General features: G+C 46.7%; 1 protein-coding gene across 2 annotated transcripts; it reads left to right on the top strand.

Annotated features, from left to right (window-relative positions):
* Window positions 1–28,873: 28,873 nt before the first annotated feature.
* On the top strand, window positions 28,874–58,774 carry PTS (6-pyruvoyltetrahydropterin synthase). Of its 2 annotated transcripts, XM_068127238.2 has the most exons (6): window positions 28,874–29,064; window positions 37,626–37,705; window positions 37,856–37,878; window positions 38,195–38,251; window positions 43,676–43,746; window positions 58,612–58,774. In XM_068127238.2, exons 1-6 carry the CDS (start codon window positions 28,991–28,993, stop codon window positions 58,730–58,732), a joined length of 426 nt encoding a protein of 141 aa, XP_067983339.2. In that variant the 5' UTR covers window positions 28,874–28,990; the 3' UTR covers window positions 58,733–58,774. The 2 variants fall into 2 exon arrangements, with proteins under 2 accessions (XP_067983339.2, XP_067983338.2); XM_068127237.2 differs by lacking the exon at window positions 37,856–37,878 and having other exon boundaries at window positions 28,919–29,238.
* The last annotated feature ends 13,315 nt before the right edge of the window (window positions 58,775–72,089 follow it).

Here is a 72,089-nt window from a genome sequence, read left to right as displayed (position 1 = left end):
CATCAATCAGGCAATACACATGGTGTCGATGTATTCAGGGTAATATTGTACTTGCTCGCTTGGACAAGTTTTATATTAATCCTCCACTTGAACGCCTCGTTCTGTCATCCAAAATTTGCCCATCAGGATTCTCGGACCACAGCGCAACATTTCTCAAAATTTCTGCCCCCTGCCCGAAACACAAGAGTGCTTTTTGGAAATTTAATAACAACTTACTTGATGATAGTACCTTTAAGGACATTTTTCCGGAAATTTGGAATATTCTGGTTGCCTCCCAAGGGAATTTCTCAAACCTCAGACAATGGTGGGATAATGCCAAAACGCACATCAGACTGTTCTGCCAACAATATCGTGCGTATGGTGTTCAAGAGGAAAGAAAAACCACAACCTTACTTGAAGATGAAATCCTGGAATTACAGGAACAGCTTCAGGGAACCGCAAGTGTGAGCTACCAGGGAATGAGGCAACAAATCCATGGAAAAACGGCCTTACTGAATTCCATATCCGAAAGGCGAGCACAAAATGCTTTATTGCGCCTGAAGATGAGGTACATACACGACCTTGATGCTCCAACCAAATTCTTCTTCAGCCTTAAAAGGGGGGCCTCTTCGTCAATGATTACACGCTTGCTCCATGATGGGGAACTCCTTTATGAAGATGGCAGAATCAGGGAATGTGCCCGGAAACATTTTAAACAACGGTTTATGCGGCATGACATTAACCAGGATGCAATATCGGAACTTGTTTCTAACCTTCCAACATTGGCGGAGGATCAGAAGCAGCAGTTGGAGGATCCTCTTAGGTTACCTGAGCTCACCGCTGCCTTGAAGGCCTTGGAACCTGATAAAGCCCCTGGACTGGATGGGCTGACAAGTGAATTTTTCCAGTTTTTTTGGGACACCATTGGACCTCACCTACTGCGGGTATTGAATGAATGTTTAGAGGATGGACAACTGCCGTGGAGTTGCCGGAGAGCAGTCACCACCTTAATTCCTAAGAAAGCGGACACTCAACTTATAGAGAACTGGCGTCCTATTTCTGTTTTATGTACGGATTATAAAATTTTAGCCAAAGCCTTGTCTAATCGAATGAAACCTTTTATGAATGTACTAATAGGAGAACATCAATCCTTTTGTATTCCTGGACGTACTATTTTTAATAATATCTTTCTTATCCGTGATACCATTCGGTTTTGTAACAATTTTAATATGAATGTTGGTCTGTTTTTTATTGACCAAGGAAAAGCCTTTGACTGTATTGACCACATGTACCTTTTTAGAGTTTTAGAGAATTTTGGGTTTGGACCTATTTTTATCTCGTACGTTAAACTTTTGTATTGTAATATATCCAGTGTTCTTAAAATTAATCAAGTATTGTGTAGCCCCATTGCTGTACAACGGGGAGTACGGCAAGGTTGCCCGCTATCTGGACTTTTATACTCTCTTGCCATCGAACCTCTTCTGCTCCAATTACGTACGCACATTTCTGGCTTCACTGGATCAATTCTTACCACACCGCTAAAAGTCTCTGCCTATGCAGATGATGTCTGTATTTATATAAAAAATAGTACTGACGTCACTGCGGTGGCTCAGGCACTAAAAACATATTGTCAGGCTTGTTCAGGCCAGGTAAACTGGAAGAAGAGTGAAGCCCTTTGGATAGGACCTGGAGATTGCCCGCCAATTGTCCTACCAGGAGGAGTGAACTGGCAGAAAAGTGGCATTAAATACCTCGGTATTTTCCTCGGCGACAACACCTTTGAGCAGCAGAACTGGGTGGGATTACCAGACAAGGTAATGGCAAAACTGGCCCGCTGGAAAGGACTTCTTTTCCAACTTTCGTACCGCGGAAGAACTCTCGTCATTAACAATCTTGTCGCCTCTATGCTATGGCATAAGATGATATGCCTACAACCGCCTGGGAGCCTTCTTATTACACTGCAAAAGAGCATTGTCGACTTTTTCTGGAGCGGGAAACACTGGCTCCAACCCCCGTGGCATACTTGCCACTCGCTGAAGGTGGCCAAGGTCTTATTGATATCCGCAGCCGGATTATGGTCTTCCGGCTTCATATCGTGCGCCAACTTGTATATGGAGATGAAGCCCTACTCTGGAGGCCTCTGGCTAACTGCATATTACAGCTCACATGCAAGCTGGGTTACGACCGAGAACTTTTCTTGATGAACCCTCATCAAATCGATTCATCCTTGCTGCCCACCTTTTACCAAGGGGTGATGAACGCCTGGCAAGCCCTGTCCTTTTCCCGTGAAATGGCAACATACAACATGGAAATGTTGTTGAACGAGCCCCTATGCTACAACCCCTTCCTGGAAAACAGCTTGAATAATAGGGGACTCGTTCAACGTTTTGTTGATGCCAAGCTGCTGCGAGTGAAAGACCTCATGACAGAGTCTGGGAGCTGCCGGCTGAGTGCTGCCGCTGTGGCACAAAAAACCGGAATAAAATCTGTCAGGATCATCTCTCGGTTCCTTCAAGGGATATCCACAACGTATCGTAATACCTGCGAGGAACTTGGCCCTTCCCCCGAGGAAACAGCGGGTGACTTCCCCAAACTCCTAGTCTTCAGCCCGCCACTTAATCTGTCCCCTGGCCTGAACAGCCCTGATGATACTGCATTATCCCTTCCCGCCTTTCCAAAGAAAACTCTGTACAACGCGTACGTTAAAATTTTATACGCAAAAACATTTTCTGAGCACCCGAGGCTTCGATGGCGGGATGTTTTACCCCCAATACCACCCAATTGCCCCAATTGGCGAAGTTTTTATCTCTTGCCTACTCCAAAGTATGTTGGAGATATTCAATGGAAACTTGTACACTGGATTTTACCTTATAATGTTTTACTGAACCGGTTTTCTACTGCTAACTCTAATCTATGCCCTTTCTGTGCATCCATTGAAACCCTACCGCATATATACCTGGAGTGTGAACGATTGCAACCTCTTTTTACATTCCTTCAGGAACGCTTTGTGAAGCTTGGTTCCCTCTTCAATCACAATGTTTTTATTTATGGTGTTTTAGGACCGTCTTCCCTTAGGAATGTGGTTTTAATGAATTTTTTAATTGGCCAGGCCAAGTTTGCAATTTATAAATCCAGGAAGAAAAAAATGGGAAACGCTTCTGACTCGTCATGTGATGTACTGCTCACCCTTAAGGCTCTTGTAAATGCAAGACTAAAGCTAGAGTACCGGTTTTTTAAAATGAACAAGAATTTAACATGTTTTAAAGAAAAGTGGGTTTTTAATGATGTCATATGCACACTTGATGATGATGACTTGAAAATAACCTTTCCTTGAGACCATTTTATTGTGTTTTGTTTCTTTGTGACTGAACATAACTGTTTTTTTGTACTCTTGTAATAAAAGGAAGAAACAGTCAGTCTCTCTCTCTCTCTCTCTCTCTCTCTCTCTCTCTCTCTCTCTCTCTCTCTCTCTCTCTATCTATATCTCTATCTCTATCTCTATCTCTATCTCTATCTCTATCTCTATCTCTATCTCTATCTCTATCTCTATCTCTCTCAATCTCTCTCCCTCTTTGTCCCATCCCCACCCTTCCCTTTTAATAAAGTGACGTGCATGCCTTCCACACACCTCTTGCTCCCACCCTTTTTCTCACTCCCCCTCCCTTCCGGGGTTTATAGCTCAGCGACATGTGGTGACTCTCCTCCCCTCCCCTCCCCTAACCCCCTCCCCCCCCCCCCGCTGCTTCCTCACTCCATCCTCCTTCCCTTCTCTCTCTCCTCCCTGCTACTCCCCTCCTCGCTCCCCCACCCCTCCTCGCCTCCCTCCCTCTTCACATTCCCCCTTCCTTCCCCCCTCCCCTCCCTCCCTCCTCCCCTCCCTCCCTCTTCTCTCTAACTTCTTCCCCTCCCTCCACCCCTCCCGCCCCCTCTCCTTACCTCCTCTTCCCCCCCCCCCCCCCCCCCACTCACTTCATATTGCCGTCAGTATGCGACTCATTGTTACTCGGGAAAGCCAGGTACTTTTGCTCGTAATTATATATAACTTGAACGATCCTCCTTTTCTCCTTTCGTGTGCATCCTGTGGCTGCTGCTTGCATCATTGCTGGGAGTGCAGGATTACATAATATTACATGGTCAGGTTTTATCTTAATATATTCGATCTGAAACGGGATGAAAGGGGCCCAACACTAAGTATTGCCCCGGGGCCCATTCTGGCTCTCGGCGCCCCTGTTGGACACCAAAGGGGGCCTGGCAATGACGCGCGCCAAAAGGGAGTACTTAGTTTTCACTCCGTTTGTTTGTTTTCTTTCTTGTTTTGTTGTTTGTCTGGGCAATCTCAGCCATCCTTTGAGCTAGGAAGATGAAATTTGGGCACAATAGTGAGTACATGCTTTGGTAAAAACAGCAGTCGAACCTGACTAATTATTATTTTTTCATTAATGAATTCACTGAATAATTCAATTTATTAAGTACTTATTTATTTTCTCTTTCTTCTGGGCAATATCTCAGGCACCTTTTGAGCTAGGAAGCTGATATTCAGACATGACAGTGACCAAGTGATTTGGCTGTAAAGGCTAATTTTGATTTATTGATTATTCAATTAATCGATTAGTTATTCAATTATTCGATTAATTACCTAATTAATTTTCAAAAAGTTACAGATTCGGATGAAACGGTGGTGGTTTTGGTATGCTATTAGCCAATTGATTAAGAAATTAATTATTTTACCATTATTATGTGATTTGGCTATAAAGGGTATTTTTGATTCATTCATAAATCAATTAATCGATGAATTACTTTATTTATTTATTTTCAAAAAGTTACAGATTCGGATGAAACGGTGGTGGTTTAGGTATGCCATTAGCCAATTATTGATTAATAAATTAATTATTTTACGATTATTACTTATTTATTTTAATCACACAATTCATCAATCCATTATTGTACACAGCTCACTCCCAATTCAGTCTCCATGTGCTACTGATATGCAGCGCCCCTGTTGCAGTGCCCCAAGCTGGTACTTGCTTTGACGAGAATGAGTAAAATAACGGGGATTTAGTGATTTAGCCAAAGCAAGCATGCCTGGTCATTGCACATGCGATTTAATGTCAACACGCCGACAACTCGTGAAATGATTGTCATATTTCAGCTTAATGCGCCTTGTGTTTGCGGCTTTTACATTTGCAGCTGAGATTTCGGGCTTCTATACTTATTTACAAGTTCGCGATCGTTATATATTTTTGAGCACAGTGTGCAGCCTGCACTTTAAACCGCACGAGCTAGACCTTCTACCCGCTCTCTTGGCTTTATATCCAACATGATCTATGGCCAGGGAGGGATGAGTGAGTGAGTGAATGAATGAGTGTTTTCAACGACCATGTCTTCTTTCAACAAAATAGACATTAATAAAAAGGGTAACACGCGAATGAATCATCAACGTATCCCTGCAATCCTTATGAAAGACATAACCCCTTTCAAACGCGGATCCATGATTTTAGGTTAGAGAGATTGGGAGAGGGCGGGGGGGTAAAGGGGGTGGGGCCCAAAAAATTTACATTATATTGAAAAATATAATTTCGCTGAGAAGAGTGAGGGGAACATTTATTGGGGGTGTTTCTTTATGTCCTAAATTCTAAAGACTATTCTAACTAGAATGGCACTCGGTAGAGAGCATACCTCCGCCAAGCTGCACAGTTTAGGTTTTGTATCCCACTGATAGGCCAGATCTGGATTCAGACCTGAACCAAAATCGAATCAGCTTGTTATTGTCACATAACCAAATCATCCACCGAGTTGTTAGAAGTCGTCCGCAAAGAACTTTTTGAAACATGCTATATATCGTTTTTGGCCTGATCACCCAATGGTGAAGAATCACTTGAAAATGTTTTAAATTCTCTGACCCGAATCTGTATTCGAATCTTCACCAAAATCAATTCGATTTGTCCTTGTCGCACACCCAACTTATCCATCAAGTTTCGTCTGAATCCGTCCATAACTTTTTGAGATATCGCGCTATTTATCGTATTTTGCCCTATCACTCAATCGTGAAAAATCACTAAAAATTCTAGTAGGCGGATCCGCATCCGGATCTTCACCAAAATCTAATCATTTCATGCTCGTCACATACACTACATCTCCACCAAATTTCGTCCGAATCCGTCCACAGCTTTTTGAGATATGCTGTTCACAGTCAGACAGACAGACAAATGAAAAATCGGTCAGAGACCGAGGACTTGCCAGAATGTACTTTTTTTTTTGATTTGCCAACCACTCCCCGCCATCATGGTCGTCTTTCCAACGCACAATCCCACGAGATATGCGGAAAGGACGACCCAAAACCAATTATCTTTTTAGGATTTGCTTTTGTTAAGGCTTTTGTGTTAAAACAAATATGGCGGCCGAACCACGTGACCGATGACGTCATCTTTATTTGTTTTCTAAACTAATTTATTCCTAAATTTTGCTCAAGAAATTTCATCTTGATCGGATGAAGTTTTGTACGAGTCGAATTATGATGTCATAATGGAGGCACCTATGACATCATCATTAACATATTTTATTCCCCATGGAGAGTTCTTTACAATGAGCGATGCCTCAATATTTTCTATTCAGCACTTTCGGAGATATGGAGGTGCAATGTTTTTCGGTTTTTCCAACATGGCGGCCGAACCACGTGACCGATGACGTCATCATTGGGTTTTTTTCTCCACCAGTTTATGCCGACATGGCGCTCAAGAAATGGCATCTTGATTGAATGAAGTTTTGTACTTGTCAACTTATCGAATTATGATGTCATAATGGAGGCCTTGGGCCGAGAGAATTAAAAATTGGGCACAGTCTATTCCAGGGAAAGACAAATATGTGTGTAAGGTATGGTGATTCTATGTGCAATGATGTAGACGTAGTACTGCGCACAAACAGACAAACAGACAGACAAACAGACAGACAAACCAACCAACCAACATACTTGCCGGAATCTTTTCCGGCAAGTAACAAACTGGAAATCGGTCAGAGACCGAGGACTTGCCGGAATGTACTTTGACAGAGTTATTAGTATAAAAACAATTCTTGACCTTGAGTTTGACCTTTCAAAGTCACTCAAGGTCAAAGGTCATGGTGCCAAATGAAATGACGTATGTGACTTCCTATATGTCAGCAACAGTAAGTGAATGCATATCTCTTGTACTTTTAGAGTTTTAGTGGCTTGAAATATATTTTAAATGAAAACTCGACCCCAGTGATGTCACGTTTTGGGTGACTTTGAGCTTGACCTTGTGCCTAGATAGTTAAAAATTGGGCACAGTCTATTCCAGGGCAAGGCAAATATGTTTGTAAGGTATGGCGATGCTATGTGCAATGATGTAGATTTAGTACTGCGCACAAACAGACAGACAAACAGACAGATGAAAAATCGGTCAGAGACCGAGGACTTGCCGGAATATACTTTTTTATCGGCCATTTTGGGCAAATATGGCGGCCGAACCACGTGACCGATTACGTCATCATTATTTGTTTTCTAAACTAATTTATTCCTAGATTATGCTCAAGAAATTTCACCTTGATTGGATGAAGTTTTGTACTTGTCGAATTATGACGTCATAATGGAGGCACCTATGACATCATCATTAACATATTTTATTCCCATGGAGAGTTCATTGCAATGAGCCATGTCTCAATTTTTTCTATTCAGCACTTTCGGAGATATAGAGGTGCAAAGTTTTTCGGTTTTTCCAAGATGGCGGCCGAACCAAGTGACCGATGACCTCATCATTATTTTTTTCTCCACTAGTTTATGCCGACATGGCGCTCAAGAAATTGCATCTTCATTGGATGAAAGTTTTGTACTTGTCGAATTATGATGTCATAATGGAGGCCTTGGGCCTAGAGAGTAAAAATTGGGCACAGTCTATCCCAGGGCAAGACAAATATTTGTGTAAAGTATGGCGATTCTATGTGCAACGGTGTAGACGTAGTACTGTGCACAAACAGAGAGACAGACAGACAAACCAACCAGCCAACCAACATACTTGCCGGAATCTTTTCCGGCAAGTAACAAACCAACCAACCAACATACTTGCCGGAATCCTTTCCCGCAAGTAACAAACAGACAGACAATCCAACCAACCAACATACTTGCCGGAATCTTTTCCGGCAAGTAACAAGAAATAGACAAACAAACAAGAAATGGCATGATACTTACAAAATCCCTCAAATATGTTGTTGGCCTATGATGACCTCAAAAATAATTGGTGGTTTAATTTATTGCCCAGATATGCAAATTCCCTTCAAATTTCAAGTTAATTAGATGTAAATTGAGGATTTTAGAAATTTTGCCTATGTTGACCTTTGGCCCATGCTGACCTCAAAAATACTTGATGGTTGAATTCAGTGACCAGATGTGGAAATCCTCTTAAAATGTCAAGTTAATCAGATAAAAATTGAGGATTTTAGAAGTTTGGCCTATGTTGACCTTTTGGCCTATGTTGACCTCAAAAATACATGGTGGGTGAATTCAGTGACCAGATATGCAAATTCTCTTCAAATTTCAATTAAATCGGATGAAAATTGAGGATTTTAAAAATCTGACAAAGTTGGTGACCTTTAACCTATGTTGACCTTATGACCTATGTTGATCTCAAAAATAGTTGGTGGTTGAATTCAGTTCGCTGATGTGACAATCTTTTCAAATTTCAAGTCACTCTGATGAAAATTGAGGATTTTAGAAATTTGAAAAAAGTGGTTGACCTTTTTGCCTATCTTGACCGTATGACCTATGTTGATCAAAAAAAAAGTAGGTGGTTGAATTCAGTTAGCTGATAGGCAATCCTATTCAAATTTCAAGTCAATCGGTTGAAAATTGAGGATTTTAGAAATTTGAAAAAAGTGGTTGACCTTTGCCCTATGTTGATGTTGTGACCAATGTTGACCTCAAAAATAGTTGTTGGTTGAATTCAGTTGACTGATATATAAATCCCATTCAAATTCCAAGTCAATCGGATGAAAATTGAGGATTTTAGAAAATGGAAATTGTTGTTGACCTTTGGCCTATGTTGACCTTTTGGCATATGCTGATCTCAAAAATAGTTGGTGGTTGAATTCAGTTAGCCGATATGTAAATCCTTTTCAAATTTCAAGTCAATCGGATGAAAATTGAGGATTTTAGAAATTCGAAAAAAAGTGGTTGACCTTTGGCCTATGTTAACCTTTTGGCCGATGCTGATCTCAAAAATAATTTGTGGTTGAATTCAGTTCGCTGATATGAAAATCCCATTCAAATTCCTCATCAATCGGATGAAAATTGAGGATTTTCGAAATTGGAAATTGTTGTTGACCTTTTGGCCTCTGTTGATCTCAAAAATAGTTTGTGGTTTAATTAAGTTAGCTGATATGTATATCCTATTCATTCGAAAAAAAGTGGTTGACCTTTAGCCTATGTTGACCTTTTGACCTCAAAAATATATAGGATTTTGTCGGACCACGAACTCCACCATTTGGTGAAGTTCCGTGAAGATCGGTTTAAAATTGTGACCTGTAGGCAAGTATAAGTGAGCGGACAGACAAACAAACACACACACAAAAACACACAAACCAGAGTGATCAACATATTTCTTTAAAAAAAAAAAAAATTGCCAAGTAATAACGCACAAGACCAACCAATATACTTGAAAAATCTTCGATTTTCGCAAGTAACAGACAGACAAACAGACAAACAGACAGACAGTTTGGTGTATACCAAAGACAAGTAGACAAGGTGTATACCTTTGGTGGTGGCGTAGGTAAATATAGACAAAGAATACTTAAATAAATACACTCACTTCAAAAGAGATTCTCGAATGGAAAAAAAAAATTCTCAAAACTTAACATTTATTTTAATTATTGTCTCCTCATAAAAATCCAATGAGTGAAAAGCAGACATTCCGCATAACAACAACATGCATTTTAAAGGCCATTTTCCCTACTAGAGCGGGGGTTAGCCTTTCATTCCGCATAATGAAACAAATGATTGTAATGATCAAAATAAATCAATCTCTGACGTATTGAACAAGGTTTCACATGGATGTGACCCCTTCGATCAGAATTACGGTTTTGCCATCAGTTGAACATTTGCCTTCATCACCTCGATGTAAGGACTTGGCTCATTGTAAAGAACTCTCCATGGGGAATAAAATATGTTAATGATGATGTCAAAGGTGCCTCCATTATGACATCATAATTTGACAAGTACAAATCTTCATCCGATCAAGATGAAATTTATTGCGCGTCATGTAGGCATAAATTGGTGGAGGAAAAAAAAAATGATGACGTCATCGGTCACGTGGTTCGGCCGCCATCTTGGAAAAACCGAAAAACTTTGCACCTCTATATCTCCGAAAGCGCTGATAGTGGGGCGGCTTAGCCCAAATATTCAAAAGAATTGTGCATTTTGTGATACAAGCACCAAATTTGGCACAAATGTACATTAATATGTTGCGAACATTTTCAGATATTGGGCCACTTGAAATTCCGTAATTTTTTTTTTCAAATTTTTTCAAATTTCGTAATTTCAAATTTTTCGGGTGACACCGTCACAATTTCGGTCTTCGAGGCCGGCCGATAGGCAAAGTGTGACCGGAAGGGACGAGGTTCTCCTGACCACGTGGCCCTCGATCTGGGAAGCGAGAGGCGTTCCATTAGTGGACGCGCCCCTCACGCCCGACTTTTGGGCGGCCCCGGCAGGCCGTTTGTTTTGACGTTCCGTGACAGGCCCCGCACCCCCACCTCCGGGCCGACCGGAAGCTTGTGCTGAGTACATCATACCTGAACAACTCAGTGAGGCAGAACACAGCAGTGCACACCAGGGTGACCCCTTCAGTGCATAAACCAATTAACCTGTCCACTGCAGGGCATATAGAAATGAAGTTATTTTCTGCATATAATAATAATATAAGTTCAGTTCTATATAACAATTTCTGTTATCACCACTACCACTACAACTACCACTACTACAAGCTTTGTCTGGAATTTTGTGGACTAACAGACAAACAGACATGCAGACAAGCTGGGATCAAAACATTACCTCCTTCCACCATTGAGTGTAGAGGTAAACATCATGGAAATTATATCATGCCCTAGATTTAATTCATGCTTACCCGTGTATTTGCTTCACTGGTTCACAAGGTCTTTTGCATACATGTAATTCAGACTCTCGTCTTCATTGCTGACCACACAATGTTCGCAACATATTAATGTACATTTGTGCCAAATTTGGTGCTTGTATCACAAAATGCACAATTCTTTTGAATATTTGGGCTAAGCCGCCCCACTATATCGGCCGGCCTCGAAGACCGAAATTGTGACGGTCACCCGAAAAATTTGAAATTACGAAATTTGAAAAAATTTGAAAAAAAAAATTACGGAATTTCAAGTGGCCCAATATCTGAAAATGTTCGCAACATATTAATGTACATTTGTGCCATATTTGGTGCTTGTATCACAAAATGCACAACAGGTTTGCTCTGCTGCTACACTATGAATAGAAAAAATTGAGACATGGCTCATTGTAAAGAACTCTCCATGAGGAATAAAATATGTTAATGATGATGACATAGGTGCCTTCATTATGACGTCATAATTCGACAAGTACAAAACTTCATCGATCAAGATGAAATTTCTTGAGCATAATCTTGGAATAAATTAGTTTAGAAAAAAAATAATGACGTCATCGGTCACGTGGTTCGGCCGCCATATTTGTTTTAACACAAAAGCCTTAAAAACCACTGAAAATACATCCTGGCGAGGGTTTGCAATCTCTGATTGCTCTTTCTTGTTGAGTTTTGAAACACAGACTGAGTGCTGAATTCAAACAGAATTATGGAGACTCTGGATTATCTGATATATTTGGGATACAATTCCACTTCCTGGTTCATGCATGGTTAGGAGAAAACAAGCATCTCCAATAATAAATCAATGATTCCAGTAATTCGATAATCATCAAATATCCACCGTGGGAACAATTAAACTGAATGGTACAAATCAGTTCCATGTTGAACGCTGAGGTCTAACATCAGCTGTGGTCTGAGGCATATCGGGTGATCCCACATCTTCGGTTATAACGAACGAAGAGTTCATTCTAAACACAACATGATTGTATATACATAAGAGAAAGAAACAAAGTAAAGACGAAGAAACTCTATACCCATGGTATTTGGAAATCCTCTCGACTACGTCACCACATGGAGGCGCCATAACCTACGTCACGGCAATGCAGGCCGCCATAACTCTATGTCATCGCAATAACCTACGACACCGCATGGAGGCCGCCATAACTCTATGTCATCGCAATAACCTACGTCACCACATGGAGGCCGCCATAACTCTATGTCATCGCAATAACCTACGACACAGTCCTGAGAGAGATGCTGATGGCGACACTGAGATGGATGGGAGCAAAGAAAGCAGAAGTGAGGTTGGCAGAGGGGATGCACAAGGGGACGGAGGGAAGAGGTTTGGTTGGTCCTGAGATGTCGGAGGAGTTCAGTGTGAACATTGGTTTGAGGCAGGGAAGCGCTCTCAGCCCACTCCTGTTTATCATGGATGATGGAGCTGGTAATCAGGAAGCCATGTCCTTACATTCCTGATTGTAAGGTGACCGCACATTGATTAACCTCAGCTTAATTATTTTATCTCTCACATCGACCATGTTTATTTAAACAGCAGTAGAGGTTCGCCTTCCCCCACACTAACTCCTCGATCGCCCCTATCTTCTATTGAAACGTATTTGTTTTATGTTCCAATGGTTCTCTTATAGAATGCAATGTGTCGGCACACAATGTAACGGAATGCATCACACAATGACCTACTCCTTTTACTGTGGAATCTTTAACTGCCAGTGTAAGTGCTCATACATAGGATAGCCTGCTTAACGTTCCCTCAGATGGACAGGTAATAGGTCTGGAAAGGAATGGAAGGTGATTGCCTCATTCAGCATACAAGGAAGCGGTGGGGAGCCAAGGTGATGATGAAAATGATGTTACATCTCAGACAATATGTAGATTGCAGTAAACCCATATGTAAACTCTGCGTATACTAGATGGGGATAGAAGAAGTGATAACATCGGAGAAAAGGAGAGGATAAGGGACCATCTCTTGTGGACACAAGTGTGGTGGGACATTTGACCTAAATTCCTCAATTGTTATCTATGCCACCGAAGGTATATAATTTAATTTTATGTTCCAATGTCCTTTAGAATTACCCTTATAATGACCCTTTAGAATTACCTTTTAGAATTAACTACCCTTTGGAAGCCTTAAGAATCACCCTTTAAATTACCCTTTAGAACCCTTTAGAATTACCTTTTAGAATTACTCCTTAGATTGACCTTTAGAACCTTTTAGAATTACCTTTTAGAATTACCTTTTAGAATTACCTTTTAGAATTACCCCTTTGAAGCCATTAGAATTACTCTTTGGAATGAGCCTTTGGAACCCCTTAGAATTACCCTTCAGAATTACCCTTTAAATTACCCTTCAGAACCCTTTAGAATGACCTTTTAGAATTACCCTTTAAATTACCTTTTGAACCTTTTAGAATTACCTTTTAAAATTGCCCCTTCGAAGCCATTAGAATTACTCTTTGGAATTAGCCTTTGGAACCCCTTAGAATTACCCTTCAGAATTACCCTTTAAATTACCCTTTAGAACCCTTTCGAATTACCTTTTAGAATTACCCTTTAAATTACAGTTTTGAACCTTTTAGAATTACCTTTTAGAATTACCCCTTTAGTGTAGCAGCATAGCAAACCTGTTGTGCATTTTGTGATACAAGCACTAAATTTGGCACAAATGTACATTCATATGTTGCGAACATTTTCAGATATTGGGCCACTTGAAATTCCGTAATTTTTTTTTTCAAATTTCGTAATTTCAAATTTTTCGGGTGACACCGTCACAATTTCGGTCTTCGAGGCCGGCCGATATAGTGGGGCGGCTTAGCCCAAATATTCAAAAGAATTGTGCATTTTGTGATACAAGCACCAAATTTGGCACAAATGTACATTAATATGTTGCGAACATTGTGTGGTCAGCAATGAAGACGAGAGTCTGAATTACATGTATGCAAAAGACCTTGTGAACCAGTTAAGCAAATACACGGGTAAGCATGAATTAAATCTAGGGCATGATATAATTTCCATGATGTTTACCTCTACACTCAATGGTGGAAGGAGGTAATGTTTTGATCCCAGCTTGTCTGTATGTCTGTTTGTCTGTTAGTCCACAAAATTCCAGACAAAGCTTGTAGTAGTGGTAGTTGTAGTGGTAGTGGTGATAACAGAAATTGTTATATAGAACTGAACTTATATTATTATTATATGCAGAAAATAACTTCATTTCTATATGCCCTGCAGTGGAGTGGACAGGTTAATTGGTTTATGCACTGAAGGGGTCACCCTGGTGTGCACTGCTGTGTTCTGCCTCACTGAGTTGTTCAGGTATGATGTACTCAGCACAAGCTTCCGGTCGGCCCGGAGGTGGGGGTGCGGGGCCTGTCACGGAACGTCAAAACAAACGGCCTGCCGGGGCCGCCCAAAAGTCGGGCGTGAGGGGCGCGTCCACTAATGGAACGCCTCTCGCTTCCCAGCTCGAGGGCCACGTGGTCAGGAGAACCTCGTCCCTTCCGGTCACACTTTGCCTATCGGCCGGCCTCGAAGACCGAAATTGTGACGGTGTCACCCGAAAAATTTGAAATTACGAAATTTGAAAAAATTTGAAAAAAAAAATTACGGAATTTCAAGTGGCCCAATATCTGAAAATGTTCGCAACATATTAATGTACATTTGTGCCAAATTTGGTGCTTGTATCACAAAATGCACAATTCTTTTGAATATTTGGGCTAAGCCGCCCCACTACTTAGAAGCCATTAGAATTACTCTTTGGAACCCTTTAGAATTACCCTTTAGAACTAGAACGCCACTCAATAGAGCGCATACTCCCGCCGTGGGTCAAGTTGGAATAGTACGATTTCTAACATCAGCAAAAGTTTGAGGAAGTAGTTCAGTGACAAGACAAGACAACACAAGACAGACACTGCACACATATATATATTTAGAATATATAGAAGATAATGTAAAAAAACAAAAAAAAAACAAGGCAATTTCACTTACATTTTCGGATTCAGCGTTCAATTCCATGTAGGTGAGTGTATTTTGAGGCATGTGTGACTTCAAATAAAATTGTAAACCAGAAAAACGTTCCTTTCATTCCTTAGGGATACAATAAAGCACGCGGTGCTACGCGCATGACTTGCGACCAAGGAGGAAGCGGACAACGCGGTAAGTTTATAGTTCTTCATTCCAAAGAGGTCACTGTAGCACTGGCGCTTCGGGCTGCGCGCCCGGTGTATATCCTGAGGCCACGCCTACCCCTCGGGCGTGGCCGCCGCCCACTTGGTGCGCGGAATGATGTCACCACGCCAGTGGGCTTTCGTGTATGCCACACGCGCCCCCCCAGAATTCCCGAGCACCTGGAGGACCAGTTTGCGGGGCAAACGGATGACCCGGCCGAAGCGCCCTCTGGCGACCGGCGGCATCCGGGGTGCAGGGATGCCAGGTGGGATGCCCCCGGCTGTACCCGGGATGGGTGCCGGACCAGGGGGCGGCGTGCCTGTGGTGCTGGGCGGTGCCGGGGGTCCGCCCGCAGGGGGGCGGCCCAGACGTGGGGGCCGAGCCACCGGCGGTGGGTGGTCCACGTCGAGGTGGGCCGGCTTGAGGCGGTCTATGGAGACCCGGTCAGGAGTGCCGCCGATGTCCAGGGTGAAATGTTTCACCCCGGTCTCCAGCACGTGGAAAGGCCCGTCGTACGGGGGCCGCAGTGGTGTCCGGTGGGCGTCGTGCCGGACGAAGACGTACTCCGCAGTGCGAAGCTCCGGGGCGACGTGTGTAGGAGGGTGCCCGTGGTCCGCCATCGGCACCGGGGCGAACCTCCGGGCAGTCTCGTGCAGCGCAGAACGCTCCTGCGCTGCGGACCAAGGTGCCGTGGGGTCGGGGAGGAACTCGCCCGGCATCCGCAGCGGTTGTCCAAAGACCAACTCCGCCGCGGCTACGCGCAGGTCCTCCTTGGGCGCCGTCCGGAGGCCCAGCAGGACCCAGGGGAGCCTGTCGACCCAGCCGCCGTCGCGGAGGGTGGCCCGGAGCGCGGCCTTCAACGAGCGGTGGAATCGCTCGCACAGGCCGTTGGCCTGGGGGTGGTAGGCCATGGTTCGGTGCAGCTGGACCCCGAGCCCCCGCGCGACCGCGGCGCAGAGCTCCGAGGTGAACTGGGGGCCACGGTCGGACGAGATGTCTGAGGGGGCGCCGAACCGGGCGACCCAGGTGGCGATGAACGCCTGCGCGACGTCTGCCGCTGTTGTCGCCACCAAAGGCACGGCCTCCGGCCACCGGGTGGTGCGGTCCACCATGGTAAGGACATGGGTGAAACCCCGCGAGGGGGGTAGAGGTCCCACTAGGTCCACGTGCACGTGGTCGAACTGACGTTCCGGCACCGTAAACGGGGCCAAGGGGGCCTGGGTGTGCCGGTGCACCTTCGCGCGCTGGCACGCGAGGCACGTCTTGGTCCAGCCGCGGACGGCCTTCCGGAGGCCATGCCAGACAAACTAGTCGGCGACCAACCTCTGGGAGGCCTTCGTGCCCGGGTGGGACAGGCCGTGGATGGCGTCAAAAACCTGGTGCTGCCAGCCTGCGGGCACGATTGGGCGAGGCCGCCCGAGGGAGACGTCGCAAACGTGGGCCGTGCCCGCGCCGTCGAAGGGCACCTCGGTGACGCGGAGGCCCGTGACGGCGGTCCGCAAGGCCTGGACCCCGGGGTCGGCGGCCTGGTCCACCGCCATCCAGGCATAGTCGATGCCAAGGTGGACTGCGTGGGCGACGGCCCGGGAAAGGCAGTCAGCCACCAGGTTGTCCTTTCCCGCGACGTGTCGGATGTCCGTCGTGTACTCGGACACGGCCGCGAGGTGACGCTGTTGCCGGGCCGACCACGGCTCGGCGACCTTGCCCATCGCGAAAACCAGCGGCTTGTGGTCGACGAAGGCCGTGAACGCACGGCCCTCGAGCAGATGGCGGAAGTGCCTGACCGACCGCCAGGTGAAGCCCAAGCAACTCGCGGTCGAAGGTACTGTATCGGCGTTCGGGCGGGCGAAGCTGCCGGCTGAAGAACGCCAGCGGTTGCCAAGCACCATGCACCCATTGCTCGTGCACCGCGCCCACCGCGTAGTCCGAGGCGTCGGTGGTGAGGGCGATAGGTGCATCGGGCGCCGGGTGCGCGAGCATGGTGACGTTGGCCAAGGCGAGCTTCGCGCCCGAGAACGCCGCATCCATCTGCTCGGTCCAGGTAACGTCACCTTTGCCCGGCTTCCCTCGAAGGGCCTCGTGTAAGGGGCGCAGGAGCTGGACGATGCGGGGCAGGAACCGATGGTAAAAGTTTACCATGCCCAGGAACTCCTGGAGCCCCTTGATCGTGCGGGGCGCGGAAACCCCATTCACTGCCTCCACCTTGGCCGGTAGGGGGACGGCCCCGTGCCTGGTGACGCGGTGCCCCAAAAAGTCGATTTCAGCGACACCGAACCTGGCACTTGGCGGGGTTCACGATCAGGCCGTGCTGGCCCAGACGTTCTAAGAGCATGTGGAGGTGACGAAGGTGCTCTTCGCAGGACGCGCTGGCGACGAGGATGTCGTCCAGGTAGACGTACAAAAAATCCAAGCCGCGCAAGACGCTGTCCATGAGGCACTGGAACGCATGAGCCGCATTTTTCAAACCGAAGGGTATCCGAAGAAATTCGAAAAGCCCGAACAGCGTGATGACAGCTGTCTTCGGGATGTCCCCCGGCCTCACAGGGACCTGATAGTAGCCGCGTACAAGGTCCACCTTTGAAAAGAAGGACATCCCCGCCAACCGGGCGGAGAAGTCCTGGATGTGGGGGATGGGGTAGCGGTCGGGGGTGGTGGCGTCGTTGAGGCGCCGGTAGTCCCCGCACTGTCGCCATCCCCCGCCGGGCTTGGGCACGATGTGGAGCGGGGACGCCCACGCGCTCTCGGAGCGCCGCACGATGCCGAGCCGCTCCAGCATAGCGAACTCCGCTTTAGCTACGGCGAGCTTCGTCGGCTCGAGGCGGCGTGCCCGGGCGTAGACCGGTGGCCCGGCGGTGGGGATGTGGTGTTCCACCCCGTGCTTCACGGTCCCTGCCGAGAAGGTGGGCCGCGTGAGGGCCGGGAAACCCGCGAGGAGGCGGGCGAATTCGTCCACTGCCGGAAGCGTACAGATGAACCTGGCCGGAACGGAACCGCTCAGCAAGCGCTCGGCGAGCCGCTCGGTGAGCCGCTCTGTGAGCTGCTCAACGAGGCAGGCAGCGCACACGCGAGCGAGCTGAACGTCTCAGCCTGGACAAGCCTTCTGCGCTTTACATTGACCAGTAATCCATAAGCACATAAGAAGTCCGTGCCGAGCAGTGCCATGGGCACGTCGGCCGTAACGAACGACCAACGGAAAACCTGACCTCCGAACCGCAGGGAGAGACAGCGTTTTCCGTACGTGCGTATAGACGTACCATTGGCCGCAAGCAGCGCGGGACCTCGGCCCGCGGTGTGCTTGTCGGACGTACCGGCAGGAACGACACTCACCTGCGCCCCCATGTCGCACAGGTAACGGTGCCCGGACAAGGTGTCCGTTATATACAGAAGGCTGTTTGAATTGCCGACGCTCACCGTTGCCACCGAGCGCCGGCTCGCCCATTTCCCGACCTGCCGAATGAGCACGGCGGGCGACACTGCCGAGCCTCGTGGCCGAACTTGGCGTGGAAGAAACACCAGGTGGGCAGCTGCGGCGTCGGAGGCCGCGGTTTTCTTCACGGCGGCGGCGGTGGTGGTGGGCGGGGCGTGGCGGCGGACACGAGGTGCGGTGCATCGGGGAAAGCCTCGGGAGCCTCAGGAGCGGCAACCGCGCCAAGACTCGCCTGCGTGTCCAAAGCCGCGTAGTATTTGTCGGCCTCAGCAGCGAGCGCACGGGGTTCCGTTAACGCGGAACCAGCCAAAGCGAGGCGGACTCGTGCTGGCAGCTGGCGTCGAAACGACGCCCGGAATAGAGCGTTCGGGGTTTCGTCGCCCATGAGCGCCAGCATATGGTCCATACGGCCCGACGGTCGCGTGTCCCCGATCTCGGGGAGGTCCAAGAGGCGATCGGCCCGTGCGTCCACCGTAAGGCCGAACGTGGCGAGGAGGAGACGCTTGACCGCCTCGTACTTGCCGTCGGCAGGTGGATCCCTTAAGACCGATACGACGCGGGTGGCCGTGCCAGGCCCGAGGGCGGCGACCACGTGGCAGTACATGGTCTCGTCCACCGTGATGCCTCGAAGTCGGAACTGGGCTTCCGCCTGCAGGAACCAAACTTCGGCTTGTGACTCCCAGAATTCTGGGAGCTTGATGGAGACCGCGTTGGTAGCCATTGTTGCGGCGGTTTCGGGAAGTCAGCGACGGCTGACTCGAATGTCGGAGGTCACCAATAAACCACGCAGTGCTACGCGCGTGACTTGCTACCAAGGAGGAAGCGGACAACGCGGTAAGTTTATAGTTCTTTTTCCAAAGAGGTCACTGTAGCACTGGCGCGCTCCGGGCTGCGCGCCCGGTGTATATCCTGAGGCCACGCCTACCCCTAGGGCGTGGCCGCCGCCCACTTGGTGCGCCCGGAATGATGTCACCACGCCAGTGGGCTTTCATGTACGCCACAACAACATGTAAAACTGGCCCAAACGCCAAAACAAAACTCGCTCATTTTAAGTCGTACAAGCTAATGTGACCACTCATTCTTCTGGGAAGAATCCCGTGCACATGCTTGTCACACTTATAACTCACCTAAGTCTTTATAAGTTCATCAAATACTGACACCGCGATTGACATTCGCTGAGGTAAATGTTGATATCTCTTCTGAGGTTTAAAAAAACCAAAAAACAGTTTTAAAGTATTATACGTATCAAACGATACTGTTGCGAATATGGAATTTGGCCTCCATATCCGCTTGTAAATATTCCCCTATTTTCTCCAATACTCCCCAACTTTCCCCAATCCCCCATTCCCTAGTCCCATTGCATGTAAATAACAATCAGTAGAGCCGACCTTCCCCTTATTCCCCCATTAAATGTCGTGCCCAGGTCCACCGCACCACACGTAGACAACTTTCGGACATCTTCCTAGTTATTCTTAATCTATGTCAGTTAAGGCCTCGTTTCCATTAATTATGACTCTTCGTTGCACCAGAATGTGATTATATGGCATCAGTAGTGAGTTTAGGACCTTTCCCATACCTCCTTCCATCTTCTTCCCCAACAACTACAACAACAATTACAACTACAACTACGACTACAACAACAGAGGGGCGGGGAGTGTGCGTCCTCACACCGGCTCGGTTACCCGCCATGACCATGCGCTCCACGGCGTTACCCCGAAGGGGCTGGCTGTCAGCTCCTCGTCAGGGGCGGAGCCAGTAACCCCCCCCACGCACCCAATGAGAAGCAACGTGCCGATTCCATCTGGGGCGGAGCTAACGAGCCGAGGGCGTGTCACTCCCCGCCGGATATACGCGGCCCCGCGCCGGACGTGACGTGAGATGCGCCTGAACTACGGAGAGCAGAGGAAGCCACCGCCACCCCCAGCGCGACGATACCTCCCCGCATCTTTGGACCGGACCGAACCGGGTCGATTCTGCCCTGAGCCCAGGTGCACCTGGAGCCATCGCTACCCGCCTGTCCTTTGCATCAATCCCCGTGTGAGTCAGCCGTTGTCCCGTTTACCTGTCGTCTGTTGGGAATAATATAAGATTGTGTCTAAGTGCTTGTCTTTCTATGCTGTCCCTCTTGTAGTTGTAATCTAACCTTCCGCCTTAATATAACCTCCTCCGGAGGTCTTGAGAACTGAACCCCTGGTGTCGTATTGTGTTATTGTAATCCAGCCGGGTGTCTTCTTTTTCTTATTGAGCCAGCATCGCGCGACTAGTCAACGTTCGGGCACAATCGGGTAACTTGTGCAGACGTGGTCATACCATAAAACCGCTCGGTAAATAACATCCAAGCCACGTCTGTAACAATTGGTGTCGAGGAGTGGAATTCGAACCCGGGACTAAATTTATTAGGCCCAAATTTGTAACAGTTAGAATCGATTTGGAGCGCGTTTCCCGCGCGAAATTATAACGGCGAAATTTGAATTTGTTTTACGAAAATAAAAAAATAAAAACCGAATTTTGAAAGTCGCGCTATGGCGGATCAAGACAGCTGGGGTCCGGTAGAGGAGAGAGAGGTAGGGTCGATCCAGGACCAAAATGAGGGACAGGAGGAGAGCGAAGCAGTGAGGGCGGCAGGTTCGCAAAATAGCGCCGTCACGCACGAAGAAGCGGGCGCGCAAAATGGCGCCTCGCTCATCACCGCGCCAGCGACCGTGGCAGCGCCCCCGGTGGATTTGAACTTGTTTTTTATGCAAATGAAGGCCCTTATGGACAAGAATAATGAAGAAATGGAAAGCAGAATAATGATGGGAATGAGGGCTGATAGGGAACAAATGGGGAACCGGATGGATGCTCAGAGTGAGCAAATGAGGGTTAATAGTGAGCGATTAGAGGGCCAAATGGGGGTAATGGGAAACCAAATGGGGGTAATGAGGGACGAAGCGAGGGGTACCAGTGAGGGGTTAGACAATAATTTTGAGGAGTTAGACAAGAAATTTGGGAAGTTAGACAATAATTTTGAGGGGTTAGACAACGGGATAAAAGAAGTGAAAAATGGGTTAATGGGGGTAGAAAATAGAATGGCTGCCCAGGAGAATCAGATAGAGGGAGTGAAAAATGGGTTAGAGGGGTTAGAAAACAGTATGGAAGGCAAATTGAGGGACATGAGGGACCAAGCGGAAAGGGAAGTTAAACAAATGGAGCAGCAGATAGAGGGGGTCAGAATGGGGGTAGAAACCAAACTGGATGCTCACAGGGAGGAAATGGAGCAGATGAGGGTGGCATCTGGGCAGGAGATGCAAGTGATGGGAGAGGAGATCAGAAGAGGAGTGAGTGAGGAGGTCGGAGGAGTGCGCGAGGAGGTGAGGCACTGTGAGGAGCACATGGAGAAGGAGGTGAGAAAGGGGACTGTAAAGTTACAAGGGGGCATAGAGGACCTGACGCAGGAGGTGGAGCAGCTGACGGTGGGACAGACGGAGTTAGTGGAGCAGGTTCAAAGGAACACTGCGGTATTAGGAGGTTTAAAGGCGACACAAAAAGAAATTAAAAACGACTTGATAGCGACACAGAGGCAATGTCAGATGGTACGTGAGGGACTGACAACGAGGTTGGACGAGGTGGTAGAGGTAATGGAGACGAAGGACCGGCAGGTGAGGACGCACATGGAAACGGTCAAGGTAGCCTTGGAGGACGAGCTTGAGGAGACGTACCGGGGAATAAAAGAGGTGAGGCACAAATTAGAAGAAGTGGAAGAAGGGGTGAGCGAAATTAAGAAGCGACGGAGAGGGGATAACAAGGAGATAAAAGAGGAGATAAAAGAATTGGTCCAAAGTCTGTGTTTGGATCGTGATGTGCTCGTTAACCGGATGAGGGATTCGCAGGCGATGGAGGAGAAGCGAAGAGGAAGAGGACCCGGTGTAAGTGGTGACCAATATGGTCGTGCGTATGATGCGCCAGGGGATTTAAGAAGCTTGGGGGTCGAGATGGACCCGGGTGTTCGTGAGAGGCCACTGGTGAAATGTGCGACAGGTCTGGTGTGCGAAAAAGGAGGTGTGCAAGGAAGTCCGACTCTGGGGTGTGTGAGGAAAAAGTGCGTGCCAAGGAGTGAGGGTGCTGGCGAGAATGAGTCGGTCGTAGCGTGTGTGCGAGGGAGCACATGGAAGCGCGGTGTGGTAAGTGTTACAGAGGGTGTGACGGGAGAGTGTGCGCGAGAAAGGTGTGTGACGGACAGGTGCATGAGGAAAGAGTGCGCTGTCAGAAGTAAGGAAGAGTGTCCACCTGTGGTGAGTGTTACAGAGGGTGTAACGGGAGAGTGTGCGCGAGAAAGGTGTGTGACGGACAGGTGCATGGGGAAAGAGTGTGCTGTCAAGAGTAAGGGTGAGTGCGTTGTCACGAGTGGAGGTGAAAGTAGTGAGAGTGACATGGAGCGTGAGTTAGTTGTGACAGGTGAGCGAGGATGTACACCTGGGATGGAAGGATGCACACCTGGAATGGTAGAGCGTGAGTGGGAATGCACGCTGGAGTTGGTGGTGAGGCACGTGGATGGGTGTGCGAATGAGGGCACACCTGTGATTGTCACAGAGGAGGTGACCGAGGAGGGGGCGCGAAGCGGTGTATTGGTGAGGTGTGCGAGCAACGAATGTGTGCCACAGTGTTCGGTGGTCAGGTGTGTGACCAAGGCTGTGAGTGGAATGAGGGTACCTGGGTGTGTAAGGAAAGGTACGAGGAGCATGGGCACAGCTGGATGTGTGAGCAAGGAACGGGCTGCGGGGTGTAGGCGTCCAGGTGAAGCATCGACGTTACACGGGTTAGAGGTTAGAGCGACTTTTAGCCGAAGCAGGCCCTCGGTGCGTGCCGGGCCTCGCTTTGAACGGCCGCGTCCGTGCTCCACTAGGCGGAGCGGGCAGCTGGATAGAAAGGGTCGTCATGGCGACCACTTTTTGGTGAGACGTGCCGGCAGGTCGAGAGCGGGACATTGGATGGCTCCGTGCCGAGAAGGTGCGTGGGATCTCGGGCCGGGTAAACCTCCTTCCCTGCACCGAATGCGGGACGCACCCAGCCGCTGGCACAGAACAACCAGCATTCATGGCTTGGCTTTACGAAGCCGGGCTTTGGACAGGAATTGGCGCACCGAGAGGTATTAGTGAGTCGACTGGGTGATGAGGTTAGTGTTTTGGACCCAAAATTAGAGAAAAACAAAATTTGATGATTGGCAAGGGATTGGCAGTAGTGATTGGCAGATGATGGGTAGTGATTGGCAAATTTTTGATTTGTTGAAATTTGATGTGCAAAATTGGTAGTGAGAGACCCCCGATGTGGTGGGATGGCATCCCTGCCACCCTTCCCATGGGGGGGGCAAATGCGCAATAGCTTATGGGGTGTATGGCAGTGAAAACTAGCCCGGGTGGGTTAGGATATGGTGTGTAGGGATCTAGCGAGGATTGACATTAGGTGACGTTAAGTTTAGTTAGTGACTGATACCTGTAGTAGGGACGCAGGTAGTTTAGTGTGGATGATAATGACGTGGGAGCGCAATAGTTTAAAGGGACGACTGGGAAGCGCAAGTTTCAGAAGGGAGTAGTTAGCTGAGATGATGCCGTGTGTGTGAGGATTGTACAGGTGTGATTGCACAGGTGTGCAACTGGACAGGTGTGTGGAGCAGTGTATGAGTAGTGAGTGTGTGGATCAGCGCGAATGCGCTTGGGGAGAGAAGGGTGCAGGTGGCACCAGGTGTGAGAGCACAGGTGTGCAAGTACAGGTGTGTGGAGAGAGTTGGAGTAAGTGGTACGGAGTGGTGTGCATGGTGCGAAGGTGTGAATGGGGGAAGAGTGGACCCCCATCACGGATACCCGGGGCGGGTAGTGTAAGTGTTAGGTAGAGGGTGCAGGTAAATTGTGGTTGGATATTGGCATTTGTGGTGCGGTTGCAGAATGGTGTTGTGAATGGGTGCATTAGTGTTGTGGAAATGGCTGGGCGTGTAGCCTGTTAGTGTGTGTAGTTGGTTGGGCACTCCACCACTGTGAGGATGTCGGCCAGGTGAGGCCGCAGGTGGGCTCTGGGAGCCGGTAGTTGTGAGTGGGTGCCTGAGGATCCCGGGTGTGGATCGGGTAGCCCAGTGCCAGAGAGGGCACCGAGTGGGGAGAGCGCCAGAGGGCCTGCCCCAGTTAGTTAGGTTAGGGTGAGGAGCTAGGTAAGCTCGGGTGGCAACTGCAGTGGTGGAGGTGTGCAGGTGGGTAGACCCACTGGGAGAGGTACACGTCGCAGCCCAGAAATTGTACGCGGGCACCGGGAGATGAATCGGGGGAGTGAGACCCCAAATTGAAGAGCACCACAGTTTGGCCAATGGGAATTGGTTTTTAGAACCCATAGTGTAAGAGGGCCAATGGTTTGGCCGGAGAAAGACCCCGGGTAGTGTAAAGTTGTTAAAGTCATTTAGGAGATAGTTAGGATTGATGAACCTGTCGCACCATACGCAGCCACTTACCTGTGGTGATGATGATGACTCCACACCTGTGTTTTCTTTGTTTTGTTGCAGGAGATGAATCGCTGTGTGGATTTGTGAGACGCATCACGACGTGGATGAGACATTGGGGTGATTCCATCTCTCCCTCCCTAGGAGGGACTGATGATGAATTGGTAATGGCAAATTTTGATGTTGAGTTGAAAATGGCAAATTTTGATGAGAGTTGAAAATGGCAAATTTGATTGGTTAGGAGGGAGAGAAGACGAATTTGGTTTATGGGAGGAACGGGGAAGACAGTAGGGATGTTTGTTGATTTGTAAAGTAGATGTTTATGGGTAGTGTTGTGTTGTGTGGATACAGTAAGGGGTAAGGGAGGGGCCATGTAGGTTACCTGGTGGGGGGGGGGGGGGCGTACGATAGGAACGTACCTGTCTCACCTGGTTCCCATGTGCCCCCAGTGTGCATCACCTTACATTGCGTGCACTTTTGCGCCCTTACCACCTTACTCACTTGTCTGCTTCTTTTGTCTCCCACCTCCGAGGATCTGGCTTTGGGGTAGAGAGAGAGGAGAGAGAGGTGCTGGCTGCGCAGTTGTGGGCCTGCACTTTCGCTGTTCGCTGCCTGGATCGGTACACCATATGGACCGCAATGTTTGTGGCCACCCACAATGGACCGCAGTTCGTTTGCGGCCAAGCACCACCCGGGGATGGACCTATGGGTCAACGTGGCACCTATGCCATAAAGGTGAACCACTGTTAATTAACACCACTGAAGGCCACACGAAGAGCAAGAGACACCTGCAGGGTTAGGGGTTGTCGAGTTTATTTTTATTCCAATGAACAATGGTGACTGCACCGATTGGCGGTGGGGTGGTGCTTTTGATGCTGGGACAGGGTGCTCTGCACGTTATTAAAGGCCGTCGGCCACAGAGCACTCGTGGGTTGGTGTATCGATGTTGGCAAGCGCGCTCTCTCTATGCATAACATCTGCATGTGTTCCTCCAAAAACAGGTCCTGGATCGTAGTGTAGATATCAGCGTAATCTTGTAAATAATGCTCCCTACCGGCTGTATGTGTAGTTTGAGAATTCTTTCCGGATTCGGTTATCCTGTGGGTGTGTTTCTGTGAGGAGAAGGGTGCAACGTCGCAGGGGGACATATTTACTCATTTGTGAATATCTGTAAAACTGTCGCACTCAGGGTAGAGTTAATAGTAGAGGGAACTACATTGCGTGCCACACTAAAGTAGGTAAAAATTTATCGGGTCGGGACGCCCCGAGGGTAGAGAAGGGAGCAATGTTGCGAATATGGAATTTGGCCTCCATATCCGCTTGTAAATATTCCCCTATTTTCTCCAATACTCCCCAACTTTCCCCAATCCCCCATTCCCTAGTCCCATTGCATGTAAATAACAATCAGTAGAGCCGACCTTCCCCTTATTCCCCCATTAAATGTCGTGCCCAGGTCCACCGCACCACACGTAGACAACTTTCGGACATCTTCCTAGTTATTCTTAATCTATGTCAGTTAAGGCCTCGTTTCCATTAATTATGACTCTTCGTTGCACCAGAATGTGATTATATGGCATCAGTAGTGAGTTTAGGACCTTTCCCATACCTCCTTCCATCTTCTTCCCCAACAACTACAACAACAATTACAACTACAACTACGACTACAACAACAGAGGGGCGGGGAGTGTGCGTCCTCACACCGGCTCGGTTACCCGCCATGACCATGCGCTCCACGGCGTTACCCCGAAGGGGCTGGCTGTCAGCTCCTCGTCAGGGGCGGAGCCAGTAACCCCCCCACGCACCCAATGAGAAGCAACGTGCCGATTCCATCTGGGGCGGAGCTAACGAGCCGAGGGCGTGTCACTCCCCGCCGGATATACGCGGCCCCGCGCCGGACGTGACGTGAGATGCGCCTGAACTACGGAGAGCAGAGGAAGCCACCGCCACCCCCAGCGCGACGATACCTCCCCGCATCTTTGGACCGGACCGAACCGGGTCGATTCTGCCCTGAGCCCAGGTGCACCTGGAGCCATCGCTACCCGCCTGTCCTTTGCATCAATCCCCGTGTGAGTCAGCCGTTGTCCCGTTTACCTGTCGTCTGTTGGGAATAATATAAGATTGTGTCTAAGTGCTTGTCTTTCTATGCTGTCCCTCTTGTAGTTGTAATCTAACCTTCCGCCTTAATATAACCTCCTCCGGAGGTCTTGAGAACTGAACCCCTGGTGTCGTATTGTGTTATTGTAATCCAGCCGGGTGTCTTCTTTTTCTTATTGAGCCAGCATCGCGCGACTAGTCAACGTTCGGGCACAATCGGGTAACTTGTGCAGACGTGGTCATACCATAAAACCGCTCGGTAAATAACATCCAAGCCACGTCTGTAACAATACATTTTATGAAACGGGGAAACCTAATACACACTTTGGTGGTTTTAAAATGACAGAATATGTCTTTATTAGAAAAAAAAAAAAGAAGAACATTGGAGACTACGCTGCTAACAAAATACACCGCTCTAACGCATAACCACGAGTTTAAACTACATTTACAACAAATATGAAAACTATTTTCATATCACAATGTTAAATATAGAATATATAGAAGATAACGTTAAAAAAATGAGCCCTGTCTTCCAATGGTAAACAATCCTTCAAAAAATTCCTGGATCCGGAATAATATGCTGAGCTTCACCAAAAACGAATCAATTCTTCCTTATCCCAAGGGCAATCATCCCACCAACTTTCATCCAAATCCATTCAGAACTTTTCCAAATATCTTGTTCACAAACACGAACACACACCTGCACACACACACACACACACACACACACACACACACACACACACACACACACCTGCACACACACACACACACACACACACACACACACACACACACACACACACACACACACACGATCGAATGCATTACTCCCTGGCGGGAGTAATTACCCTATAGAACCATTTAGAAGCCATTCGAATTGCCCTTTAGAATTACCCTTTAAACCCTTTTAAAGTTACCCTTGGGAACCCTTGATAATTACCCAAGAGAATTGCTTTTTAGAATTACCCTTTAGAAGCCATAATATAATTACCCTTCAGAATTACTCTTCAGAATTACCGTTGGAACCCCTTACAATTATTACCCTTTAGAATCACCCTTCAGAATTACCTTTTAAAATTACCCATTATAACCCATACACCATTAAAATTACCCTTTAGAACCCATAAACAATTATAATTACCCTTGAGAACCCATAACCCATTATAATTACCCTTTGGAACCCATAACGCATTATAATTACCCTTGGAACCCATAGCCCATTATGATTACCCTTCAGAACCCATAAACCATTAAAATTACACTTTAGAACCCATAGACCATTATAATTACCCTTTAGAACCCATAAGCCATTATAATTACCCTTCAGAAGCCTTTATAATTCAACACTGTTACTAAAAGGTTCTTCTACTTCATGTTTCTGACAACATCGTGAAATATTAGAATTGGTTTCACCGCTTAAAAACGATGGCTTTTGAAGAGAGGGAGGAGTTTAGGGTTGGCGAGCGCCAGGTGCACCCCCGTGGGGATTAATAAGGGTGTGCAACAGATACACCGCTGAGGGGTTATGGGATGACGTGCGCCGGGTGCTCCCCCCCCCCCCCCCCCCCCTGGATCCGCCCATGCCTTTTCGACTCCAAATCGGAAACAGACAGAGAGGAGAATGTACCATGTGATGAGGAAGCAGAAAAACAGAGTTAAACTGCCGTGTCCATTCGGAGCCAGCATCTAATTTGACAGCAGAGCGAGATGGCAGAACAGACACCTCCAATGGCATATATATCGTGCCGTGCAACGTTCAGCGCCGCTCACCGCTTACACAGGTAGACGTTGCTGGGGGTTTTTTTTAAAATAATGTTGATGCTGATGCTGCTGCATACACAAGTAGGCACAGCTAGTGGGTTCTATATGGGATTCTATATGGGATCGCTGCGAACACAAGTGGACGTGGACACAGCCAAGGAGGATGCATTGCTTACACAGGTTGGCGCAATTAGGTGGGTGGACTGCATACACAAGTGGGCACAGCTCGGGGGGATGGGGGGGGGGGGGGGGGTCCATTGCTTGCGCAAGTGGACATAGCTACATCTAGATCAAGGTGGGACACGCTGCTCCTGCGCCTTGCCAGTCTTTCGAACCTTATTCCACTCTCTTTCACTTACGAACGCTCTTTTAAGGCAACTACGGCTCATAGTCAACCTCAGCTTAATTATTTTATCTCTCACATCGACCATGTTTATTTAAACAGCAGTAGAGGTTCGCCTTCCCCCACACTAACTCCTCGATCGCCCCTATCTTCTATTGAAACGTATTTGTTTTATGTTCCAATGGTTCTCTTATAGAATGCAATGTATCGGCACACAATGTAACGGAATGCATCACACAATGACCTACTCCTTTTACTGTGGAATCTTTACCTTCCAGTGTAAGTGCTCATACATAGGATAGCCTGCTTAACGTTCCCTCAGATGGCCAGGTAACAGGTCTGGAAAGGAATGGAGGGTGATTGCCTCATTCAGCATTCAAGGAAGAGGTGGGGAGCCAAGGTGATGATGAAAATGACGTTACATCTTACACAATATGTAGATTGCAGTAAACCCATATGTAAACTCTACGTATACTAAATGGGGAAAGAAGAGGTGATAACATAGGAGAAAAGGAGAGGATAAGGGACCATCTCTTACGAACACAAGTGTGGTGGGACATTTGACCTAAATTCCTCAATTGTTATCCATGCCACCGAAGGTGGGCAGAGGAATTATGTTTCACTCCTGTCTGTCTGTGATCAGGATATCTCAAAAAGTTATGGATGCATTCGGACAAAACAAGGTGAGCAGATGAGAGCGTCACAGGACAAAGGAAGAGTAGAGAGAGGGGGGAAACACCAACAGCAGAGTTAAAGGCAAAGATAGAGGGAGACTTGGACAAACTACAATGGCTGTTGGGAGGAATGTGGGACAGGAGAGGATGCATGGGGTGGACAAGATGGATACAGAAGGAAACTCTCAGGAGGAAAAACTGGAAATTTGGACGAAAGACGGATTGGGGTGGGCGCATCAGACTTACCGAGGGTAGAAAATATCATGGTTTTGGATTGGGGATGATCTGAGATGGTGGTGAGCAGTTCTTTTGAAGACTTGGATGGAAGAATGAGATTGGAGTGAATGTGGAGGTTGGTTTGACAGGTGGGTAAAAAGAGGAATAAATGAGTGGAAGTGAGCAGTGATTCTGGATTTTGGGAGTTTCACCAGAAGGAAGTTTATGTTGGACTGTGTGTGCCCTGCATAAACCTGGGAGCGGGACAAAGCGCCGAAAGAGCAGACAGGGTGCAAGACCAGAAAGGAGGCAGTAGAAGACAGAGAGACCACTGACCTGTCTGCGATGATGAAGGGATTGGCTCAGAGACTCAGCTTCACTGTGGGAGATTCCAATAGTCATGAAGGCCTTTCTTTCTATTGCATCAAGCTGAGCAAGATGAGAGTCAAGGCAGCAAGACCAGAGGGGAGAGCAGTATTCCACCAAGCTGAAGATGAAGGCATTGTAGGTGGATATAGGAGTTCATGTGTGCCAAGGAAGGACATTCCACGATGGAGGATGCCCAGTCGGCGGCTGGGTTTGAAAGCAAACTTTTAAAATGTGGTTTGCTTAAGAAAGATCATGGCTGATAGTTAGATCCAGGAGTTTGAATGACTGAACTTAATCAAGAGGAAAAGAAAGTAGATATGAGGGTGTGCCAGATGGTCCCTTTGGAGAGAGAGTCAGAGTATGAGAATTTTTAGGATTGAAATACATATTCCAAGTCTTTGACGAGCTTGCTTTTGTTTAAGGTCTCAAGAGAGGGAAGAGGGTGCACTGTGCAGCCTGCCTGTCTAAAGGATGAGCAATGTCACGGCAAGGTGGAGTCATCAGCAAATAGATAAAGGGGATTTTCCAGAGACATGTGGGCTTCCAACATTATGGACTTTGCTTTGTGCATGGGGGCATTGTCATACTGAAACAGGAAAGGGCCTTCCCCAAACTGTTGCCACAACGTTGGAAGCACACAATTGTCTGGAATGTCATTGTATGCTGTAGCGTTAAGATTTCCCTTCACTGGAACTAAGGGGCCTAGCCCGAAACATGAAAAACAGCCCCAGACCATTATTCCTCCTCCACCAAACTTTACAGTTGGCACTATGCATCCGGGCAGGTATCATTCTCCTGGCATCCGCCAAACCCAGATGCGTCTGTCAGACTGCCAGATGGTGAAGCATGATTCATCACTCCAGAGAACGCATTTCCACTGCTCCAGAATCAAATGGTGGTGAGCTTCACACCACTCCAGCCGACGCTTGGCCTTGCGCATGGTGATTTTAGGCTTGTGTGCGGCTGCTCGGCTGTGGAAATCCATTTCATGAAGCTTCTGTCAAACAGTTGTTGTGCTGACTTTGCTTCCGGAGGCAGTTTAGAACTCGGTAGTGAGTGTTGCAACCGAGGACAAACAATTTTATGTGGTATTGCGCTTCAGCACTCGGCAGTCACGTTCTGTGTGCTTGTGTGGCCTACCACTCTGCGGCTGAGCTGTTGTTGCTCCGAGACGTTTCCACTTCACAATAACAGCACTTACAGTTGACCGGGGCAGCTCTAGCAGGGCAGAAATTTGACTAACTGACTTGTTGGAAAGGTGGCATCCTATGACCATGCCACGTTGAAAGTCACTGAGCTCTTCAGTACGACCCATTCTCCTGCCAATGTTTGTCAATGGAGATTGCATGGGTGTGTGCTTGATTATATTGTCACATCCGTGGCCGATGAAAACCAGCCTTGGACAGATAGCCGAACAGTTAACTCCGAGGCGTACAAGCCGAGTTATTGGCGGTTCCTTTTTATGGCATGCGCGAGACCAAAAATCATGAGGTCCTTACCTGGGGACGAGCTGCACACAGGGGTTAACTGATCCCCACAAACACAGAGACGACAAGACGAAGGAAATGCAACAAATAATGAATTTATTAAGAATAATTGCAAACCAAATAAAATGAATGTGAGGTTAAGAAAAAACTGTAATTCCTAATCTGAGACGTCTATACTCGGACACGAAAACAGACAGGGGAATGATTAAAAAAAAAAAAAAAAAAAATCCCCCCTTTTATTTGGCACTCAGCTCTGGTCTCAAAGAGCACTTTAGTGGGGTCAGTCGACGAGAAGACCGCGTGTCGAAGCGCCTGAATAATGGTGCCAGTCAAGCGCGCCAGCACACCAAGCCATGCAGCAGGCAGCCAAACGTCCCCCCACTCGATCTCCGCCCAGCCAGCACAACCCGGTTCTTAGCTGCTTCAAAGAGCACCGAGTCAAAACAACACCCCTGGCTCCAAAGCTGCAAGGGTTTCTGGGCCCCGAACAGTTCTCCTCAAGTGCAGATGGGAAAATGCGACCATCCGCCATGAAGCCAGCACCAGAGAGAGAGATAAATTCTGTGACCGCCCGATCCAATCGCCAGAACCAGAGAGATAAATACTGCGACCGCCCGATCCGATCGCCAGAATCAGAGAGAGCGAGAGGGGTGGACGCACCCTCATTTTTCCCTTGCTGACATCACACTCCACCAATCCTAACATCCCATAACATCATCCTATCTCCACAACCAATCATCCCCTTCGGGCGGGGCCTCACGGCCTGCTTGACGCCCAATGACGTAGCTCGGGGCGTCGCATTTCAGTTACGATCCTTCAAGGTGGAGTCCAGCCGTCTTTCTGGAATGTTCGGCTGGACGGGATTTACTTGCCGATCGTAATGTCCGGTTACTGTCAGCAATTATCGCTGTTGTTGTAATTGTTGTTGTAATGGCGGCCCTTTTTAGATGAAATAAAAACGTAAGGAAAAATCACAGGGGGAAATTACACATTGGGGAAATTAACCTTATAGACCTACCTAATTAGCATAGCTCCCTCCACGCCTCGTATGGAGACACAAACACTACATGACCAAAAGTATGCGGAAACCCCTTCTAATTAGTGGATTCGGCTGTTTCAGCCACACCTATTGCTGACAGGTATATATAATCAAGCGCACAGCAATGCAATCTCCATAGACAAACATTGGCAGTAGAATGGGCCGAACTGAAGAGCTCAGTGACTTTCGACGTGGCACCGTCATTGGATGCCACCTTTCCAACAAGTCAGTTCGTCAAATTTCTGCCCTGCTAGAGCTGCCCTGGTCAACTGTAAGTGCTGTTATTGTGAAGTGGAAATGTCTAGGAGCAACAACAGACTCAGCTGCAACGTGTTAGGCCATACAAGCTCACAGAACGGGACCGATGAGTGCTGAAACTCGTAAAAATCGTCTGTCCTCTGTTGCAACAATCACTACCGAGTTCCAGACTGCCTCTGGGAGCAACGTTAGCATAACTACTGTTCATCAGGAGCTTCATGAAATGGGTTTCCATGGCTGAGCAGCCGCACACAAGCCTAAGATGACCATGCGCAATGCCAAGCGTCAGCTGTAGTGGTGTAAAGCTCACCACCATTGGACTCTGGAGCAGTGGAAACGCGTTCTCTGGAGTGATGAATCACGCTTCACCACCTGGCAGTCTGACGGACAGGTCTGGGTGTGGAGGATGCCAGGAGAACGCTTCCTGTCCAAATTCATAGTGCCAACTGTAAAGTTTGGTGGAGGAGGAATAATGGCTTAGGGCTGTTTTTCATGGTTCGAGCTTGGCCCTTTAGTTCCAGTGAAGGGAAATCTTAACACCACTGCGACAGCATACATTGACATTCTAGATGATTGTGTGCTTCCAACTTTGTGGCAACAGTTTGGGGAAGGCCCTCTCCTGTTTCAGCATGACAATGGCCCCGTGCACGAAGCAAGGTCCATACAAAAATGGTTTGTCGAGATTGGTGTGGAAGAACTTGACTGGCCTGCACAGAACCCTGACATCAACCCCATTGAACACCTTTGGGATGAATTGGAACGCCGACTGTGAGCCAGGCCTAATTGCCCAACATCAGTGCCTGACCTCACTAATGCTCTTGTGGCTGAATGGAAACAAATCCCTGCAGCAATGTTCCAACATCGAGTGGATAGCCTTCCCAGAAGAGGGGAGGCTGTTATAGCAGCAAATGGGGGGGACCAACTCCATATTAATGCCCATGATTTTGGAATGGGATGTGGTGATGTTTGGGTGTCCATATCATTTTGGTCATGTAGTGTATACGATCTTATTCTCTACATATTCCCTACTTATGTACATCGAGGGTTCTTAATCTTCATGTCACACAGTCCATGCTAAACTATACATTCCTATCTCCACTACGGTATTTCATCCCTACCCCCAGGAACGTAACAATACATACCAGTCAGCAATGGGTGTGGCTGAAACAGTCGAGTCCACGAATTAGAAGGGGGGTCCTCATACTTTTGGCCATGTAGTGTATGTCCAGAGAGACAGCCCTGATCTTGTGTCTGACATTGAGGGACTCCATCCATTGTTGGGTGAGTCGAAGAAACATGTCCAAGGTGAAGCGACCTGGTCTGAAATAACCATATTGATGATCTGAGATGAGGCTGTTGGAGAAAGGCAAGGATTTCCTCTCAACCGCGATAAAGGATTCCATGACCTTGCTGATTATTGGAAGTAAACTGATAGGTCTAGAGTTAAGGTGATCAGTTTCTGCACCTTTTTATGGAATGCAGTGATGTGGATGGATTTCCAAGCAGTTGGAAGATGACATAAGGCATATGATAGGGTGCAAAGGGCAAAGAGAGGATGTGCTAGAGCAGCAGAGCATGTTTTTAGGACCTGTGAGTTGATCCCATCCGGTCCAGTAGCAGATTCAGAGTCGAGAGTTGAAATAACCATCTCCACCTTTTTAGGTGCAAAAGACACAGAGTCCAGGAGCGGTTGGATATGTCAGGAAAGGATAGGTACTGAGAGAGGGTTTGTGGACACGATATTTGAAAGCAAACACAGAATTGAGGCATTCGGCCTTCTGATGAGTGGAGTCGGCTGTGGTGCCATTTTAAGAGAGGGAAGAGAAGGAAGGGGAGCATTCACCAGAGACCAACCTAACAAGGTTCTATCAGGTTTTAGAGGAGGGATAAAGTTTGAAAAATTCTTTCTTAAGGTTGGTCAGATGTTTTCTGGTTCTCCTGAGAGTAGCCACACACATTTTATGGACGTTTTGAAATGCACTGAGATTGCCCTCGGTTGGATTTACCTTCCAGGAAGAGAAGCCAAGTTGTTTCAGAGCAGCTTCCTCACCACAAGATTCAGTGTACCATGGACAGAAAGAAGGGTGGGATAATTGAAGACGAGATGGGCTGAATCTGTGCATGAGAGAGAGCAGGTTTCTGTGGAAGAATTCCCTGGCTGAGTTGACATCAGGGGCAGTAGATATGGGAGACCAGTCATGAAGAGAGATGGCTGCTTGCAGTCACTGCCAATCTGCCTGAGTGAACTGGCAGATTCACCGGTGTTGAGGCAGCTCTCAGAAAAAATGCCACAGATGTTGACTTTCACAAGCACATGATCAGATGAACCAATTGGAGCAGAGGAAGTGCAGGAGACATTTACAGGAAAGTTAGTCCTCACCAAGTCCAGAAGGGAGGATTTGCCATTGCGAGAAATCTGGGTTTGAAAGTTCACAGGTTGAGTCAGTCCCATGGAGTCACAGAAGTCCCTTGCTGAAGTGCCTTATGGCTGGCGAGAGGTACCAACACCCAGCCAAGTTGCATGGTGACAATTGAAATCTCCACATGTGAGGAAGAGAGAGTAGTAATGAGTGGTTAAAGGTATGTCCATGTTGTCTGAGAGAGATGTAGATGGAGTTGTCACTGTTCAGAGGACGTTACAACACACCTACGAACAGGTGGGAGCAGAGGGGAAGTCGCAGCCAGAGGTACTTCTGGGGTTGGGAGGTACAGTATAAGATCAGTACAAGGGCAGTAAGAAGTTGAGTTATTGATGTAAAGAGCAAATCTGCCGCTGGGGCGTGGTTCAGGCCTATCAAATTGGAGGAGACAATAACCGCGGAGAGACACTAAGGAGTCAGGGGCATCCTGTAGTAGGAAAGATGCTGTTAAACAGATGTTGTTTGGTTTATCAGCAGCGGCTTAGATTGAGAAATCTGTCAGGTTAGAGTGGAAACTTCGGATGTTTGAGGTTCACACAGTTGAGGTTCACACACGGGACCATTACTGAGAAAAAGGCACATGACAGCATGCCTGGAGTTTGCAAAAAGGCATGTGAAAGACTGAGAGCATGAGGCAAAATATTATGTGGTCTGATGAGATGAAAATTGAACTCTTTTGCCTGAATGCAAAGTGCTACGTCTGGGGAAAACCGAGCACAGCTCTTCACCCATCTAACACAATACCTACTATGAAGCATGGTGGTGGCAGCATCATGCTATGGGGATGCTTTTCAGCAGCTGGGACTGGAAGACTTGTAAGGATAGAGGGAACAATGAATGGAGCCAAATACAGGCAAATCCTTGAGGAGAAACTGCTTCAAAATGCAAAAGACCAGAGACTGTGGCGAAGATTTACGTTCCAACAGGACAATGGCCCCAAGCATACAGCCAAAGCAACACTGGAATGGCTTCAAAACAAGAATGTGAAAGTCCTTCAGTGGCCCAGCCAAAGCCGAGACTTGAATCCCATTGAGAATCTGTGGAAAGACTTGAAGATTGCTGTTCACCGATGCTCCCCATACAACTTGACAGAGCTTGAGCAAATCTGCAAGGAAGAATGGGAAAAACTCCCCAAATCCAGATGTGCAAATCTGATGCAGACATACCCAAGAAGACTCGAAGCTGTAATCATTGCCAAAGGTGGTTCTACGTAGTATTGACTCAGGCGGTTGAATACTTATATAAATAAGATATTTCTGTATGTCATTTTTAATTGTTTTGTAAAAATCTCGATAACAAAATTCCACTTTGACATATGTGTATATCAGTGACAAAACATCTCAATTCGATCCATTTTAAATTTAGGCTGTAACACAACAAAACGTGAAAAGTCAAGGGGTGTGAATACTTTCTGAAGGCACTGTATATATATGGCAGCGAGACAAGAGAAGTTTACCTCATTTGCATATCCCAATAAGTCCCTACTTTAAATTCGTCTTTGCCAGAATCAAAGTGATGAAAGTTGTGAATCTGTTGATTGAAATTCCAAGAGATGAGTACAATGCAAGCATGTCCTTGGTTGGATTGCTAGAACACGAATAACTTGGTCCAGAGATTTGGAGGCTGCTCACGGTATGATTTGCAAGTGTAAATAAAGTATCATAGATGAAATGTGACCGAGACTTCACAGTTCATTTCCCAGCCCATGATGTTATATTGTTCGTTCCTCTGTCTGGGTGCATAATTGTTGGTTAATATTTTTGTTTGTGTTTTAGTCCGAAACTGTCAGCTGCCGAAAATCTTGAAGTCTACAGCAAATGCAACAATCCCAACGGGCACGGACACAATTATACAGGTTCGTTTTACAAAGCATTGATTATGTTATAGTTAATGACATCGTTTTCATAAAGCTCGAGTCAGATAAATTGGTAGTTATGTTGTCATGTCAAGTTTCATTAAAATCGTGTTGTTCCAATAACTAATTTTTTTTTTTCATTTTCTTCAGTCGAGATAAGCGCATATGGCAAGGTGAGCTGATCTTGGCATCATCACCAGGAAGCCATATGGTAGCATCTGCAGGAAGACTACCACGTTAATTAAACACGTGTTATGACAGACAGTAATGAGAGTATAACAAGGAGCAAGTGAAATCGACAATTTCTTTCCATAAAATATTTAAAATTTCGTTCCTAATTCCCACATCTTCATCATATCAAGACAAATTTAAATACCATGTGCTTTTTGATTAATGTCAAGATGTGACGTCTATGTTGTCATTTTGTGCTCCACACAATTATGCACTGTGTGAGAATTCAGGAATTGTATTGATGTGCCATGAATGCAGATTCACCCAATCACGGGAATGGTGGTCAACCTGAAGGACGTCAAGAAGTATATTGAGGTCAGTGCATTATACTAACTAGAAACGGTACCCGCCCTATGGGCGGGGCTTCAATTGGGAGGCCCAAATGAAAAGGAAAAATATCAGAAATTGAAGGCTTTTTTTTATTTTAAACGATTTATATAAACATCCGTTAAATCATATCACACACAAATCATCAAAATCTAAACAGTATTTGTAGAATTTCAATAAAAGCCACATCACTGTTCATATCGGTAAATATTATTCCGTCGTGTTTCAAATTTGGGCAAATTTGGGCTCTCCAATATTCGATGTGTTCACGGTTTGAATTACATAACGTAATGTTTGTGACAATGTTTTCATTGTGACAATGTTGTGACGATGTTGTGACGATGTTGGTGTTCACGGTAGTGTTTGATGTGACGGTGTGAACGTAATTTCGTAATGTTTTTCGTTTTTATTTTCGTAATCGTCTAATGAACGTTTAATGTTTAATGAACGTTTAATGAGCATAAGAATGAGTGTAATGATCATTAAATGAATGAATGAATGTAATGAATAATTCGATGTGAAGCGAAAGACGCCTCAGAGCTGTCACATTCACAATCGCTATGTCGTATGTACTCCCCATACGTGTTTCCTTCATTGTAAAAACTACCAAGTCAACAGTTAAAAGGATTTTGAGCCGATAGGTGTTACGGCATTGGCAAGGACGATGGAGACAGCGATCTGTTAGCGTATACACCACCCAAATATCTATGTGGAATTCTCTCATGTAGAGATTAAACTCACATCGTTTGAACTTTGGCTGAGGTCATTATTTACTTTTAATGATGTTTATATACGAATCAAAAAGAAGATAATTGGTTTTGGGTCGTCCTTTCCGCATATCTCATGGGATTGTGAGTTGGAGAGACGACCATGATGGTGGGGAGGAGGTTGGCATTCTCTCAAGCAGGGATTCAACCCATGTCCTTATAAAAGGTCTTTGTAATATTTGTAAAAGGTCTTTCTAAAAGGTCTTTTTGTAAAATGTCTTTGTAAAAGGTCTTTGTAATCATGTCCTTATAAAAGGTATAAAAGAACCTAGGTCGGCAAACGAATCTTTCCAAACGAATCTCAAGGTCACCGAGTCCGATCGGTGCAGCCGTGCAGCGATCGGTGCAGCCGTTTGTGCGGCACCCGGGAAAATAACGTTATGCTGGAGTCCAAACCTGAAAATGCTGGAGGCCAAAGCTGAAATTGGAAAAACAATATACCCTATTTTACTCCAGGAGATCCCAGGATTACCCACCCAAAATATCGTTGCAATCGGTTCAGCCGTTTTTGCGGTACCTTCGAACAGACAGACAGACAGACAGACGGACAGACATTTGGTGAATTATCGGAAGATGTAGTTCAGGAAGTCCTTGTGGTTCCGTTTATCATGACCTCTTCGCAGAGACAAGGATATTTTTCTAAAGTCATTATGCACTGGGGCGATTTGACCTTGGGAATCTCATGCATTTTTTTGGTTAATATATATATTTGTTAATTTTATATTTTAAAAAATTGTATAAACATTTGTGAATGTAAAACTTATAAAGCCCGTGTTGGACCGGTTTTATTGATGTGTGAAAGCGAAACGTGGGCAATGCAGATCGATGATGTAAAAATAACTGAAAGAACAGAGATGAGAATAATATTATGGATGATTGGATTGTCTCTGAAAGAAAGAATTCTGAGCTAGGAAATCAGGAAAGGATTTTAAAAAATCAATACTAGTGAAGAAGAACCTTGGTCGGCAAGACTTGGATGTTTGGGTCTGCATTTAGGACATCCGCAAAGAAAAGACATGGATTGAAACCATCAAGAAAGATATGGAACATTTGGGTTGGCACAGCACTGATGTGTTGGATACATCCACATGGAGGAATGCTAACATTGGACCAAACCCCTGAAAAAATGTGAATATGGTCGTAAGTCGTCTGCTGTTGTTGTTGTTGTTGTTGTTGTTGTTGTTGTAAACACATTTGTGGACTACTCAACAGAAATACGCTGGTACAAACCCCAGGTATTTTCCAAACGAATCTCAATTGCATTGACAATAAAACCTGCATTTAGTCAGGTTCACTATGTCAATAAATTATATTTCGTTCAAAATCATGGTAGATTAGCAAACCTATACATTTTTGGAAAGGTTATAGCATAAGGAAACTAAAAATCAATGTTTACATTTGGAGAGATACCTGTATGGCGGCCATTTTGGATTTTCAAAATGGCCACTGTAAAATACATATTTTGTTCTATTTCTGCCTCTAATTACCCTAAAAACTTTTTAAAATATACTAAACCTATATTTTCAGGGACAAGGAATCCAATGAAAGTATCAAATTAGTGCTATGGGGAATGGTAAGACACGAATCAAAGGTTTTGAATTGCAAAATACTGTCTTTATATTCGCGATAAGTTGCATAATCAAATACATGTTATCATTTTGTACAGGCAGTTAATAACATCAAAATGTGTCACAATAATTCATATCACCAAACATACACAGGCAGTCAGCAAAATCATATATACACATGCAGTCAGTATAACTTCACATCTACACAGGCAGTCAATGGCATCAAACATACACGATTACAGAATATGCCATTTAGAGTTCATCATCACTGTCCTGTGTGTCGTATCCGACAATATAGTCCGCATCGTTTTCACAGTCCGTTCCACACAAGCAAAGGTCGGTCAAATTGATCGGCAAATCGAATTGGTCGAATGGTCGATCGAATCGAATTCGATGAATCGAATCGAATCAAATCGATCGAATGGTCGATCGAAGCGATTGGTCAAATGGTCGAATGGTCGAATTGGTCGAATGGAATTGGTCGATTGGTCGAATTGGTCGAATCGAATTGGTCGGAATTGGCAAATGTAAACATTGATTTTCTGATTTTCCATGTAATAATGTTTCCAAAAATGTATAGGTTTGCTAATCTACCATGATTTTGAACGAAAAAAACATAGTGAACCTGACTAATTGTAAGGTGGGCCGAAGCCTGGATTTCAGGAGTTTTTCCAGGTTGTGGTCACAGAAAGAGCAGGCATTGATCTTGGAGGAGTTGACAATGCAGAGGGAACTAGACTGGAGAAGCGGTAAAATTACAGAGCCATTGATCTATCCATTGTGTGAGAGTAACAGACTTTGTACTTTGACCTAATCATGGGAGATTCCAATAATGCTCAGAGCTTTAAATTCCACAGCTTGAGACAGATGAGGTGCTAATGTGCCAACCCCGAGGGGAGAGTCTATGGACAAGTCCATCGAGCTATGGACAAGTTCCTTGTAGCTTGTGAGTAGTTATGATTTTAAAGGAACTAGGGCATGCCCGTACTATATATATATGTAAAATTATATCCCCCCCCTCTATTTACATGAAATGGTTTGGTCCATTCGCAAAGCCAAAGCGAACGGCTTGCGAGTACGGTGACAATCCCCCCCCTCTATTTACATGAAATGGTTTGGTCCAAAGCGAACGGCTTGCGAGTACAGTGACAATCCCCCCCCCCCCCCCCCTCTATTTACATGAAATGGTTTGGTCCAAAGCGAACGGCTTGCGGAGTTTGGTAAAGAAATCGCCATAGCGTGCACAAACGCGCAGGAAAGCGAAAGAATCGCAAATTAGTTTTAATTAGTTTTAAAACATAGTTTAACGCCAACATAGCGGCAACATAGTTTGCCAACGTGAAATAAATGAATACGCTCTCAAATGTGCCGTCCGAGGCAGAGTCTGTTCGGCACGTTCGGCACACGTGATAGCTCGCTGCTCTCTGATTGGTTGAATCGTTTTTTGGACATAGCTCGGTAACTACTTGTCCGATTAATATGAAACCTTGAAAAGGCACATCCTCAGGTCCCCAGCAATATACCTGGCAAGTTTAAAGTATATCGGACCCGTGGTTGTCGAGAAACAGCGGTCACAGACAAACAAACACACAGAGATTACTGGAATTATAGATAGACTAGGGCATGCCCGTACTATATATATATCTAAAATTATATCCCCCCCCCCTCTATTTACATGAAATGGTTTGGTCCATTCGCAAAGCCAAAGCGAACGGCTTGCGAGTACGGTGACAATCCCCCCCCCTCTATTTACATGAAATGGTTTGGTCCAAAGCGAACGGCTTGCGAGTACGGTGACAACCCCCCCCCCCCTCTATTTACATGAAATGGTTTGGTCCAAAGCGAACGGCTTGCGGAGTTTGGTAAAGAAATCGCCATAGCGTGCACAAACGCGCAGGAAAGCGAAAGAATCGCAAATTAGTTTTAATTAGTTTTAAAACATAGTTTAACGCCAACATAGCGGCAACATAGTTTGCCAACGTGAAATAAATGAATACGCTCTCAAATGTGCCGTCCGAGGCAGAGTCTGTTCGCCACGTTCGGCACACGTGATAACTCGCTGCTCTCTGATTGGTTGAATCGTTTTTTGGACATAGCTCGGTAACTACTTGTCCGATTAATATGAAACCTTGAAAAGGCACATCCTCGGGTCCCCAGCAATATACCTGGCAAGTTTCAAGTATATCGGACCCGTGGTTGTCGAGAAACAGCGGTCACAGACATACAGACATACAGAGATTACTGGAATTATAGATAGATGACTTGAAACAATGGAGGATGCCCGGTTTGCGGCTATCTTTGGAAGCCATTTGTGTCATACGGTCATCTCAGGAGAGGTCACGGTTGATGGTGATACCTAGAAGTACAAGATATTGAACCTCTTCCATTGACTGACCATGTAAATAGATAGGTGGGTATGTTTGAGAGTCCATCTGGAGTGAAAGGGTGAGAATGCGAGATTTGCCTTGATTGAAAGACATGTTCCATTTATCAAACCAATATCTAGATCAGCAGAGAATGACACAGCTGCTGTCTACCTATCAGTCGGATTGGGTATGCTAAACGACAATCTGGAGTCACCTGTATAAATGATGAGGTTTTACAGAGTATTGGAGAGGTCATTTATGTAGATGAGGAATAACACTAGTCCCAAGACAGTGCAATTCAACCTTCACTGTGAGAGAATAGGAGAGGAGTTATGGGGACGGAATCCAAACTGATGGTCAGAGATCAGGGTGTTTCAAACCAAGGAGACTTGAAATGAGCAACAATGATGGATTCCATGACTTTGCTTCTAAATGGTAGTAAGCATACTTTTCTATAGTTGAAAGAATATGTTTTTGCACCTCTCTTGCAAATGGAAGTGATGTTTCCTGACTTCCAGGCAGACAGGTGACCGAAGGAGAACCCAATGTTTCTCATGATATATCTCTCACTCACCCAAATGGCCTTATGCAATGTTCGCGCATAACACCTTTATCCCCAGATGTGAGCCACTCTTACCCATTGTAATTATTCCCATGCAAACCTTGGTGTGACATTATTCATCATCTTTCTGTGTTCTGACATTCTTTCAGGAGGCGATCATGCAACCATTGGATCACAAGAACCTAGACAAGGATGTACCTTTTTTCAAAGATACCGTGAGGTCTGTATTGTCATTATCAGCCCCGTGTGATTATTTGAGATGCCAGGTGCTTTCACGGCACTTTATCTGGAAAGAAATGAATTTTTATATGGCATGACATCCGATACGTATGGTATTAAAACGTTCTCGGAATGAGGTACTTGCAGTTGTCCAAGAAATGCCAACTGTGTGTGTGTGTGTGTGTGTGTGTGTGTGTGTGTGTGTGTGTGTGTGTGTGTGTGTGTGTGTGTGTGTGTGTGTAAAAAGTTATATATATATATATATATTGTTACGGATCCCGGGGGTCGGCTCTCGCCTCATCAAGGTGGGGGGGGGGGGGGGGGGTTAATCCTCTTGTCTTTTTAGCTGGCCGTCCCGAGTCCTTAGAAGTTATAATGCTCCTTCCGGTCGGTATTAGCTAGGGTCATTGGTCAAAGTAGTCCCAAATACCTACTTACTAACCCGACCGTAAAGCAGGGAAATAACTCCAGCTCAAACCACGGATAAGATGGAAAATGCCGAGCGGTTAGCAATCCGCGATCCAAGCTGTTAACAATGAGACTAAACCCGATTATAGCGGTTCCTAATCGTGCCACAGGTACTCAATTGAGAAAAGACGAAAGCGAAGGGATTAAGACGAAACCAGAAAGAACAGGTGAATTTATTACAAACCAAAAAGAAGAGGAAAGGAAAGAATGCACAAGAAAGGAAGAAGAAGAAGCAGGACACAGGGCAGTCTTAAAAACAGTCTTAACTTAGGATCCCAGACAAACAGACACACTCACACGGGGATTGTAGCTGGTAGGGTGGAAGGTCCAGGTAGATGGTCCAGGCGATGGGGTCCAGGCTCCGGTCCACTCCAGTCCAGTGCGCGAAACCCGGCAGGCAGCTCTGCGTATCGTTGGAACGTGACTGGACCTTACATATAGCGGGGGGACTGGGATGCTTCGTACGTAATAACTGTACGTTCGCGCCAAACGCTCTCCCTCTCAAAGTTCTTTCAATGTGCGTGCCTCCAACAAGTCCGTACAAGTTCTTTGCAAATGTGCGCGCCTCCAACACCACAGAAGTCCTCCGAAAGAAGTCCCTCTGCGCGGTCCTCTCAAAGGGCTTTGCGTTCGCGCTTATATCATGCGAGCCAAGATCACTCCGCGCTTCATAAAGCCACGCCCGCTGGTGATATTCCCTCAGCCCTGGTTGGCTGGTGGGGGCTTACCGGCCACGCCTTTGATGGCTGGTTGACAGGCCACACCTTGCTCTTGGCGTTCCGCCCCCTTTTTCCTCGGGCCTGACCGCATGGTTAATGGCGGCTTGAACGAACGCTAAGGCGGCTCCTGCTGGCAGAGGCGCGTAATGGCGTCGCTGGGAGAGAGAGGTTGGCAAAATGGCCGGAATTGGATTGGGGACCTACTCTTATTTAATTGATGCAACGCAGATTCAACTATTGGAAACACGGCCTTATCTAAAACACATAATAATGAAACAACTAAAGTTATATGGTGGCCTACGTGTTGCTTGTGGACTAACTAGGGGTGCTACCTTTAACCTTTTAATATGGGATATTTAAAAGTAATTATTTACACAAGTGTGGGTTCTAAAACTGCAACAATATATATATATATATATATATATATATATATATATATATATATATATATATATATATATATTGTTGCGAATATGGAATTTGGCCTCCATATCCGCTTGTAAATATTCCCCTATTTTCTCCAATACTCCCCAACTTTCCCCAATCCCCCATTCCCTAGTCCCATTGCATGTAAATAACAATCAGTAGAGCCGACCTTCCCCTTATTCCCCCATTAAATGTCGTGCCCAGGTCCACCGCACCACACGTAGACCACTTTCGGACATCTTCCTAGTTATTCTTAATCTATGTCAGTTAAGGACTCGTTTCCATTAATTCTGACTCTTCGTTGCACCAGAATGTGATTATATGGCATCAGTAGTGAGTTTAGGACCTTTCCCATACCTCCTCCCATCTTCTTCCCCGTCTACAACAACAGAGGGGCACGGCGCTGCGCGGGGGGGAGTGTGCGTCCTCCCACCGGCTCGGTTCGCCGCCATCGACAATGCGCTCCAGACGATGCGCTCCAGACCATGCGCTCCACGGGGTTACCACGAAGGGGCTCCTTGTCAGCTCCTCGTCAAGGGCGGAGCCGGTAACCCCCCCGCATGCACCCAATGGGAAGCAACGTGCCGATTCCACGAGGCGGAGCTAACGAGCCGAGGGCGTGTCACTCCCCGCCGGATATACGCGGCCCCGCGCCGGATGTGACGTGAGATGCGCCCCCAGCTGGAGAAAGAAGGACCTGCGAGCGCTGAAACAGATGCGCCTGAGTTTGGAGAGGCCTGAGAAAGAACGTCACCTCTGAGCGCTGCGACGAGACCTCCCCGCATCTCTGGACCGAACCGTGTACCCTGCTTTGAGCCAAGAGTGCACCTTGAGCCATCGATACCCGCTTTCCTGCCATCAACCCCCGTGTGAGTCAGCCGTTGTCCCGTTTGTCTGTCGTCTGTCCGGGAATAATATAAGATTGTGTCTAAGTGCTTGTCTTTCTATGTTGTACCTCTCGTCCCTGTAATCTGACCTTCCGCACGAATATAATCTCCTCCGGAGGTCTTGAGAACCGTATCCCTGGTGTCGTCATTTTATAACCCAGCCGGGTGTCTTCTTTTTCTTATTGAGCCAGCGTAACGCGACTTCGTCAACGTCGAGTATAGTCGGGTAATTTGTGCGGACACGACGGCCATTCCGCTCGGCCCACTTTAACATCAAAGTCGTGTCTGTAACAATTGGTTGTCAGGAGTTGGATTCGAACCTGGGACTAAATTTATTTAGCCCAAATTTTGGAACACCAATTGTACTATTAGAGTAACAATTGGTGTCGAGGAGTGAGATTCGGACCCGGGACTAAATTAGTTAGGCCCAAATTTTGGGAGGGAAAATCGGTTCGGAGCGCGTACTGCGCTCGACAAAATCGAGCCGGAGCGCGGTCCCGCGGTTACTGCGCTCGCCGAAATTATAACGAAAAAAAAAAAAAAAAAAATTTGGATTTGTTTTACGAAACTCGAATTTTGCAAGTCGCGCTATGGCGGATCAAGACGGCTGGGGTCCGGTAGCGGAGAGTGAAGCAGGGTCGGTCCAGGACCAAATTGAGGGACATGAGGGACATGAGAGCGAAACAGCGGGGGTAGCAGACGCGCGAAATGGCGCCTCGCACATAGCTACGGCGGCCGCACCCGCTGCACAAGTGGGAGGGATGGCCCAGATGCAGGTCCTCATGGAGCAATTTATGGCGCAAATGCAGGCGTCCCTCAAACTGCAGAGTAACTAATTGGGAAACCGGATGGATGCTCAGAGTGAGCAAATGAGGGTTGATAGTGGGCGATTAGAGGGCCAAATGGGGGTAATGAGGGACGAAGCGAGGGGTACTGGGGAGGAGTTAGACAACGGGATAAAAGAAGTAAAGAATGGGTTAACGGGGGTAGAAAACAGAATGGCCGCTCAAGAGAATCAGATAGAGGGAGTGAAACATGGGTTAACGGGGGTAGAAAACAGAATGGCCGCTCAAGAGAATCAGATAGAGGGAGTGAAACATGGGTTAACGGGGGTAGAAAACAGAATGGCCGCTCAAGAGAATCAAATAGAGGGAGTGAAAAATGGGTTAGAGGGGTTAGAAAACAGTATGGAAGGCAAATTGAGGGACATGAGGGACCAAGCGGAAAGGGAAGTTAAACAAATGGAGCAGCAGATAGAGGGGGTCAGAATGGGGGTAGAAACCAAACTGGATGCTCACAGGGAGGAAATGGAGCAGATGAGGGTGGCATCTGGGCAGGAGATGCAAGTGATGGGAGAAGAGATCAGAAGAGGAGTGAGTGAGGAGGTCGGAGGAGTGCGCGAGGAGGTGAGGCACTGTAAGGAGCACATGGAGAAGGAGGTGAGAAAGGGGACTGTAAAGTTACAAGGGGGCATAGAGGACCTGACGCAGGAGGTGGAGCAGCTGACGGTGGGACAAACGGAGTTAGTGGAGCAGGTTCAAAGGAACACTGCGGTATTAGGAGGGTTAAAAGCGACACAAAACGACATAAAAAACGACTTGATAGCGACAAAGAGGCAGTGTCAGACGGCACGTGAGGGACTGACAACGAGGTTGGACGAGGTGATAGAGGTAATGGAGACGAAGGACCGGCAGGTGAGGACGCACCTGGAAACGGTCAAGGTAGCCTTAGAGGATGAGCTTGAGGAGACGTACCGGGGAATAAAAGAGGTGAAGCACAAATTAGAAGAAGTGGAAGAAGGGATGAGCGAAATTAAGAAGCGACGGAGAGGGGATAAGAAAGAAATAAAAGAGGAGATAAAAGAATTGGTCCAAAGTCTGTGTTTGGATCGTGATGATGTGCTCATTAACCGGATGAGGGATTCGCAGGTGATGGAGGAGAAGCGAAGAGGAAGAGGACCCGGTGTAAGTGGTGACCAATATGGTCGTGCGTATGATGCGCCAGGGGATTTAAGAAGCTTGGGGGTCGAGATGGACCCGGGTGTTCGTGAGAGGCCACTGGTGAAGTGTGCGACAGGTCTGGTGTGCGAAAAAGGAGGTGTGCGAGAAAGTCCGACTCTGGGGTGTGTGAGGAAAAAGTGTGTGCCAAGGAGTGAGGGTGTTGGCGAGAATGAGTCGGTCGTAGCGTGTGTGCGAGGGAGCACATGGAAGCGCGGTGTGGTGAGTGTTACAGAGGGTGTAACGGGAGAGTGTGCGCGAGAAAGGTGTGTGATGGACAGGTACATGGGGAAAGAGTGCGCTGTCAAAGGCAAGGAAGAATGCACACCTGTGGTAAGTGTTGCAGAGGGTGTGACGGGAGAGTGTGCGCGAGAAAGGTGTGTGACGGACAGGTGCATGGGGAAAGAGTGCGCTGTCAAGAGTAAGGGTGAGTGCGCTGTCAGGAATGGAGGTGAAAGTAGTGGGAGTGACATGGAGCGTGAGTTAGTTGTGACAGGTGAGCGAGGATGTACACCTGGGATGGAAGGATGCACACCTGGAATGGTAGAGCGTGAGTGGGAATGCACGCTGGAGTTGGTGGTGAGGCACGTGATTGGGTGTGCGAATGAGGGCACACCTGTGATTGTCACAGAGGAGGTGACCGCGGAGGGGGCGCGAAGCGGTGTATTGGTGAGGTGTGCGAGCGACGAATGTGTGCCAAAGTGTTCGGTGGTCAGGTGTGTGACCAAGTCGGTGAGCGGAGTGAGTGTACCGAGGTGTGAAAGAAAAGGTACGAGGAGAATGGGAACGGCTGCATGTATGAGCAAGAAAGAGGTAGCGTATGCATGTAAGCCTGCAGGTGAAGCGTCGACGGTAACCGGGTTAAAGGTTAGGTCGACTTTTAGCCGGATCGGGCCCTCGGTGCGTGCCGGGCTTCGCGTGCCGCGAGAACCAGCGGAGATCCGAGCCACGGCGGGTTCGAAAGGACCGCCGTGCGCGATCCACGCTGGGCCTCGCGTGGAGCGGCCGCGTCCGGGCTCCACTAGGCGGAGCGGGCAGCCCGATAGGAAGGGTCGTCATGGCGACCACTTTCTATTGAGACGTGCCGGCAGGTCGAGATCGGGACATTGGATGGCTCCACGCCGAGGTGGTGCATGGGATCTCGGCCCGGGTAAGCCTCCGTCCCTGCCCCGAATGCGGGACGTATCCAGCCGCTGGCACAAAACAACCAGCATCCACTGCTTGGCTTTACGAAGCCGGGCTTTGGACAGGGATTGGCGCACCGAGAGGTATTAGTGAGTCGACTGGGTGATGAGGTTAGTGTTTTGGACCCAAAATTAGAGAAAAACAAAATTTGATGATTGGCAAGGGATTGGCAGTAGTGATTGGCAGATGATGGGCAGTGATTGGCAAATTTTTAATTTGTTGAAATTTGATGTGCAAAATTGGTAGTGAGAGACCCCCGATGTGGTGGGATGGCAAATCCACCATCCCTCACAGGTGGGGGGGCAAAGGAGCAATAGCTTATGGGGTGTATGGCAGTGAAAACTAGCCCGGGTGGGTTAGGTTATATTGATAGGGATCTAGAGAAGATGACATTAGGTAACGTTAAGTTTAGTTAGTGACTGATACCTGTAGTGGGGACGCAGGTAGATTAGTGTGGATGATAATGACGTGGGAGCGTAATAGTTTAAAGGGACGACTGGGAAGCGCAAGTTTCAGAAGGGAGTAGTTAGCTGAGATGATGCTGTGTGTGTGAGAATTGAACAGGTGTGATTGCACAGGTGTGCAACTGGACAGGTGTGTGGAGCAGTGTATGAGTAGTGAGTGTGTGGATCAGCGCGAATGCGCTTGGGGAGAGAAGGGTGCAGGTGGCACCAGGTGTGAGAGCACAGGTGTGCAGGTACAGGTGTGTGGAGAGAGTTGGAGTGAGTGGTACGAAGTGGTGTGCATGGTGCGAAGGTGTGGATGGGGGAAGAGTGGACCCCTTTCACGAATACCCGGGGCGGGTAGTGTAAGTGTTAGGTAGAGGGTATAGGTAAATTGTGGTTGGATATTGGCATCTGTGGTGCGGGTGACAGAATGGTATTGTGGATGGGTGCATTAGTGTTGTGGAAATGGCTGTGCGTGTAGCCTGTTAGTGCGTGTAGTTGGTTGGGCACTCCACCACTGTGAGGATGTCGGCCAGGTGAGGCCGCAGGTGGGCTCTGGGAGCCGGTAGAGTTGTGGATGGGGCCCGAGGATCCGGAGGACGGACCCGGGTAGCCCAGTGCCAGAGAGGGCACCGAGTGGGGAGAGTGCCAGAGGGCCTTCCCCAGGTAGTTAGGTTAGGGCAAGGAGCAGGTAAGCTCGGAGGCAACTGCAGTGGTGGAGGTGTGCAGGTGGGTAGATCCACTGGGAGAGGTACACGCCGCAGCCCAGAAATTGTACGAGGGCACCGGGAGATGAATCGGGGGAGTGAGACCCCAAATTGAAGCGCACCACAGTTTGGCCAATGGGAATTGGTTATTAGAACCCATAGTGTAAGAGGGCCAATGGTTTGGCCGGAGAAAGACCCCGGGTAGTGTAAAGTTGTTAAAGTCATTTAGGAAATAGTTAGGATTGATGAACCTGTCGCACCATACGCAGCCACTTACCTGTGGTGATGATGATGACTCCACACCTGTGTTTTCCTTGTTTTGTTGCAGGAGATGAATCGCTGTGTGGATTTGTGAGACGCATCACGACGTGGATGAGACATTGGGGTGATTCCATCTCTCCCTCCCTAGGAGGGACTGATGATGAATTGGTAATGGCAAATTATGATGTTGAGTTGGAGATGGCAAATTTTGATGAGAGTTGAAAATGGCAAATTTGATTGGTTAGGAGGGAGAGAAGACGAATTTGGTATATGGGAGGAACGGGGAAGACAGTAGGGATGTTTGTTGATTTGTAAAGTAGATGTTTATGAGTAGTGTTGTGTTGTGTGGATACAGTAAGGGGTAAGGGAGGGGCCATGTAGGTTACCTGGTGGGGGGGGGGCGTACGATAGGAACGTACCTGTCTCACCTGGTTCCCATGTGCCCCCAGTGTGCATCACCTTACATTGCGTGCACTTTTGCGCCCTTACCACCTTACTCACTTGTCTGCTTCTTTTGTCTCCCACCTCCGAGGATCTGGCTTTGGGGTAGAGAGAGAGGAGAGAGAGGTGCTGGCTGCGCAGTTGTGGGCCTGCACTTTCGCTGTTTGCTGCCGGGATCGATACACCATATGGACCGCAATGTTTGTGGCCACCCACAATGGACCGCAGTTCGTTTGCGGCCAAGCACCACCCGGGGATGGACCTATGGGTCAACGTGGCACCTATGCCATACAGGTGAACCACTTTTAGTTAACACCAAGTGCACCACAAGAAGAGCAAGAGACACCTGCAGGGTTAGGGGTTGTCGAATTTATTTTTATTCCAATGAACAATGGTGACTGCACCGATTGGTGGTGGGGTGGTGCTTTTGATGCTGGGAAAGGGTGCTCTGCACGTTATTAAAGGCCGTCGGCCACAGAGCACTCGTGGGTTGGTGTATCGATGCTGGCAAGCGCGCTCTCTCTATGCATAACATCTGCATGTGTTCCTCCAAAAACAGGTCCTGGATCGTAGTGTAGATATCAGCGTAATCTTGTAAATAATGCTCCCTACCGGCTGTATGTTTAGTTTGAGAATTCTTTCCGGATTCGGTTATCCTGTGGGTGTGTTTCTGTGAGGAGAAGGGTGCAACGTCGCAGGGGGACATATTTACTCATTTGTGAATATCTGTAAAACTGTCGCACTCAGGGTAGAGTTAATAGTAGAGGGAACTACATTGCGTGCCACACTAAAGTAGGTAAAAATTTATCGGGTCGGGACGCCCCGAGGGTAGAGAAGGGTGCAATGTTGCGAATATGGAATTTGGCCTCCATATCCGCTTGTAAATATTCCCCTATTTTCTCCAATACTCCCCAACTTTCCCCAATCCCCCATTCCCTAGTCCCATTGCATGTAAATAACAATCAGTAGAGCCGACCTTCCCCTTATTCCCCCATTAAATGTCGTGCCCAGGTCCACCGCACCACACGTAGACCACTTTCGGACATCTTCCTAGTTATTCTTAATCTATGTCAGTTAAGGACTCGTTTCCATTAATTCTGACTCTTCGTTGCACCAGAATGTGATTATATGGCATCAGTAGTGAGTTTAGGACCTTTCCCATACCTCCTCCCATCTTCTTCCCCGTCTACAACAACAGAGGGGCACGGCGCTGCGCGGGGGGGAGTGTGCGTCCTCCCACCGGCTCGGTTCGCCGCCATCGACAATGCGCTCCAGACGATGCGCTCCAGACCATGCGCTCCACGGGGTTACCACGAAGGGGCTCCTTGTCAGCTCCTCGTCAAGGGCGGAGCCGGTAACCCCCCCGCATGCACCCAATGAGAAGCAACGTGCCGATTCCACGAGGCGGAGCTAACGAGCCGAGGGCGTGTCACTCCCCGCCGGATATACGCGGCCCCGCGCCGGATGTGACGTGAGATGCGCCCCCAGCTGGAGAAAGAAGGACCTGCGAGCGCTGAAACAGATGCGCCTGAGTTTGGAGAGGCCTGAGAAAGAACGTCACCTCTGAGCGCTGCGACGAGACCTCCCCGCATCTCTGGACCGAACCGTGTACCCTGCTTTGAGCCAAGAGTGCACCTTGAGCCATCGATACCCGCTTTCCTGCCATCAACCCCCGTGTGAGTCAGCCGTTGTCCCGTTTGTCTGTCGTCTGTCCGGGAATAATATAAGATTGTGTCTAAGTGCTTGTCTTTCTATGTTGTACCTCTCGTCCCTGTAATCTGACCTTCCGCACGAATATAATCTCCTCCGGAGGTCTTGAGAACCGTATCCCTGGTGTCGTCATTTTATAACCCAGCCGGGTGTCTTCTTTTTCTTATTGAGCCAGCGTAACGCGACTTCGTCAACGTCGAGTATAGTCGGGTAATTTGTGCGGACACGACGGCCATTCCGCTCGGCCCACTTTAACATCAAAGTCGTGTCTGTAACAATATATATATATATATATATATATATATATATATATATATATATATATATAAAACACAGTTTGTGTGTGTGTGTGTGTGTGTGTAATGTTACCAATAGACTCCTAAACGGAGAGGCTTACGTGCTTGATATTTGACATAGACATGGCCATTGAGCGTGGGACGAACATGGCTGAACTCAAAATATTTGACGATCTATATTTTTTATTCATATTTACCTCAGCGCATATATATATATATATATATATATATATATATATATATATATATATATATATATTGTTACGTTTGTGGGGGTAGGGATGAAATACCATGGTGGAGAGAGGATTGCGTACCTGGTGTTGGCTTAGCGGTTAGGGTGCCGGCTTGGGATCCTAGGGTCCTAATCCCGGTCGATCGCTGAATTAACGCCAGGGGGGTTGACTCAGCCTGTCATCCTTCCGAGGTCGGCAAATTGAGTACCAGCTTGCTGGGATGAATGATCCCGGTGTGTACCCCAGTTTAGAATAGGTACACTGCATCCCTGCACATCGTAAGAGGCGACTAAGGGTTGGCGTCAGGAAGGGCATCCGGCCATAAAAACATTGCCTCAAACAGGGAACCATGCATGTCATGGGGCCCGCAAGGCTAACCCCCGCCCTAGCGGGGAAAATGGCCTTAAAACGATCATTCATTCAGAGAGGATTGCGTTGTATTAGCATGGACCGTGGACGTGTAGGTGACATTTCAATGTAAATAAGCAGGGAAACTGTATAGTCCAGCGGATAGGTGCAATATAGAGACGAATCGTGCACTTTTTGATAAAAGCATCAAACTTGGTACACATATTCAGTAGGCCATAAGAAACAAAATTAGATATTAGTGCCATCCCAGTTTTGGCCTGTGATTCCTATGGTGGCCATCTTTCAAAATGGCCACCACATGACACTAAAATACCACATAACTCAGCAACCATGAGGCCTAGGATCTTAATTCTGGTGTATATATATATATAGGTTTTGCAGAAAGCATTCGTACAAGATGTCCAGGCATTACAGTCTGTCATAGATGATTATGGCAATCCTTTCCTTGAAACACACAGTGACTTGTCCATTCTGGATACACACGATATCGCAGATAGGCCAATTGTCGATGCTCTCTATCGGATAGAGAAACTTGGATGCAAGAAGTACAACACCTTTGTTCATGAACGACTCGTATAATGTACCAAACCACTGTTTGACGTTATCACAAAGAACAAGCTCCCTCTATTCAGTACTCCACCAACACGCCAGAAGATGAAATCACAGGAACATTTGGTGGCACTGAAAAGTGACTGCAACCTGTTCTCTAGGCTCTATGTTGCTTGTCAAGTTCGTCATGGAAATTTGGAAGAGTTTTTCCATCACGAGAATCAACCATGCCCTCCGTCATTGTCGGACAGGGGAAAGCTGAGACAGGGTACCAAATCTAACATAGTTCAGTGCCTTGAGGATACAGTCACGGAAAAGGAGGACAACACTCTCGATGCTGAAGTTGTTGTGCTAGATGGACCTGCCATTGTAAATATGTTGAAGCCTGGAGCAGCAAAAACATTTCAGGAATATGCACACGATGTCTTTCTGCCATATGTAAATTCTAAGCTACAAAGAGCTCAGAGGGTTGATGTTGTCTGGGATGATTACAGGCCAGATTCATTAAAGGCACAGACCAGAGAGAAGAGAGGGAAAGGAATCAGTCCAAGGGTTGAGCCAAAGACTGCAGTACCAAAAAATTGGCAAGAGTTCTTGCGGCTCTCTGACAATAAGAAGGAACTGTTCTCATTCCTCAGCAGAGAAGTTGTCAACATTCAAACAGAGAAGCAAGTAATCAGTACGCTGAATGAGGATGTTGTTTGTCGCCAGCCAAGAAACGTGGGAGGTTTAGCCTCTTGTACACATGAGGAAGCAGACAGCCATAAGATGCTTCATGTTGCTGATGCAGCTAAACAACACAACACTGTTCTCATCCGTACTGTGGACAGTGATGTAGTTGTTCTGGCAGTGTTTGTATTTCAAAAGCTACAAGTGACACTAGATGCTCTATGGGTGGCATTCGGCACAGACAAGCATATGCGTATTGTAACAGCTCATGATATCTCAGCTGCAATTGGTCCTGAGAAGTCCATTGCACTTCCAATGTTTCACGCCATTACTGGGTGCGATACCACCTCTTGCTTTGCTGGCAGAGGAAAGAAAACTGCTTGGGATACATGGAGCATGTGCCCTGGGGTTACAATGGAGTTAATGAAGCTGATGAAGCTGATGGAACGACCACAAATGTCAGATGTTGATGCTGCTATGGATGTTCTGGGGAGATTCGTCGTACTTCTTTATGACCGAACAAGTTCTAAACACCATGTTGATGAGCTCAGGATCGACCTATTCACACGGAAAGGCAGAGTCGTGAGCAGCATTCCACCGACCAAGGGTGCTCTACTTCAGCACACTAGACGAGCAGTATACCAGGCCGGTCACATCTGGAGTCAGGTGCTGGAAGCAAAGGCTACACCTCCACAACTGGACGGATGGGGATGGACTCGTAGTAGTGATGGAAACTGGGATCTTCTTTGGAGCAGTCTTCCTGAAGCCAGCAGAGTTTGCAGAGAACTTATTCGATGTGGTTGTACCAAAGGCTGTCGAACAAACTGCAAATGCACAAAAGCAGCTTTGCCGTGTACAGCTTTGTGCGAATGTGGGGGTTCTTGCCATGATTAGTTCATGTGATATCTGGCATTTCACATTTCATGGTAAGCCTAACTGACTCATGGCACATTGGTATCTTTAACAATAAGTAAGTCGGCTTCGTATTGGTTTTGACTGTTTTTTTTATTGCACTATAAGTTGAATTTACGGTACAGGTATCTTATATTTCATCAACACAAAATAAAGACCGCCAAACGTTGTGTCTCTGTAAACTGGAAAAGGGCACTTATGTTCCAAAAGTGGTACAAGACATGATCACACATACTCATTATTGCCTTCTTTGAATTATATGACCCCAAAAACCTATATCTATAGGCACCAGAATTAAGATTCTAGGCCTCTTGGTTGTTGAGTTATATGGTATTATAGTATTAGATGGCAGTCATTTAGAAAATGGCCGCCACAGCCGTCATAGGCCAAAACTGGGATGGTACTATATCTATTTTTTCTTGTAATGGCCTACTGATGATATGTACCAAGTTTGATGCTTTTATCAAAAAGTGCACGGTTCTTCCCCCTATCTGCTCTATGAGTGAGCGAAAGAGTGTTTGCGTGTCACCACATGGAGGGTGGTTTTGTGTTAGTTAAATAGGGCTTAAGGATAATTCCCAGTGTGTAATTGCCTCCTGTGATTTTCCCTTGTGTTTTTTTTACATTCACTTGGCCAGCCATGCAATCAGCTTCATTGACCACAACAACCGATATAGTGCTGAACATTCCCGATCGGACAATTCAACCCCACCTCTAAATATTTGTAACTGACAGGCAATTAACCCCACCCCACCAACCGACTATGGAACAAGGCCACACCCCCAGAGTGGGACGAGGGCCGTGGAAACTATCGTGGCAGGCAGACCACGCCCAGAGCTTCGTCATTCGTCGAGCCTGACCATGGAGCGATTGGGTGGAACTTGGCGATTGTTCTGTGTGACGTCGGTGTGACATCAGAGCGAAGGTTCAAGAGAAGAATAAGAATCTGTCGCTCTGTCTCTGTCTCTCTGTCTCTCTGTCTCTCTTTCTTTCTTTCTCTCTCTCTCTCTCTCTCTCTCTCTCTCTCTCTCTCTCTCTCTCTCTCTCTCTCTCTCTCTCTCTCTCTCTCTCTCTCTCTCTCTTTCCGGGTGCTGGCGGTAGGATCGGGCGGTCACGCTTTGTCTTTTGTCTTTCTCGGGTGGCTCATGAGGAGAACTCTGTGGAGCTTCGGTAACTCTCTCATCGTGAAGGAAGGGGTGTTGGTGAACTGTGGTGTTCCTCGTGAGAGCCGGAGCCGCGTTGCGTTTCGGAGGGAGTGGAGTGTGAGGCAGGACCGGCCTCACGAATTGCCTCACGTTCGTGGCGCAGTGAGGAGGAACTTCACGCCATCTTGTACGTTTCCCGTGCGGGCGGCAGCGGGCCACATCGGACTGCCAACGTTATTCAATACTTTGTCCAGACCAGAGCTGAGTGCCGGGAAATAAAAGGGGGAGGCTTTTCTTTTTATTTGCTTTAATCATTCCCCTGTCTGTTTTCATGTCTGAGTGGAGACGTCTTAAGTTAGGATTATAGATTTACCTCACCATTCATTTTATTTCATTGCTTTATTTCATGAAACTATTATTTGTTGCATTTCATTTGTTGTATTATTGATTTTCCTTGTCTCGTTTCTGTGTTTGTGGGTTCGTGGAATAAACCCATGTGGCGGCCATCCGTAAAGGTAAGACCTTTGGTCCCCTCACTCACGCGCAATGGACCATCCCCTAGTTTCAGCTACGCGCCTCTGAGTTTAAGCAAACTGTTCGGCCATCTGCCTCCCGTGATCTTAATCACGGGTGACACGACAATATATACATTTATTTATTTATTATTATTATTATTATTAATAAAAATTGAATTATAAATGAACCACCTTACAGCAACTCTGCTGATATCATTCACATGGTGTGTAAATTGCAATAAAATAAAATGAATTAAAATGAACTGAAAATTTTCTTAAGGTTAGAAAATAAAATTATGATGTAAGATTTTGTGCAAATTGGATTGAGAAATCCTTAGTGTGAAGATTAAAAAATAACATTGCCAAAGGGGTTATAGGCAGGAAGGTGTGTGAAATGTTAAACATGCTTTGGAATTTGGGGACAAAAAGCACATAATTGGATATGCAAAACTCAAGCGGGCACAACGCGTCCATTAAGTAGGCATCATACATGAACATACACAGATGTGCCCACCGCAATACGCAGTGTCAGCTGCTATGTACTGCTCCCCAGTGTCGGTCAGTCTGAAAGCTTTAAAAGCGTTCCGGGCAGTGCCAGCACCCCACCTCCTCCCCTTCCTCCATTCCAGGGAAAGGAATAAATCCAAGGGTGCTTTTATGGCTCACCGGCTGTCAAGAAGGCTGAGTGGATTCATTCCATTCCCCCCACTCCCCCAATGGACATTAAAGATCCTGATGATACCTTTTGAAAGGACTAGTCCATTATGTCCCAATAAATTGGCCAATTTCCAAATAACGACATCGACAGCATAGCAGCATCTCGGTAATCATGCAACTAGAAGCCCGAATTGTAAATTGAATCGCACTTAAACATGCATTTGGTAGTGTCCGATGCTAACACTAACATAAGACTCATTGTGACTTTTTGTAGTACAACGGAGAACGTGGCTGTGTTCATCTGGAAAGGCATGGAACAACTGCTTCCTGGAATCCTCTATGAGGTCAAAGTTCATGAGACAGAAAACCATGTGGTTGTGTACCGAGGAGAGTAATCACAAGAAGGAAAAGACAAAAAATAAAAATCCCAAAGTTGGCATTGTGTTGTGTTTTGTTTTTCTTTACAAAACGATGTGACTGGATGAACCAGATTTGGGGCAACAGTTGGACACAATAAGCAAGGGAATGAATGAACATGAAAAGAAGAGGGGAGGGATCAACATCATGCAAGAGGATTTACAGCTAAGAAGGTTCAATAGGGGCAAAGAATATTACTTAGATACGGATGGAGGTGACATGGGATGGTTGTGTAATGCCAGTTTGAAGCCCTGGAAGGAAGAATAGGAAAAAGAACAGCCTCAGGAAGAGTTCGACAGATGATAAAAACGAGGAACAAAAGAGTTGAGGTGCACAGTCAGTCTAAAATTTTGAGTTAAAACCAGGAAGGGGTTACTTGGAGAACGTGTCATTACTCCAGGAACTTACTCCAGGAACTTACTTAAAACCAGGAACTTACTCTGTAGTTGCTGCGGAGGGTCAGAGGTCTGAGGTAGCAGAAGGAGCTAGACCGGAGTAGATGATAAAAAATAAATTGAGGCCCCCCGACCTGCCCGCAATGTGAGAGCAACGGACCGTGTGATTAATCCCAATAATGGGAGATTTCTAAAAATGTTGAGATTTAAATCTAAATATATATAAACGCCATTGCTTCTCTCTCTATCTGTGTGGCTTTTTGACTTTGTTCCTTAAATGCACGCCACATTTTGTAAGTTACAAACTTGGTCTGTCTGTCTGTGTCGCCATTTTTCTCAGAGATGGCTGAATGGATCTTCGTCAAACTTTCAGAGGTTCATCAGTGAGTGCCTGGGAGGGTTTTAGGCCAAAAAAGCGTTTGTTTGTTTTTAAGTTCGTTTTTTTGGATTAAAACAAATCGCTCTATCGTGCCGAAGCCTTTTTAATTAATGGCATTTATATACACGTACACATTCGCAAAAATAAATACAAAACAATCACCAGACATTTGAACACAAATAATATAACAATTCCGGAAGCGGTCTAAATTGGTTGTAAGGGTTCTTCTTCTTCCTCCTGAACGTCATCATACTTAACTCAGAAACGTGATGAACGGCACATTCAGCAGCATATATTCAACGAAAAGGTAAAATGATGATTTGACATTTGTGATGGATTCTGATTTGGATGCAATTGCTTTTTCCTTATATTTTCCCTCATTTCAAATATGTTCATGTTTCTTTTTCGCTTGAGCAACGCCGGTACTCCAGCTATCAACACTATTATACATTACTCGGGGTACAAATACAAATACAAATTTGGCTGGGGGGTAACATAGGCTATGTGGCTATGGCCTCATGTGGGGGTGTGGGCGACTGGGAGAGGAGCGTAAATTCTCTATGTAAATGTGTACCGTGTAGCGCCACATGGTGATGGTGGCAGAGGACATTACAATTACCTTTTTCACCTGTGCAACACTGAGGTTATGAGGTGCAACACCTGTGCAACACTGAGGCAGAGGCAAACTCTTTACATGGGAAAATTTTTCTTCCTTCCCTTCTCCCCCCCCCCCTCCCCCAAAATGGTGGGGCCTGTCAAAGCCCCCCCCCCCCCAAAGATGTATATGTAGTATATCTTTCCCCTCCCCCTCCCTCTCCCCTCCCCTTTCCACTCCACCCTCTCCCTACCTCACCCTCCTTCTCCTGCTTCCTCCCTTCCTCCCCTCCTCCCCACCCCCCCCCCCCCCTCCAACGCCGGGTACCCCTGCTAGTATATGTATACATACATATATATATATATATATATATATATATATATATATATATATATATATATATATATATATATATATAAATATATATATATTGTGGATATGAGAATGGTGCTTTTTTTATTGTGTTTTTTATTGTATAGTACATTGTAAAATATCGCACTCCGTCCTCCAGTTGTGTATAAAGGTCAAAAGGGCGTCCCGTAATTAGGTCATCAACAATCACGTTAGCCAATCATAGATTTCCTCCTTGTTGGTAGTTTATTTCCTTATTCTGTGTATTAGGCTAAGGATTTGTCTTCCATTAATTAATACTCCATTGCACCGAATCAATTAAGAATAGCTCCCCTTCAATAATTCCATTTCCCAGCCAAACTCTCCATCTCTGGGTAAAACAGTTCACAAGCGTGGGGTGCGTGCCCTCTCATTTCGCTGCTATAGTGAATATGTGCTCTGTGCTCTGTTTGAATAGGAGGGGCGGGGTCGCCAGGGAGAGGCAAGCCCAAGCGCGCCATGAAGGGCGGGGCTGTTCAGCCCCATGCCCAAATAAGGAAACAAGCCCGTGGCTCGCCATGAGGGGCGTGCCGTCGGCGCCATGCCCAAATAAGGAGACAAGCCCGTGGGATTGCCATACAAGGTCACGAAACAGAGCACGGGGGGGGGGGGGGGGGGAGGGCGGTACCGAAACCGACGAGGGCATGTCACACCCGCGCTGAAGGTATGAGAGAAGGGTGCGACGATCGCAACAAGAAGTTAGACCAGAGATACGGCAGATGAGTCCTGAAAAAGCACACGACGTCCACACGGCAGCACGGAGAGCGAACCAAGATGAACGTCTCCGTGCTGCCGTCCACACGGCAGCACGGAGACGTCCACACGTCCGTTTGGGACGGCAGAGGAGGCAGCACGGAGAGCGAACCATTGAGCAAGACTGAGAGAGAGAAACGTGAGGGAGTGCCTGTATTGCGGCAATAGGCCGATACCCTCTAGGCCCTATTGCCGGTCGGTGAGACGCGAGGCTGTGTTTGCCGGGTTTTCGCCTCGACCCCAAAGCGTGGATCGGAGCGCGCGCTTGGAGCCGGACCTCGACGCCTACCATCTGCCTGGACCCTCCTCTGCCGTCCCAAACCATCCCTGCCTTTCCATCCTTTTTGTGTACGTGAGTTTGTTTTGTTTGTTCTGTCCCTGGGTTAATTAAGACTGTAATAGATAAGCTAGAGTTTCACTGTGTCCTTCTGGTCCGTCCCTCTTTCTGCTTTATTTTATTATCTTTCCTTCTTCCTTGGTTTCTTTGGTCCTGTAAATAGTAATAAATTATATTCGTATTTCAAACCCTCTTTGTCTTCTTCTTCTTCACATCCACGTCGTCTTTGTCTTTTCCAAATTGAATATCTGTGGCACGATTTGGCCAACGTTCAGAATCGGGTCTAGTCATTGTTAACGGTTCGGGCCGTGGCGCCATCCGCTCGGCAATCCAGTAACATCTTATCCGCGGTCCGTAACAATATATATATATATATATATATATATATATATATATATATATATATATATATATATATATATATATATATATATATAAAGACACAGGGTATGTTTATATGCACTCAGGTCACCCAGTGGGTGAGAGAAGACTATAAAGGGTAGCTGTTGCCATAAAAAGGGATAGGCGAGAACCGTTGTGAGCTGGAAAGGTGTCAGTTTCCGAATAATGCATGTTCGACTGTGTCTAAAAGAGAAGTGTTACATCACAGCAATAAGTGCTTATGCTACAACCTTTAAGCGCTCGATAGAGGTGAAAACCCTTTTCTACAACCAGCTCTCAGAAGTGCTCAGTGAAGTACAAGTTAAAGATAGACTCTGTTAGGAGACTTCAACACTTGGGTTGGTCAAGATGCAGGTACATGGGGTAATGGGGTATCCCAACTTACATTTGAAACCCCAAGGCTTGCAAATGGAATACCACTCATTGATCATTGGGTTTTTTTTGTCACGATTGTACAAAAAAATAATGAAGCTTTATGAAAGAATGCAACCGAGTCACATTTTTACATTTGAAGGGCACATTTCATACAAGTTACTAATGCCGTCCGGCTTCGGCTGAATGCTCAATCACGTCACGACTGAATACCTTTGAGAAAGCTTGTTTTCCACTCCATTAATCATTCATGGACTTCAGCATCAGCAAAATCACAAACATTTATGGGACCCAAACGTTCTGGATTGTGGTGGGCAGTCTATCGTTGCAATGGCTATAGGTGTTGATATTAATACCGTTAATAATGTTACAGTGTAAGTGTGACAAACATTTCCGTGTTAAATAGGTCGAAAAAGGTGTCGATTGGGAAAACACGAAAGTTTCGAGTTATTCGGTTCATTGCGTTTCCCCCTGTCTCAAAGGAATGAAGGTCAGCACATGCTGAGGTAAGAAATTACCTGCTTCAAGGCCCATAATTCCGCAGTGAATGTTCGAGAGAACGGGATGAATATAGTATGCAAGTTGGTAAATGAATAACTTGTTGGTTGCAGGCAACATGGCCAGTCTTTTGGGATTGCATCCATTAAACTCCCACACTCCCTTCAATCCCACTCCTCCCTCCAGGTCTTTAAAACAGCTGTTCACCACCATCTCTTATCTTTCCCCATCCAAAACCTTGATCTTTTCTACCCCCGCTAATTCACCCCAGATCCACCTTGTTTGAAATTCCAACTTCTTTCCTGGAGGTCCTGGCATTGTCCATATGTTTTATACCTCTCCCACCACCCCCCCACCCCCCCTTCCCATGCCTCCACCCCCCAAAGCCCTCTCCCTCCCACAGATCTCTCGATGTCCCTGCTCTCAGATGTTGTGTTTGTGTTCCTCCCCCTCTCGCCCCATCTTGTCTACCGCTCCCGATGTTATATGTTTTATGTGTCGGTTTGTCTTTCTGTGTGATTAATGTTAGCTCTTTCACGAGCCTCGATCTTGTATACAAAAAAAAAAAAAAAAAAAAATTACCTGCTTCAAGGCCCACAATTCCGCAGTGAATGTTCGAGAGAACGGGATGAATATAGTATGCAAGTTGGTAAATGAATAACTTGTTGGTTGCAGGCAACATGGCCAGTCTTTTGGGATTGCATCCATTAAAGATTGTGAAAACAACAAACAGGAATTGCCACCACTTTCCTTGTGACAAAACGAGCTTGTATCGTAACAAATTATACATCCGTGAATCGGTTTGCAATTTGCACAAAAACATGAGATGCTGGTTTTGAAAACAAAACTAAACACATTGCTAAACTTTCTGTCCAATGTGTTTGATTAACTTTAGATCGATTTAGTTCAAGAATGACGAGAAGAGGTGACCAGCAATGCCCGGCTGGGTGCAGACGTTTTTCCGGCAGTGGTTTCGGGATTTGTTGGACACTGAAAAACTATGGACTATGGAGTTATTTGTATCAGGGTGGTTACCACTTTTTGCCTGCGGGCCGATGGCAGCACTGCCTGCCCCACAACCCACGTCACTTTGTGGCGGCCTTTGGTGGCCTCAAAACGGACGTCAAGGCCAAGGTGCGGTAGCGTGAAACCTTTGCCAGATTCTGAAGTACCTCCAGCCCAAAGTTGGGGCCTCGAGATGCTACGAGGCCCCCACAATCTCCAACTCTTCTGCAATCTCTGACACACTATCTACAGCTCTCCCTACCTCCCCCTGTCACCCCTCATCTTACCCTACCCCTCCCCTCCCCTGTACCCGATGCTCCCCCTCCCTCTTCATTAACGGAATGGACCTCAAACATCCGGGGCCTTCGCTCAAACCTGATTGATCTCTCCATACAGGTCGCTTCTGACAAACCAGACTTAATCTGCTGAACAGAAACTTTCCTCCTTCAAGCGGTGAAAGAATAACACACAAATGCACAAACAATTGAAAATATTTATAACATTCATTATAGTCCGTCAGGTGGAGGGGTCCATCGGTACCAACTGGGTGGACAAGGTTCATTGGTATAATTTGATAGCTCTGTGTGTCAGGATACCATTTATGCCGGGTAGCAGTTTCAAATGAGTAGCTTTCATTTCAAAATTTGTTGTTCAAATAAACCTCTATCAGTTCAATGTCTAGTACAAACGTCCTTGTACGTCATTTACACTCCAAAGATTCTGGTCCTCTATGTGATGACTGAATATAATATACATATAAATAAGGTACCAAATGAAAGCTTTCACCCTGCTGGTACCTCCAAATGCTATTGGTTCACGAGTTATCAAGTGACCACTATATTCGTCATGTGTGTGCGTCTGTCTGTGTGTGTGTCTGTGTGTGTGTCTGTCTGTCCGCAGCATAACTACCCGATGATCATCTGATCTTGATGAAACTTGGGTGGGAGGTTGATATCATGATCTAGTTGTGTCCTGCCTCGAGTGGGCGTATTGCGCCCATTGTGGGCGGAGCCACGCCCGAAAAAGATGTCTTTTTTGGGGGTAATCGAGTTCAAGCTACATCTTCTCTGAGGGAGTTGGTGGAATCTGACAGGGGTTTCGGTATTTGGTTAGGCCAATGTCATGTGTCTAGCCCCACGGAGCTCGATTTTTCATTTTCGTCCCAAGGTCAAGGTCAAGGTCACAAGGTCACGAAATTTAGAAAAGTCGATTTTTGATGGTTTTATTACATTGTTCGCTTCCTGATAGGGTGAAATGCCGCACATGTTTTTATATTATCACATACATCATGAAATCCAAGTTTTCCTACAAATTTCAGAATCCTCGACCTTTGACCTTTGAAGGTCACAAAGGTCAAATTTTCAAAGTTGTCGGAATCAAACCAAATTTTCGATATTGTGTAGCTAACTAGTCTCCTAAGAGATAATACATTCCCATTTATATATTTTCAATGTCGGTTGGTCATTGTATACCGCTCGCTCGTGAACCATCGTCGTCTCCTGACTTGTTTTCGTTATTTCTAAAATACTACAAACGCGAACGGCACTCAGTAGAGAGCATTCCTCCGCCTGGTTGGCCATATCACTCAATGGTGAAGAATCACTTCAATAATTCTCATATCCGAATCCATATTCAGATCTTCACAAAAATCGAATGTCTTTGTCCTTGTCGGACACCCAACCGGTCCACCCAGTTTCGTCCAAATCCGTCCATAACTTTTTGAGATATCCTGCTATGTATCGTTTTTGGCCCCATCTCCCAATGGTGAAGAATCACTTAAAAGATTATAGTAGCCGGATCCGAATCCGGATCTTCACCAAAATCTAATCATTTCGTCCTTGTCACATACGCTACATCTCTGCTAAATTTCGTCCGAATCCGTCCACAACTTTATGAGATTTTTTGTTCACAAACAAACAAACAAACGGACAAGACAGGGGTGAAAACATAACCTCCATCCACCTTTGGTGACGGAGGTAATAAAATATGCATTTCTCACCAGTATATACGAGTATTCTCGTATTTTCCTTGCAGGATTTTTTTTTTTTTTTTTTTTTTTTTTTTGGATACAAGATCGAGGCTCGTGAAAGAGCTAACATTAATCACACAAAAAGACAAACCGACACACAAAACACAAAAAACAAGGGGAGCGGCAGACAAGATGGGGAGAGAGGGGGAAGGACACAAAAGAGAGGGGGAAGAGGGGGAAGGACACAAACACAACATTTGAGAGCAGGGACATCGGGAGGACTTGGGGGGAGGTGGGAGAGGATTAAAACATATGAACACTGCAAGGACTCTGGGGTGAATTACCGGGGGTAGAAAAGATCAAGGTTTTCGATGGGGGACGATAAGAGATGGTGGTGAACAGCTGTTTTAAAGACCTGGAGGGAGGAGTGGGATTGAAGGGAGTGGGGGAGTTTGTTCCAGAGGCGGGAGAAAAGGGGAATGAAAGAGTGAAGGTGAGCAGAGAGCCTAGACTTTGGCAGTTTAACCATAAGAGGGTTGCAGGCAGATCTTGTGCGACCTGAAGGAATATTGGGGGGACAGAGCACAGAGAGAGCTGGGGGAGCAAGGCCGGAGAGGAGTCGGTAGAAGACAGAAAGACCACCAACCTGCCTGCGGTGAGTGAGTGAAAGGCCCTCGGCGTTGACTACATCGCAGGAGATTCCAATGATTCTGAAAGCTTTGGCCTCAACAGCGTGAAGCCGAGCAAGGTGTGAGGCAGGAGCACCAGCCCAGAGGGGGGAACAGTATTCCATTGAGCTGCGGATGAAAGCCTTGTATGTGGTGAGGAGCTCAGGTGTGCCAAGGAAGGACTTCGCACGACGGAGGATGCCCAGTCGGCGACTGGCTTTGGAGGCCAGCTTGGAAATGTGGTTTTCCCAAGAAAGATCATGGCAGATAGTGAGACCCAAAAGCTTGAGCAACAGAACTTCTTGGAGAGGGTTGTTGAGAAAGTAGATGGGAGGGTTGTCCAGTCGGTCCTTTCGGAGAGACATTGTAAGAGTGTGAGATTTGTCAGGATTGAAAGACATGTTCCACTTGTTTGACCAGTCTGTGATTTTGTCCAGGTCTGCAGAGAGTGAGGAGGCTGCAGACTGCCGATCTGAGGGATGGGGAATGGAGCGACAGATAGTAGAGTCGTCAGCAAAGAGATAGAGAGGATTTTCAAGAGAGTCAGAGAGATCATTGATGAAGACCAGAAAAAGCACAGGGCCCAGAACACTACCTTGGGGAACTCCAGCCTGAACAGGAAGAGGAGATGAGAGAAACCCATTCAGGGCCACACGTTGACTACGACCAGAGAGGAAGTCCGCCAGCCATGCGTGGAGATTTCCATGGATACCAAAGGAGGAGAGTTTGGAGAGCAGAGCAGGGTGCCAGACCGTATCGAAGGCACGTGAAATGTCAAGGGAGACAGCTCTAATTTCCTGTTTGGCGTTGAGGACCTCCATCCATTGTTGAGAAAGCAGAAGCAGCATGTCCAGAGTAGAGTGACCAGGTCTGAAACCAAATTGATGATCAGAGATCAAGCCATTGGAGAAGAGGAAAGATTTAATATCTGAAGCAATGATGGATTCCATGACTTTGCTGATAATTGGGAGAAGGCTGATTGGTCTGTAGTTGCTGGGATCTGTTTTTGCACCTTTTTTGTGCAAAGCGGTGATGTTGGCTGATTTCCAAGCAGATGGCAGATGACCTTGAGCAAAAGAGAGGATGAAGAGAACAGAAAGAGGGAGTGAAAGAGCAGAAGAACATGATTTTAGGACCCGTGGGCTGATGCCATCAGGACCAGTTGCAGAATCAGAGTCGAGGGTTGACAGAAACTTTTCCACCTTGTCAGGAGGAAAGGACACAGAGTCCAGGAGCAGCTGGGTACGACTGGGTACGGTGGGTACAGAGAGGGATGGGTTTGGGACACAAGATTTAGAGGCAAACACAGAGTTGAGGCATTCAGCTTTTTCACGTGCGGAGTCAGCCGTTAAGCCATTTGAGGTGAGGGAGGGGATGGAGGGGGAACAAACACCAGAAACAGATTTGACCAGATGCCACCAGGATTTGGAAGAGGGAGACAGATAAGAGAGTTCGGTCTTGAGAATGGTGAGATATTGTTTCCTGGCTCTCCTGAGGGTGGACACACACTTGTTTCGGGCTTTGTGAAAGGAAATGAGATTTCCTTCCGTTGGATTTGCTTTCCAGGAGACGAAAGCAAGTTGTTTCAGGGCAACAGCCTCACCACAAGATTCCGTGTACCATGGACGGGAGGAAGGGTATGACAACTGAAGACGAGATGGTATAAATCTGTGCATGAGAGAGAGCAATTTACTTTGAAAGAATTCCCAGGATGAGTTGATGTCAGAGGCGGTGGAGATGGGAGACCAGTCCAGATGATTGATGGCTGCTTGAAGACCGTGCCAGTTGGCCTGAGTGAAATGCCAGACTCGTCGACGCTGAGGAGGCTCTCTGAGAATGGTCAGAGAGATGTCCACTTTGACAAGCACATGATCAGATGAGCCGATTGGAGCAGAAGAAGAGCAGCAGACATTTTCAGGGAAGTTTGTCATAACCAAATCCAGAAGAGAAGATGCTCCGTTGACTGAGATCCGGGTCGGGAAATTGACAGATTGTGTCAGTCCCAGTGAGTCGCAGAAGTCCTTTGCTGAAGAGCCATGGCTGGTGAGAGAGGTACCCACACCCAGCCAACTGGCATGGTGACAATTGAAATCACCACATATGAGGAAGAGAGAGTTGGGATGGGTAGATAGAAGTTGGTCCATATTATCAGACAGTGAGATGTAGATGGAGTCATCGCTGATTGGTGGACGGTACAACACACATATGAACAAAAGGTGGGAGCGAAGGGGAAGCCGTAGCCAAAGGTATTCCTGGGGGTGAGGTGGAGAGAGGGCAGTGGAGGGCGAGTGAGGAAGAGAGTTTTTTATAAAGATAGCAACCCCACCTCCAGGACGAGGCTCAGGTCTATCATACCGGAGGAGGGAGTAACCTGGGAGAGATACCAAGGCATCAGAGACATCATGAAGGAGGAAAGTTTCTGTTAAGCAGATCACATCTGGTTTGTCAGAAGCAACCTGTATGGAGAGGTCAGTCAAGTTTGAGCGAAGGCCCCGGATGTTTGAGGTCCATACCGTTAATGAAGAGGAAGGGGGAGCATCGGGTCCAGAACAGGGGGGGGGAGGCGTAGGGTAAGATGTGGAAGAGGAGGAAGAGGTAGGGAGAGCTGTTGAAGGTGTGTCAGAGATTTCAGAATAGCTTGGAGAAAGGGAAGAATGGGGCGGACAAAAGGTTTGATGGAGATTGGGTGAGGCACAGTGAGGTGTTATTTGAGGAGGGGGAAGAGCAAGGCAGAAGGTTTGGGGAGATGAAGGTGAAAGTTGGAAGGAGGAAGAAGCAGGGAGGATGCTTTGAGGAGGAGGGGTGAGAGGGGAGTCTAGGAGGGGAGGAGCGAGGGAGAGTCTCGGAGGGGAGGGGTGTGGGAGGAGTTCAGGAGGGAGGGGAGGGAAGGGGCAAGGGGGGAGATTTGAAAGGGATGGGTGATGGGGAGGATTTAGAGGGGAGGGGTGAGATTGGATTTTGAAAAGTGTACGATTCATGGGAAACGAACATTTTTTGCAAAATGAGTTCGAGACCTTCGAGTCAAAAATACGTTTGAGGACACTGGAGGAGGGATGGAGTTCTGGATAGTTTAGGGAATGTAGAAAGGAGGAACTGTAAGAGATGGTATTATATATATTTTTTGGAATGAATAGATTTGGTGAGCAAGACGAAAGCATCCTTTTGTAGGAAAAGAAGAAAAGGGTGTTATAATATATGAGAGAAAATAGTTGTTCAGGGGAGAGATTATACATTTCTTACCGCGTGATCGCGAACGAAGAACGAACGAACAAAAAGAACAACAAATAAACGAATAAGACCTGGGAAGGAAATAGTTTTTTTTTTTTTTGTGAGTACAGATATTAAACAAGGAGGTACGGGGTGAACGACTGGTACGAAACAGAGAACGAAAATAATTTCAGCGCATTCGACGAATCGCTGAGAGAAAAACAAACCACAAGGTCGGAGACGGTACGGTAGTCTAAGCCTACGAGTACTAGGCCGCAGAATACTCGATACCATTAACCGACGATTGTGTATCCATGTACGAAAAATTAGCACCGAAAATTTTCCAAAGGATACGCTATAGGTACATACACCGAAAGATAGATACAGTCTCGACAAAAACACAATTGAGAAATATAACTTAGCTTCGAAAGCGTGAGCGCATGGAGCAGCTTCGAAAAGATGTGACCTCGCCGTGATCTCGCGAGATCTCCTTATTGTTTCTGACTTCCTTATTGTTTCTTGACACTTCAGAAATTGCTCTGATTATTTCTAATGCCATTTTATTTATTTTAGGTCAATTCAAAAATGGACAGCACGGAAACCATTTGCATTATTCACACGACTGGTGAGGATCCACATACTGGTCTCACTTCACCAAGGGATCTGGAATCCTGGAATTCCCTCCTAAGAGCTAGTGATGGCACGGACAAGAGAGTTTGACATGTGAGAGGTTCTGAAGCATCCCTTGGGTCCACTTCCAAGGTCCCTAGCCACTGCAGATGGCATACCAAGGAAAACCAACAAATCAGCTCTCGCCAAGGAACTCAGGAAAAACATCTCACCCGTGGAATTCATACAACCAAAGTCGGCGTGTCTCATTGATGGAATGGCACTTGTGCACAAGACAAAAAGTGAGTACAAGACGTTTGGTGACATCGCCTCTCTCATATTCTGAAAGGCTGTCAACAAAGCTGCTCAGTCTTCTCGTGTTGATATTGTCTTTGATACGTACAGAGAGAATTCCATCAAAGAAGTGGAAAGAGAAGGCAGACAATCAAAAACTGGATCGATACAGTTGAAGAACATCACAGCAAAGCAGACAGTAGTCCAGTGGAAGAAATTTCTCTCAGCAACTCCAAACAAAACCAGTCTCATTGAATTTCTTGTACAAGAGTGGAAGCAGCCAAAATACACAGAACTAAGAGGAAAGGTTCTCGATATAACCTCTGGGGAGAACTGCTTCAAAATCACACACGAAGGAAGTGTTCTGGTCCCAGAGCTCTGCTCTTCACAAGAAGAGGCAGATACGCGACTCATTTTACATGCGACACGTGCAGCAGGTCAAGGCTTCCAGTCTATTGTACTCGTAGCTGATGACACCGATGTGTTTCTGCTCCTACTGGCCTTCACGGAGACATCAGTGCAACACTGTATCTGAAATATGGATCCCAGGCAAAGTCACATTACATGGACATTAAAAAAATCGCATCTGCGCTAAGATCGTCTCTCTACAAAGCATCGTCTCTCTACAAATTTGGCTGGTTAGACAGTTCACCTGGTTAGACAGTTAAACAGAAGCTGTAATATAACTCCTTTCTTGTGACTGTTCCAGGTCATGCCGACGGCCTGGCTGCACCTGCTTGATGAATAACCTCAGGTGCCCCGAATCCTGCAAACTAAAGACATGTGACAACCAGCCGTCTGAGGAGGGAGAGGACATGGTTGTGCAGGATGATGCTGATGATGTTGATGAACTTGAACATATTTATTAATTATTGTTCTGCAATTGATGATGCTAATGATTTCCATGATTATGTTCATTTATTTTGATGAAATTAATTCATTTATTTTGATGAAATGTCACGTTATTTTCATTTTGATGATGATGGAGATTAAAGTGTAATGTAAGGTGGCTGTAAATGCTAAATAAACTGTTTGCAAGAGCTTACATGTGATCTTCTGAAGCCTAGTATGTCTGTACAACATATACATATTGCTAAAAATCGAACCAATAGGGGGCCTTTTCAACATCATATTTCAGGGTGAAAGCTGCTACTTACAGACTGCTACCAGGCAGAAATGTGTTCCTGAATAGCAGAGCATTCATATGGTACCCATGAACCTTGGCCACCCCGAGTGGTACCGGTGGCTCAATTTTGGGGTCGTACCTGACGGACTAGACGGGCAATCTCGCATGTGCCCGAAACTTGTTACCCTCGCCAGTCATTTGAGTCAGTTTGTTTGTTTGTCTATCTTTTTGTCCGCACAGAATAAATATGCTTTACTCTGCAACCGTTGGTCCGATTAACACGAAATTTTCACCACCACAGCTCCACCTGTAAAAAAATTTGGAATGCTAATTATG

The sequence above is a fragment of the Myxine glutinosa genome, chromosome 10, assembly GCF_964187855.1.
Source record: "Myxine glutinosa chromosome 10, kmMyxGlut1.1, whole genome shotgun sequence".
NCBI classification, from domain to species: domain Eukaryota; kingdom Metazoa; phylum Chordata; class Myxini; order Myxiniformes; family Myxinidae; genus Myxine; species Myxine glutinosa.
This window is presented reverse-complemented; position numbering and strand designations above follow the sequence as displayed.

Excerpts from the sequence above, each read along its gene's own strand:
- PTS (XM_068127238.2), top strand. The coding sequence starts at position 28,991 with ATGGCAGAACAGACACCTCCAATGGCATATATATCGTGCCGTGCAACG. Across the intron at positions 37,706-37,855 it reads GCACGGACACAATTATACAG|TCGAGATAAGCGCATATGGC; the intron begins GTTCGTTTTACA and ends CATTTTCTTCAG. Across the intron at positions 38,252-43,675 it reads ACGTCAAGAAGTATATTGAG|GAGGCGATCATGCAACCATT; the intron begins GTCAGTGCATTA and ends ACATTCTTTCAG.